This window comes from Vicia villosa, linkage group LG3 (assembly GCF_029867415.1).
Source record: "Vicia villosa cultivar HV-30 ecotype Madison, WI linkage group LG3, Vvil1.0, whole genome shotgun sequence".
Taxonomy (NCBI): Eukaryota; Viridiplantae; Streptophyta; class Magnoliopsida; order Fabales; family Fabaceae; genus Vicia; species Vicia villosa.
In genome coordinates this window covers 4,512,757-4,584,845 of record NC_081182.1, presented here as the reverse complement: position 1 = coordinate 4,584,845, position 72,089 = coordinate 4,512,757, and the positions used below count along the sequence as shown (strand labels likewise).

Sequence of the window (72,089 nt, the reverse complement as noted above, 5' to 3'; positions counted from 1 at the left end):
CACATTGTTGTTTCACAGTTTGCATCAATATATGACTGACACGGTTGCCATAAAAGTATATGTATCTCCATTAGATTGTATGGGTCTGTCGAGTTTACTATTTTAATCTTATACACACTTCTTTGAGCCTATGAATTTGGATTTTGCTTCGATTTGAGGCACTGAATAACTATGACTTGCATGAAGAAGAGAGACCCCTATTAATTAAGAGCTTTGGTGTTTTATCTATACATTTATTTTTACTTCTATAGAAGATATTCTCTGGAATCTGCAGTACTCCATGCCAGTTCAAGAAGGAAGGTCCAGCAAAGCCTCAACATGAATATGTATATACTTTCTGCCTATATATTTGTTTGTTGCAGTTTGTAAGATATTTGTTCAGATACATTTTCTTGACTATGGCCATAGGGAACTTTTATGGTGAATGTTTAAAATATTTGTTCCCTGCACTTTTGTTTATTTGTCTCTATTATTGCTCCTTTAGAGAAGAACCGCATAACTCTCTAACAGCTCTTCTATCACCGCTACAAAATTTGAAGATATGATTTTCTTAATCCTTTTGTGTCGCCTCTTTGAAAAATATAGATAACTTGAGCATTGTTGATCTTGTGTCTTTACTTCAAATTTAAAATTAACTGTTATCTTAAGTGCTGCTTGGGTAACATCGGTTTTCCCATTTCAGCTGAAAACTGCTGGAGGAAGCAGTGCAATGAACAATTGGTTCAGAGTTATTAGTATTATAAATAAGAAGTGAAACGCACTTACTAGCATGTTATTGGTCAAAGGGTTTCTGACAAGAGAGAGAGAACAGATAAAAGTAGTGACCAAAGGAGCAAAAGAAAGAACCCAAAAAGGAAAAACAACAGAGAAATGAAGAAGCAGAAAGAGAGAGAGGTTTGTGCAATAGAAGACAGTGAATGAAAATTATTACTATTATTATAAACAAACATTAATCATGTAAATGACAGATGAGGAGAGGATTAATGTTTACTTCACCTAGGATATCTGTAATATATAAAATGCACTTGTCTATGTATTTTTGTTTTTTTTTTCTTCATATTTTTTATTAGTGATAAATATTTTTAATGCCTAAACATTTGAGGTTCTAAGAAAAAATTATTTAATTAATTTTAAAATATTTAATTAATAAATAAGTTGATAGACACTAGACAAAGTTTGGATTAGATAATTTGAATTTCTTTCTTTTGAATTAAATAGAAGATATGTGATAGAATGAAATCTTGAAAAATACAATGATATTAAAATTATTAAGAGAGAATATCTTTTTTTCCCTAAAATTGAAGATTATGAATTTTCCTAAAATTATTGGATGATACTCAAAAAATCTAAATAATAATGAAATCATATTTTATAAGGAAGGTTAGGATAGCAAATAACTTTATTTTTCTTGTGGAAACAAATATTTTACTTTTAAGTATCAGATTGCATTTTAATAAATACTTTACTTTTATAAAAAAAACAAAAATCTTTGAATAATCAATAAGATATAATTAATTTTTAATTTAGGTTAAAACAATATTAAAAAATAATTTAATCCTAGATATAATATATGATTGACAGAAAGAATATTATAATAAACTCAAGTCTTGTGTAAATACAATATTTTTAAAAATAAAATGGATGAGTTAGTTCGTATACAATAATTAAATTAAATAGATATAAATTATTGATTTATAATTCAATTTTTGATAATATATTTATTTATATTTATATGTTAAATAAATAAATTATTAATATTTATAAATTAATTATAAGGGGGTATTCACTGCCCCCGTTAGTGGATTTTCAAAAATATTCTTTAACATAGATTGGATATTGAAATGAGAAAAGCTATTTGTACACTATAAGTGTACACTACACCGTATACTTATACATTTAATATACTATTTTTATTTTTTTATTAATTTATATTTTCTTGAATTTTGTGCAACCAATATTTTACTCTGTTATTCCATACGGTGTACACGGGGTGTATGAAAAAACAATGTACAAATAGCATAGCTGTATTGAAATTCATATACATCAATTATACCATAAATCTCTTCATCATAAAGACATCTTTCATTCAAAAATGGTCTCTTCATCTTTAAAGACATCTTCATTCAAGTTAAAGTCTCTTGCATTCTTAATCAATATATTTTAGGTAAACATGTATAGTGTGATTTTTGAACAACACAGACAATATTTAAAAATATATTTATCTCAGGGTCACTATCAAGACAATGTTTATTTTAGTTTAATCAATTATAATTTTAATTTAAGACACAAAATCTTTATTTTTAAATATTAATTTTTTCTCCATATTACAGTTGTATTTTTTCTTCTTTGTGTATGATTATTTAATATTAATTAAATCTATATGATTATTGTTCATTTTTAAAAAATATATCATTTCATATTTTGCATTTATATCTAAAATTTTACATTTGTATTTGATACTATCTAAGTCTTATGACATTAAGACTCATTTATGTGTTATCACATTAACAAATATTTTGTTATTATTATTTTTATTTCATGATTATTATTATTTGAAGATTCTAAATTTATTATATTTTTTTAATTATTTACACAATATCATAATTCAATTACCCGTGCGGCAGCACGGGTCTCTTACTAGTATAAATATATCCAGTAATATATATATATATATATATATATATATATATATATATATATATATATATATATATATATATATATGAGGAGATATATATCTATAATATAAGAAAAGTTGTTATTTTGGAAATCACCAAAATACCCTTTTTTATTTTAGTCTAAATTAATAATTTAGGGTAAAAAAATATCTTTTGTTGATTTTTTTCAAGACACTTTTTACTTTTCAACCCATTTTTCAATTTTCACTTTTTCATTTTTCACTTTCCAACTCACTTTTCATTTTTCACTTTTCACTTTTTATTACTTTATTATTATTCTTTTTAATAAATAATTAATAAAAATAATCTAATAAATTATTTTATAATAAAAATATTCTAATAAATTATTTTTTAATAAAAATATAATTATGATCATTTTAAATGATTGTTAATTTACATTTAAAATAATATTTAATTTTTAAAAATTAACTTTAATAATTGAATATTAATAACGACGAAATTTGAAATAATTTTTATTTTAAGATACAATATTTTTTAAGAAAACAATAATGATTTTAATTTAAAAAAAATATTTAAACTAAAATGAATTTAAAAATATTCTTGAAAATGTGTGTTATTGGATAAAATACAAAAATGTGTGTCACTTATCATTAACTTTAATTTACATGATTCAAAATATTATTATATTAATATATGTCATTAATGAAGTGTATACAATAAAAATAATGTTTGCACAATTAAATATTACAAAAATTATTTGCTATTGATTACATTTCACAAATATATGTTATCAATGTAAATATGAGAAATATATATCTACGGGACAAAAGTGTATTACTTATTCAATTGTAGCATACTACTATTATTTATAGTCAAATTCTATTGATTCAGATATTTTTTTAAATGATAAATACACAAAAATAATTTTTGTATATGGAAAAAAATCTATTATTGATCTAAATATTTTTATATACGAAAAATTGTATTCATGATCCAAAAATTTTTATTCAAAAAGCTATACGGAAAAAAACTATTATTGATCTAAATATTTTTATGTAAACCATTCTAAACATAAATAATATTTATATATGGGAAAAATCTACTAATGATTTAATATTTTTATATATGAAAAGTGGTATTTATGATCCAAAAAATATTATTCAAAAAAGGTATACGGAAAAAAAACTATTATTAATCTAAATATTTTTATATATGAAAATGACATTTATGATAAATTTTTATTCAAAAAATGTTTACGGGAAAAAAACTATTATTGATCTAAATATTTCTATATATGAAAATTTACAATTGATTTAGATATTTTTGTAAACGATACCTAAACATAAATAATATTTGTATATAGGAAAAATCTATTAATGATTTAAATATTTTTATATGTGAAAAATGGTATTTATGATCCCAAAAAAACTTATTCAAAAAAGGTATACGGGAAAAAATTATTATTGATCTAAATATTTTTATATACGAAAATTTACAATAGATTCAAATATTTTTGTAAACGATACCTAAACATAAATAATATTTGTATATGTGAAAAATCGATTAATGATCTAAATATTTTTATATATGAAAATTGGTATTTGTGATCCAAAAATTTTTGTTAAAAATTGGTATATGGGAAAAAATATTTTTTTATATACGAAAATCTATTATTGATCCAGATTTTTTCTAAATGATACCTAAACATAAATAATAGTTGTTTACGGGAAAAAATCTATTATTGATCTAAATATTTTTATATACGAAAAATGGTATTTATGATCCAAAAATTTTAATTTTGATTTAAAATAAATATATTATGTAAATAAATGTGCGTACCAAACCAAAACCCGTGCGTATGCACGGGTTTGTTACTAGTTTACTTCAAAAGCAACTGTTGAAAACTTACTCTAAATCTTAACCATTGATTATAATTAATTTAACGGTTTTAATTAAAATTTTTATATAGAAAATATTTCCAAAAATAATAAAATTAAATAAGGTGAATTCTTATCTACCCAACTCAAAAAGTTGGGTAAGGTTACATCTTTTGTAAAATGATTTGAAAACAACAAATATTTGTAGTATTTTAATAATTAATTAAATATGTTAAATTAGATGGAATCATGTGATTGGTTGGAGGTACACTATCCAACTTTTTGTGATGGGTAGAGAAGTTGTCCCCAATAAATAATCAATTAAAACAGACTTACTCTAAATCTTAACAATTGATTATCATTAATTTAACGGCTTTAATTGAATTTTTTATATAAAAAAATATTTCCAAAAATAATAAAATTAAATGATCAATTAAAACCGTTTGATTAATGAAAATCAATGGTTAAAATTTGGAATAAGTCTTTTGCACTTACTTACTCTTGGAGTATATATATATATATATATATATATATATATATATATATATATATATATATATATATATATATATATATATATATATATATATACTCAGAATAAGTTATTATAACTTACTCCACATCTTGGTCATTTATTATTTTCAATTCAATGGTTAAAAATAATAAATAATTAAATGTGGAGAGAGAAAACTATTTCTTATTACTTTTAGGGTCATGCTAACATGTTAAGGATACTATAATTAGAAAAAGTCAAATATAATTAAATGTAAAAAAGTCATATTTAAAGTTTCGAGGCATTAAATGCACATGTTTCAATAAAATATTTCTATAAATAGCTTATTAAATTGTGCCATTGGGGCACATGTTAGCTTTTCTCTTACTTTTAACTATTAGATTGAAAAGAATTAATGGTCAAGATGTGAAGTAAGTTATAATAACTTACTCTTGGAGTAAATATATCCTTTATATATATACAGGGCCGGTCCTGGCTTTTTAGAGGCCCAGGACAAAAAGTAAAATGGACCCCAACAAAAAATTGATAAATTAAAATATTTTATTATAAATAATACTAAAATTACTAAATTTTTAATAATATATTATAAAATAAATATGGTAATATATCTAGACATTAAGAGTTGAAGTTGATAGTAGTAATTATCTAAAGATAATTTTTCCAGTTATTGTTAGGACTACATAAGAATATAATTAATTAAAAAAAACACTTATATCCAAAAAAAATTAAATATATTAATCTAAAATAAAATTTAATAATATATCTTTTATAGAACAAGATCAACCCACTAATAATTTATGATATTTCTTAATCTAAAAACTTAATAATAAATCATTTAATCATATTAATAGTTTTGTATATATATATATATATATATATATATATATATATATATATATATATATATATATATATATATATATATAACAGAAAATTAAGTAGTTTATATATTTCTTAATTTTGTTAGTACTAATTAATGAAACTAGTATTATTATATATATGAAACAGAAAACAACGAACAACAAATATTTTAATTGGTTCAGTTGGACAATGATTGTATGATACTTGATTTAAGTAGTTTATATATTTCTTAATTTTTTATTTGGTTCACAGTTGGCAATTTAAGTAATTTTTCCATTTTACTAAAATAACTTATTAAGAGCATAAAAAAAATATTTCAAGAATCGAACCCACATCATGGGTATGGAGTCAATATAAGTTATCCGTTGAGCTAGAACAATAATATATACATGAATTTCAAATTAGCAACTATATAATCATTTTATCATTATAATTCTTAAAGCCCACACCCAAAATTTTGAGGCCCCACTAATTTTGAGGCCCTGGGCTGTGGGCCTGCTTGCCCTGGCCCAGGGCCGGCCCTATATACATAGTCTTACTGCAATTTATAAAAAATAAAAAGAAGTTGAAAAAAGTTAAAAAAATAACATATCAAATAAATAGGTATGGAAAAAAAGTATAAGAACTTAACTAATTTTGAAAAATTGATATTAATAGGGGTCAGGGTAACATTAAATGCAAAAATGTTTTCATTGAAGAAACATTGATTTTGATATGGTGGTAAATCTTATTGACATGATATTGTTTTATAGTCACTGTTTCCAAAAATATTTCACCATAATATCATACTTGAACAACAATATTATCAGGGAGGTTATAGTATTGAACAATAGAACTCCAATTACTGATTATTAGGGGATGATCGTTGTATTTGTTATATATAGTAAAATTATGAATCCCTTTGTTATTTAAGAAGGTTCATGTTTTGTTCATGTCATTTTGTTACAAATTAACAAAATCTGGATCAATTTCAGATATGACTGTAAAAGACAACATAAAAAAAATGATCAAACTTAAAGATAAGAGTGTTGAATTTATTTTTTGTATAAATATTTAGTAAAGAAATTTTTAAAGACTTACATAGAGAAAATTTTTGACAATTGTGAAGGTGTCTATGAGAGTAGAATGAATAAGAACTCAAGTTGATGCTATAACTGTTTCAAACTTATCTCTAATTGTTGTTTGTTAAGAATTACGTGGTATTGATGAATGTGATTTTTATAAGAAGAAAGGTCATCAGAAATTCCAGTGTCCCGAATTGTTGAGAGCAAATAAAAAGAATTAAAAAAAGTCCAGCATCCAATGTTGTTACTGCTCCTACTACCATTGGTTTTGGTTATGATTATGCATGTCCATCTGAGACCACTTCTTAAATATCTAATAGTGATACAACTCCATGTGCCATGTCTGCCTCCTCTATTAAAGGTTCAAATGCTTATAGTCTATCAGGTATGTCTCTCTTTATATGGATCATTGATTCTAGAGCATCACACTATATGTCATATGATGATAAATCATTTATGTCTTTAAATCCTTCTCCATATATGTTAGTTTTTATTTATGGGATTCATGTCTTGGAAAATATATTTGCTTCTAGATTAAAGTACTTGGCTTCTACCGGAGCTTTAGGAAAGTTACAAACCATTGATATTTCAAATTGTTGTGGTTGTAAACATGCAAAATTTTCAGCTTTACCTTTTAACTATAATGCATGGGGTCCATCAGCAGTTATTAACAAAGGTGGGTCTAAATACTATGTTTCGTTTATTGATGACTATACTCGTTAAATGTTGAATTTACCTTATGAAAAATCATTCTGAATTTTTTGATATTTATCATATGTTTCATGCAATGGTTAAAATACAACATAATATTGTTATAAAGTTCTTTCATTGTGATTTAGACGGTGAATATAACTCTAATAATTTCTCTTAATTACATGCATATGATGATACTATTAACCATACATCTTATAATAATACTCCTTAACAAAATGTAGTTGCTGAAAGAAATCCGCTGTCGCGTACCAGTCAAAAAAGAATAATTAAAAAAGTGTAGTTTCGGGAAGCGACACTCGAAATAGTCCCACATGTCTGCATCTATTTTCAAGTCAGAAATATCTCCTCCTTCGTACTGATTATTGTCACTATCAACGAATTCACCACTATGGTGAATTGTTAGATAAAAAAACTCGTCCATTACACCTGAATCAGAACAAACCCTAAATAAGAATCATACTTTAAAAACCCCTATTTTGTAACAATCCCTAATTAAACATACTAAGAAACCCTAAATCAGAATGAACCCTAATTTCATAAACTTAACGGACAAATTTTTTTTTTAAAAACACACACTTTAAGCAGGAATTTGAACCATTTAGAGTTATAAATGACAAACCTGTGACTTAAATGTGATTTCAATCTTCAATCTTCCGTCGATTACAATCTTCAAATGACAAACCCTGAGCTTCACCCTTTCACCCTTTCGACTATTGTGATTTCTGAACCTAGTATTTTTTAGACTTGTTTTCTTAAATATTAATGATATAGAAATATATTATCCACATCACCCTTCAAACAAGCTATGTGGTTACTAAAAACATAACACGACTAACGAAACCAAACATAAGAATAAACAGGACACCATTTTAATAAATAAGAAAGTTATTTGAACTTTTTTAAAATTAAGAGATCAAATTGGACCTATAATAAAAGTTAAGGGACGAAAAATGATATGTTATTTTTTAAAAAACATTTTTATAAAAATCACTTTTAAAAGATAAAAAAAGGGGCCTAAAATTACTTTAATAACAATCATTAGAGAAAACGACTCTGTATTTGTAATTTTTAAAGATTGTTTTTAAGCTTATTAAACAAATAATGGATAAATAAATCATCTAAGATCATCCTATATCTAGAGGAGGGGGCAAATACTTACATTCATTTTTGTGGTGTCATTGTTGCATGTCTAACACGGCTTCTTAGAAAAAATCGAGTTTATGATGGCAATAAATTCTACGACCAACTAAAGCTATATCTATGGAAACGATCAACTATAATTTTATTGATTTTTTTTTTTTAAAGGACTATAATTTTATTGATAGTAAACATATTTTATCATATAAATAAAACTATACCATATTGCTATAATGAATCAAGTTTCCCGTCATTTTCTATATTCCGAAATTGAAAATGTTTGTATTGTGAATTTTCATGGAGTTTCGTACACGATAGTATAGAATGACCCGGCAAAATTGATGACGAAAATATGAGTCATCGGTGACAACAAACCCAAAGATAGTCGTCTTTTTACCAAAACAAACTAACGATAAAACTAGTAATTTTTGAGAATTTTTTATTGATCCTCCTATAGGATGACCCCCAACGAAAACTCCAATTTGCCCCTCCTTCGGAGAAGCATCTTCGAAGTATTTGCACTTCCGAAAACACCAAATGGGGGGTGTTTTCGGCGATACACTTCTGAAAACATTTTTTTTCCTTCACATTTTGGAGAATTTCGAAAATGCACTTCCGAATTATGCAGAAATTGTGTTTTTTTTAATGTTTTTCTTAAAAGTCTCGTATTTTTAATTAAACGAAAACGCCAAATAAAATAAACGACATATCAACATAAAATATTAATATAATAAATAAATCCGAATAATATATACAAGCCGAGTAATAGTGTGCGAAAAACAAGTCGAATACAAGAAAAATAATCCAGAACCCCTACTGTGTATGCCTAACCCTCTCTCCCTGGGACCTCCTCTGCCTCCTGTATGCTGCCGCAGGGCCCGCATCACCGACTATCCTCTCCACCACGGCGATGATCCAGGAGATGACCCAGTCCTGAAACACAAACACAATAATGTATTAAAAATAAGACTAAATACCCTTTTTGGTCCCTTAAGTATACCCTTGGGTCCATTTTGGTCCCTCAACTCTAAAAAGTTCCAAACTGGTCCTTTAATTGTTCTAAAAGGTGCACGTTTATCCTTTCCGTCCAAACCGTTAGTCAAAGTCAATGATTTTACCCAGGTGTCATCCACGTGTTATTTTTTATTAATTAAATTGTGACATGGAAAATATATTTTCACTTAAGTGTTATTTTCTAAACATATTTGTGATTCTCACTTAGTAACTCAGAAATAGGAAAAAGGGGTATGTATAAACCCTAGCGCAGCGCAACAGCCATTTTCAATTAAGTCGAAGGTTTTCTGAGAACGAAGACAAGTTGAAGGTTTTCTGGGAACGAAGACAAAGACACCGTTGCTTTTCAGGTAACTGATTTGTATGCTTTTCAGCTAACTGATTTGGTAGTTAGGGTTTAATAAAATTCATTTGTTTGCTGATTTTCATCTTCTTCTTTTTCGATTTGTATGCTCATTTCATCTTCTTCGATTCTATTTAGGGTTTAGTTTGAAATGGATGAATTTTTGAACATTACAATCCATCATAGTGGTGCGTTCGCTGATGAGAAACACAATGTTTATGAAGGGGGTGAGGTTGCGAGATTGAGGGTAGATGCTGATAAGTGGAGCTTCTTTGAGTTGTTAGGTGCTATTAAGGAATTAGGTTACCCGGCCATAGACAAGATATACTATAGGGATCCTACTGAGGGTATGAATCTGTTAGTTGATGACAAAGGTGCCCTAGAGATTGCTGATCTCTACAGGGTTCACCTTAGAGTTGACATCTTTATTCAGCACGTATTGACAAACCCTGATTTTGCTGAGGTACCAGTAGATGACATACCCCTTGATGAAATACCACTTAATGAGGTTGTATATGAGATTGTAGATGAGACTGAAGTTGTGCTTGAGGAGATGAGGAATGAAACTGAATTGCCAGCTGATCATGGAAGGGATAAGGATGCAGTAGATACTGATGATAATGGACAAAGGGTTGGGGAGGTTGATGATGGGCATAGTTCTAATACCTCTGAAGATGAAGACTTCAATTATGATAGTGCAATGGAGGTATTATTCGATGATGACTCTGATGAGTATGAAACTGAGTTGGAAGAAGAAGTTGGTAACCTACTTGAAGATGATAATGTAGGAGAAAAAGGCAAAAAAGGTAAGGAAAAGTGGGAAGAAACCAAAGATGAATTGAAAGGCAGTGATAATGAAAGTGAGGATCTAGAAAGTGAGTGTGACAGTGATGATAGCAGTAAAGTTAAGAGAAAGAAGTTTCCAATATTCAAAGAACAAAAGGATATGTCCAACTACAAGTGGGAGGTGGGAACATATTTTACCACAAAAGATGATTTTAAAGAAGCAATTACAACTTATGCAGTCCAATCTGGAAGAGACCTAAGGTACACTAAGAATGACAAGATAAGGGTGAGGGTTAGGTGTAAAGAAGGATGTCAATGGGAAGAATACTGTGCTAAGTTGCCTAATGAGGATACTTGGCAACTAAGAAAGATAGTAGACATTCATAATTGCAGTAGAGAGTATAATGTGAAGATGTTGAAAACTAAATGGTTGAGCAAAAGAATACAAAATTCACTTAATACCAACCCTAGAATGAAGTGGAAAGATATAAAGGAAAAAGTTCAAAAAAAGTGGAATGTGGGGGTCAACAAGACAAAGGCTATAAGAGCTAGGTTTGCAGCTAGAGACATGGTTGATGGATCTTTCCTTGGGGATTATACAAGGATTTATGACTACTACCATGAGTTGTTAAGAGCAAACCCAGGTTCAACTGTGAAATTGAATGTTCAACCAGCTCAAGAAGGTTCTGATGATCATAGGATTTGTAACGCTCGTATAATTTTAATATTAATTTAATCAAGAATATTGAATTAATAATTAGAATTATTAAGGATTTTGTGAAAATAATAAATAAATAATGGTTTATGGCATTTGGGCCATGTGAGAAATAGTAAAAGAGGGGGTGTGATATAGGAAGGCCCTTTACTAATATTATTATTATTTTCATAAAATAATTGGAATTGGGAAGAAAGAAAGAACGTGAAAGAACAGAAGTCTGAGGAACGAGGAACGTGAAGGAGAACGGTAGAGGGAGAGACCAAGAATCAAGAAATTTGTCTAAGGTAAGGGGGGACTTATCTGATTATCATCTATTATCGGGTTAGGGGTTGATAATACTGAATAGATGTGGAATTCGGGTCGATTGAGTCATATGATAGGTTTAGGGATTGGGTCAATTGTATGATGTTTGATCTCTATGTTTGAATCTATGATGTCTGCGTTGTATGGTCTCAATTGATGTGTAATTGGTGTATTATGAGACGTATTTTGTGTTGTTTGTGCATTCTATTTCTCTAGGTTCGTACTGGTATGAATTGGGTGTGTTTGGAATGCATAGAATGCTGTTTTCTGCAGGTTGGGGTTTCTGAAATCGCCGGTTTGCGCCGCGTACATAGGGTTGGCGCCGCGAACAGGTGGGCAGAATGCCAGGAAGTTGTGATACGCTTAGGTCGCGCCGCGTACCTGTGTTCGCGCCGTAAAGGCATAACTTTTTCTCGTTTCGCGCCGCGTGTAGATGTTTGCGCCGCGAACAGCTTGGCAAAGAGCCAATGAATTTTTAGAACGCTCAGTGCGCGCCGCGAACTGGTGATGGCGCCGCGTGCTGTTGGTGTTTTGAGATATTGTTGAAAGTTCGAAGATGCATAAATTTTTAACCGTTGGTCCGTTTGATGCGCCGTTTTGAGCTAAACGAACCTTGTAGGATAATCTATATGATGATGATTGATCGGTTTTTAGAATGATGAAAATACATGTATGCTATTCTTATTGAGTATGATGATTGATGCAAATACTTGTATGTTTTGTATATGAAGATTATGGAATTGTGATTGAATGATGTTAATATATATGAACATACTTGAATGATGATGATGATGTTGATGATTGATGATGATGATAGTAGAAGTATGTTGTATATGTTGCATTCATTCATGTTCATTGAGGATACTGTATCCATAAGGGTGTGTTGGATCAGTGAAGGGCATGATTCCCATCGTGTGGAATCTGTGCTGGCAGGGCCGTATCTTGGACAATGTTGGATCGGTCATGGGTTATCCCCATTTGATGATGTTGGTACCGCATGCATAGTGTCAGTTCATACATATGCATAATTTATAACATGATTGGATGTATTCTAGTGTTGTAAATGTTAATGATGTATTGATTTTGGTTTGACTTGTTGTGAATGTCTGTTTATGAAACAATTGGGTGAATGATGCAACTGTGATGTGTTATTACTGTATAACCTTATAACATTTGTTAATTATGATGAGACTCACCCTTACATGTTGTCATTTTCAGATTGAGGATAGAGGCTGTTCGACTCGGTGATGATTAGCTCATGAGTCAGGGTCTTAGTAGCGTCAGGTGTCATGCTCTGATAGTTGTAAAACTGGGGACGCGATTGTTTAGAGTTTATGATAATGACTCTAGTTATGTTTTGATGTTTTGAAGGATAAGTTCTAAAGATGTTAAACTTAGTCCGTTTTTGATAAATTTCCGCTGTGTGAACATGAAACGTTTTAATTTATGAATGATTACCTCAGTGAATGCATGACATGACTGAATGATGTTTGTTTATTATGAATTGTGGCACCCTTATTTCATGTACTCTGAATAATTGTTTTAAAATCGCCGCGGGGTTAGTAAGGGGTGTTACAATAGTGGTATCAGAGCATAGTCGGTCGTTATGACCAGAGTCTTAGTGTCAGTTTTGCTTTCCTGTGTATGCGACTAGTAAGAGTTAACTGTCGATACTTCTGTTTTGATTAAATTGGTTGTGATTTAACCAGAACAATGGCTGGAAGAGGAGGAAGAAACGATGATGCTATCGCTGAGGCTCTGGGCATGATTGCTGGTGTGATGGGAGGAAATGCCAATGGAGCTGCGATCGGTGCTGACAGGCAGCTGGACAGTTTTCAGAGGAACAATCCTCCATTGTTCAAGGGCACGCATGATCCTGAAGGTGCTCAGAAGTGGCTTAAGGAGATCGAGAGAATCTTCAGAGTCATCGATTGTGCTGAGGATCTGAAGGTGAGGTATGGTACTCACATGTTGTCTGAAGAGGCTGACGACTGGTGGCTGACTACCAGGACTGAACTGGAAGCTGATGGTGTGGCTATTTCTTGGGCTGTGTTCAAGAGAGAGTTTTTGAGAAGGTACTTTCCTGAAGACGTAAGGGGTCGAAAGGAAATTGAATTTCTGGAACTAGTTCAAGGTAGCATGACAGTACCAGAGTACGCTTCGAAGTTCGTTGAGTTGGAAAAGTACTACGTCCATTACAACAATGATGAAGCTAGTGAATTCTCGAAATGCGTCAAGTTCGAGAACGGTCTCCGCGATGAGATTAAGCAGGGTATCAGATATCAGAGAATCCGGAGATTTGTAGACATGGTGGACTGTAGTAGGATCTTCGAGGAAGATAATCTCAAGCTGAAGTCATCTCACTCTCGCGAGTTAGTTGACAGGAAAGGGAAGAAGCCTATGGATAAGGGTAAGCCATATGGTAGAGGTAATCCAAAGACTGGTGGTTGGAAGAAGCCTAGTGGGGGAGACTCCAGTGCTTTTGTCAGGTGCTATAACTGTGGTGAGGTCGAGCACCGTAGGAATGAGTGCAAGCTGAATCAGAAGAAGTGCTTCAAGTGTGAAGAAGTGGGTCATGTTGCCGCTGATTATAAAAAGAAGATTGTGACTTGTTACAATTGTGGTGAGGAGGGTCACATTAGCCCACAGTGTCCTAAACCGAAGAAGAACCAAGCTGGAGGGAAGGTCTTTGCTTTGTCTGGATCGGAAACCATTCCAGAGGATAGACTAATTAAAGGTACGTGTTTTATTCATGGCACACCTTTAGTTGCGATTATTGATACTGGAGCAACTCATTCTTTTATTTCTTTGGATTGTGCTGAGAGGTTGAATTTGGAAATATCTGAAATAAATGGAAGTATGGTTATTGATACTCCAGCGTCGGGGTCAGTAACTACTTCGTCCGCATGCTTGAATTGTCCTGTTGATATTTTTGGTAGGGAATTCGGGATGGACTTAGTGTGCCTTCCGTTGAAACAACTCGATGTAATCCTAGGAATGAACTGGTTAGAATTTAACTGTGTTCACATCAACTGTTTTTCGAAGACAGTAATCTTTCCTGAAGAAGTTCATTCTAATGATCTGGAGATGACGGCTAGACAAGTGGGTGAAGCTATCAAGGATGGTGCAACAGTGTTTATGTTGTTCGCATTGATGAATGTGAAAGAGAAAGTGGCGAGTAGCGAATTACCTGTGGTGTATGAATTCCCATAAGTTTTTCCGGAAGAAGTGAATGAATTACCACCGGAAAGAGAAGTGGAGTTTTCTATTGATTTAATTCCGGGAACTAGTCCAGTGTCAATGGCACCGTACCGTATATCACCGTCTGAGCTGACAGAACTGAAGAAGCAGTTGGAAGAATTGCTGGAGAAGAAATTCATTCGTCCTAGTGTTTCTCCGTGGGGTGCACCTGTGTTGCTAGTGAAGAAGAAGGAGGGTTCAATGAGGCTATGTGTGGATTACAGACAATTGAACAAGGTTACTATCAAGAATCGGTATCCCTTGCCGAGGATTGATGATTTGATGGATCAGTTGGTTGGAGCATGTGTGTTTAGTAAGATTGATCTGAGGTCTGGGTATCACCAGATTCGTGTGAAAGACGATGGTATTCAGAAGACCGCTTTTAGGACAAGGTATGGACATTATGAGTATTCGGTAATGCCGTTTGGAGTTACTAACGCACCTGGTGTATTTATGGAGTATATGAATAGGATATTTCATCCTTATCTCGATAAGTTCGTGGTGGTGTTTATAGATGATATCCTAATATATTCTAAGAGTAAGGAAGAACATGCAGAACATCTCAGAATTGTGTTGGAGTTGTTAAAAGAGAAGCAACTTTTTTGCCAAACTGTCGAAGTGTGAATTTTGGTTAGAAGAGGTCAGTTTTCTTGGACATGTAATTTCAAAGAATGGTATTGCTGTCGATCCTACTAAGATAGAGGCTGTATCCCAGTGGGAAGCTTCGAAGTCAGTGTCAGAGATTCGTAGTTTTCTTGGTCTTGCAGGATATTACAGGAAGTTCATTGAAGGATTTTCAAAGTTAGCATTGCCGTTAACTAAATTAACCAGAAAGGGTCAGGCTTTCATTTGGGATGTAAAATGCGAGGAAGGATTTCAAGAGCTGAAGAAGAGGTTGACTAGTGCTCCTATTTTGATTTTGCCGAATCCGACAGAATCATTTGTGGTTTATTGTGATGCTTCGCTGATGGGTTTAGGTTGTGTATTGATGCAGAACCAACAAGTGGTCGCGTACGCGTCGAGACAACTCAAAGTGCATGAAAGGAATTATACGACTCATGATTTGGAGTTGGCAGCGGTGGTTTTTGTCCTGAAGTTGTGGCGACATTATTTGTATGGGTCGAGGTTTGAAGTGTTCAGTGATCATAAAAGTCTGAAATATCTCTTTGACCAGAAGGAACTGAATATGAGGCAGAGAAGATGAAAGCTTCTCAGAGTCGTCAAAAGAGTTATTATGATAAAAGGAGGAAGACACTTGAGTTTCAAGAGGGAGATCATGTGTTTATGAAGGTTACTCCTATAACGGGTATTGGTCGAGCTTTGAAGTCAAAGAAGTTGACTCCGCGTTTTATTGGACCATTCCAAATTTCAGAAAGAGTGGGAGAAGTGGCATACCGTATTGTGTTACCGCCAATGCTTGCCAACTTGCATGATGTATTTCATGTGTCTCAATTGAGGAAATACATTTCGGATCCGTCCCACGTGATCCAAGTGGATGATGTGCAGGTTAAAGACAACTTAACGGTTGAAACGTTACCTGTTAGGATTGAAGATAGAAGACTGAAGCAATTACGGGGCAAGGAAATAGCTTTAGTCAGAGTAGCTTGGGGAGGACCAGCTGAAGGAAATGTTACCTGGGAGCTAGAGAGCCAGATGAAGGATTCGTATCCAGAGCTCTTTACCTGAGGTATGTTTTCGAGGACGAAAACTCTTTTAGTGGGGGAGAGTTGTAACGCCCGTATAATTTTAATATTAATTTAATCAAGAATATTGAATTAATAATTAGAATTATTAAGGATTTTGTGAAAATAATAAATAAATAATGGTTTATGGCATTTGGGCCATGTGAGAAATAGTAAAAGAGGGGGTGTGATATAGGAAGGCCCTTTACTAATATTATTATTATTTTCATAAAATAATTGGAATTGGGAAGAAAGAAAGAACGTGAAAGAACAGAAGTCTGAGGAACGAGGAACGTGAAGGAGAACGGTAGAGGGAGAGACCAAGAATCAAGAAATTTGTCTAAGGTAAGGGGGGACTTATCTGATTATCATCTGTTATCGGGTTAGGGTTGATAATACTGAATAGATGTGGAATTCGGGTCGATTGAGTCATATGATAGGTTTAGGGATTGGGTCAATTGTATGATGTTTGATCTCTATGTTTGAATCTATGATGTTTGCGTTGTATGGTCTCAATTGATGTGTAATTGGTGTATTATGAGACGTATTTTGTGTTGTTTGTGCATTCTATTTCTCTAGGTTCGTACTGGTATGAATTGGGTGTGTTTGGAATGCATAGAATGCTATTTTCTGCAGGTTGGGGTTTCTGAAATCGCCGGTTCGCGCCGCGTACATAGGGTTGGCGCCGCGAACAGGTGGGCAGAATGCCAGGAAGTTGTGATACGCTCAGGTCGCGCCGCGTACCTGTGTTCGCGCCGCGAAGGCGTAACTTTTTCTCGTTTCGCGCCGCGTGTAGATGTTTGCACCGCGAATAACTTGGCAGAGAGCCAATGAATTTTTGGGAAGCTCAGTGCGCGCCGCGAACTGGTGATGGCGCCGCGTGCTGTTAGTGTTTTGAGATATTGTTGAAAGTTCAAAGATGCATAACTTTTTAACTGTTGGTCTGTTTGATGCGCCGTTTTGAGCTAAACGAACCTTGTAGGATAATCTATATGATGATGATTGATCGGTTTTTAGAATGATGAAAATACATGTATGCTATTCTTATTGAGTATGATGATTGATGCAAATACTTGTATGTTTTGTATATGATGATTATGGAATTGTGATTGAATGATGTTAATATATATATATATATATATATATGAACATACTTGAATGATGATGATGATGTTGATGATTGATGATGATGATGATAGTAGAAGTATGTTGTATATGTTGCATTCATTCATGTTCATTGAGGATACTGTATCCATAAGGGTGTGTTGGATCAGTGAAGGGCATGATTCCCATCGTGTGGAATCTGTGCTGGCAGGGTCGTATCTTGGACGATGTTGGATCGGTCATGGGTTATCCCCATTTGATGATGTTGGTACCACATGCATAGTGTCAGTTCATACATATGCATAATTTATAACATGATTGGATGTATTCCAGTGTTGTAAATGTTAATGATGTATTGATTTTGGTTTGACTTGTTGTGAATGTCTGTTTATGAAACAATTGGGTGAATCATGCAACTGGGATGTGTTATTACTGTATAACCTTATAACGTTTGTTAATTATGATGAGACTCACCCTTACATGTTGTCATTTTCAGATTAAGGATAGCGGCTGTTCGACTCGGTGAGGATTAGCTCATGAGTCAGGGTCTTAGTAGCGTCAGGTGTCATGCTCTGATAGTTGTAACACTGGGGACGTGATTGTTTAGAGTTTATGATTATGACTCTAGTTATGTTTTGAAGGATAAGTTCTAAAGATGTTAAACTTAGTCCGTTTTTGATAAATTTCCGCTGTGTGAACATGAAACGTTTTAATTTATGAATGATTACCTCAGTGAATGCATGACATGACTGAATGATGTTTGTTTATTATGAATTGTGGCACCCTTATTTCATGTACTCTGAATAATTGTTTTAAAATCGCCGCGGGGTTAGTAAGGGGTGTTACAGGATTCACTTCAGAAGGCTGTACATTTGTTTTGCTGCTTGTAAGGAAAGTTTCAAATTAAGCAGACATTTCATTGGGCTTGATGGATGTTTCTTGAAAGGACTTTGTGGAGGTCAAATCCTTGCAGCCATTGGTAGATATCCAAATGATCAAATGTTACCCATAGCATTTGCAGTGGTGGAGAGTGAAAACAAGGATAGCTGGACATGGTTCTTGGAGTTGCTTATTGCTGACCTTGGTGGAAGGGAAGAGGGCCTGACATACACATTTATTAGTGATCAGCAAAAGGTATGATTCATATTGCATTTACATTTTGCATTTACATTTTGCATTTACATTTTGCTTATACACCTTTCTTATACACTTTGCATAGGGATTATTGCCTGCAATGGAAGAGCTTCTGCCTAGGGTAGAACAAAGATTTTGTGTCAGACATTTATACAACAACTTTAGGAAGAGGTATCCTGGAAAAAAACTTAAAGAAATTATCTGGAAAGCTGCCAAGTCTACTTATTACCAGGCTTGAGAAAGGGAGATGAAGGTAATGAAGGATGTGAATGTGGAAGCTTACAAGCACATGATGAGCACCCCTCCAAGATTTTGGAGTAGATCATACTTCAAGACACATAACAAGTGTGATGCTGTTCTGAATAATATGTCAGAGGCTTTCAATAGTGTCATATTGTATTCTAGGTCCAAACCATTGATAACCATGGTAGAGGAAATCAGAACATATATGATGGAGAGGTGGGCTACAAATAGGTTGAGGTTTGAAAGGCTAGCAGATGAAGAAGTGCTACCAAACATTAGAAGGAAGATTGAGAAAACAAACTCATACACAAACATGTGGCTAGTCAGGTATAGAACATTTCTGATTTAAACTCATTAGATTTAAACTCATTATTCTGTGTATTGTATTTAAACTCATTAGAACATTTCTGTGTATTGTATTTCAACTCAGTGGAACATTTTTGTTTATTGTTTTTAAACTCAGTGGAACAGTTCTGATTATTGTATGTATTGTTAGGATGTCTGATGAGCATATCTTTGAAGTGAGGCATCTTGAAAATTCTGCAGAAAAGTTCACAGTCAACTTGAAGGATAGAGTTTGTTCATTCAGAAGATGGGAGCTGACAGGCTTACCTTGTGTGCATTCACTTTCAGCCATGAAGAGTAGGAATCATAAGGTTGATGACTACATACCTGATTATTATAGAAAGTCAAGATATGTAGAGGTCTATAAACCTGTTATTTTTTCAGTTAATGGCTCTAATCTTTGGGTAAGAACAGAGTACCCTGATGTTCTGCCCCCAAAATATAGGAAAATGCCTGGAAGACCTAAAAAGAGAAGGAATTTAGAGCAAGGTGAAATTGACGGGTCTGATAGAAAAATGAGAAGGACTGGATTTATTGTTTCATGCAGCAGGTGTAAAAAACCAGGTCACAACAAGCTTACATGTAAGGTTCCTTCAACTACTCAAGCTTCCCAATCAGTTTCTGCCGAAGCTTCCCAATCAGTTTCTGCCCAAGCTTCCCAACCGGTCACTGCCCAAGCATCTCAAGCAACACCTCAAGCATTTCCTAATCAAGCTTCCCAACCGGTCACTGCCCAAGCATCTCAAGCAACACCTCAAGCATTTCCTAATCAAGCTTCCCAACCAGTCACTGTCCAAGCATCTCAAGCATCTCAAGCAAAGTCCAAGAAAGTCCCTTCAAAATCAAAGAAGTTGCCGGTCAGGAGGCCAGCTACCCCTTTCATACCACCTGGTCCTACAACAAGATTGAATGCAGCCAGAACAGCTGTAGGCCCAACAACAAGAAGGACAACTCCTACCAAGAGAGCCACCCCAAGCTGGAAAATTTAGTTTATGTTTTGAACAACTACTGTTATGTTATGAATTAGCACTCTTAAGCATCTTTTATGTGGCATCTTTTTGGACAACTACTGTTAGTTTTTTGGACAAGCATATGTTAATTATGTAGCATATTTTATGTTATGAAACTGATGTAACTACTGTTAGTGTTTTGACAACTTATGTTGGTGTTAAGCAACAATGTCAATCCTTATGTTAAACCTTATGGTTGTTGCAGTTATTAAGCTTGAGATGTAAACATAACAAAAATGGGAAACTCATAATTTAAACACTTAAATTAACCTTTAATTGAAATTGAGCCAAATTGTAAATGATACATCTGTTACAAACTTTTTTTACACAAATCCAATGTGTAGCATCTGACCTAACAACAACCTATGTTAAACTGGTTGACCTTATTACAACATCCTAACAACAACAACAACTAAAAGTAAACAAAACAGACTCCTCCAAATTTTTTCTATCTTCATGCTCTTCTTCGATTGATTCTGCAATTCTGTAATCTTCTTCTTTAAACACTCGACCTCCATTTTTACAGCATCAATATCATGTTCAAGCTTCTCCAACCTACTCTTTTGATTCCTCATAAAGTGATCTTTTTCATCCTCAGCATCATCATAGAACCATTGAAAGTAGCCACATCCAGGTTGTGTTGAACCCTATGTCGTTCAACAATAATTTCAAATCAGACCAAACACAACAATGGAATGCGACTAAAAAAGTTAATTTACCTTATAATTACGACAACCCCAAAATTGTCGCCCATAGTTCGTGACAGTTGAAGCTCTTCGTAGAGTAGCCATGTCTCCACAGCCACATTTAGGTTTCCATCGCAACATCCCTTCTGCACTCCCAAATTTCTTCACATAAGAATCGTATGTACATTCTCCAGAATTCGTTGAGGAAGAAGACTTCATTTTCCACGTGAACCCTAGAAACTGGGGAAGAAGAATTCATTGAGGAAGAAGAGGAGATTTGGTTCTGCAAATGTGAACCCTAGCACCTGTGAATTTGGGGATGAAGCCAATTTGGGAAGAGACACATATAATAAAAAAAAACATATAAACATTTCCACATCACATGCCACATAGGATTATTTAACGCCTGTTACACCTTATTTGACAGAAAGGATAAACGTGCACCTTTTAGAACAATTAAAGGACCAGTTTGGAACTTTTTAGAGTTGAGGGACCAAAATGGACCCAAGGGTATACTTAAGGGACCAAAAAGGGTATTTAGCCTAAAAATAAATACGAACCATAAATAAATGTGAAACAATTAAAATGAAACGTACCGTCAGGAGTGTGGCGGATTCGGTCAACTGCCTGGCTCTCCAGTTGGAGGCCTCATTCAGCTTATGGTATAGGTATACCAGAATAGCTGACCCCCAGTTCCACTGGTGAACGGTAGTCAAGTCCATGAAGTAGCAGAGGTAGGTCACGTCGACGTATCTTGCACTCTTGTCCACAAAGAGTGCAGTGCCTACCAAAAACATGAGCCAGCACCGGAGAGCGCAGGCATGGTGATACTCCATAAATAGGTCGTTCTCCGCATCCTCGGATTCGGCCGCCGCCACCAAGTGGTGCTCATAATAATCGCTCAATGTGGAGAACCGGATATGAGGCCCGTTTGTCGTTCGACACTTCAAATCAGCCATATCTGAGTCCATACCCAGATAGATCGGCATCCACTCGATCGCATCGACCCTCTGGATCCGGGAATGGTCCAGCAGCATCCCCCTAATCGGCAAGTGGAGAAGACAGTGCACATCATTCAAGGTGATCGTCATCTCCCCAACCGGTAAGTGGAAAGAAGACGTCTCCCTATGCCACTGCTCCACAAAGGCCCCCTGCATGCCGTGGCTGATGGTGGTATACCCGGTCATGCACAACCCACCAAGCCCGAAAGCAGTCACCGCATCATTAAACCACCGCGCCTCTGGTTTAAAGAGACAAAAAATCTAGGCCCAATTTTTTGACTACATCCAATTTAATTGAAGGATAAATAAATATCTCCAAAAAACTCAAAGGTAAATTTTTTGGTTTATTCGAACATATTCGAATTCGGAAATGCATCTTCGAAAAACCTCTGAAAAAATGAAATGTGGTGCGTTCGAAGATGCATCTCTGAATTCTGGGGGTAAAAAAGGAATTGCACCAGAGGTTCTGAGAAGGTATAGGGGTGAAATTCCCAAGCTGAATTGCTAAAGGTTGAATGATCCCGCAATCAAAAGGCCAACACCTTATCATTACTCTTAGGTGATTGCGTATCGTTAGATTTAATTGAAGGATATCTGCATTCCACGTCAGGTAACTTCAGATGATTTTTACCGTCTTCCATATATAAAGCTCTTCACGCGCAAATGTATTCTACTAATTTTTACGATCATACTACTTCTCATTCATTCATTTATTTGGGTGTTAGAGTGATAATCTTGCGAATTCATCCTACTCTGATGTACTGGAAGTTCGCTCCTTCACATCTAAATCCTATTTCATTCCATCATCAAATATATTTGGTTGCTGAACGGAACAACTATATTTATTAATATATGTAAAATGGTAAAAAAAAACTTGCAATAAAAAATAGAATGAGTAATTGAAAGAGTTTGTAATTTTTATAAAATAAAAAATTGTCAAAAGAGTTTGCAAATTTTTTTTCTTATAAAATTTTGTAATTGTACGAGCGAATTTATAATTTTACCATTGTAATTATAAATTTTATAATATTATGTTGTAAGTTAAATTTTAAGTCATTGCATTTTTGTTAAAATTAAGTAAAATTTATGTGCCTACCTAATTATTTTTGTGATGCTTTCCCATCCTGAGTTCGATTAAATGGGATTAGAATTTTTCATTTCTCGTTCTATTTGAATGTATATAACTCAGACTTAATTGATGCATTTGAAATAATAACTAGTTATTATTTAATAGTAAGAGTATCATTTTTCTTACTATCATTGAGTGTTACGCCGTTAACTATCATTGATTCAAAGGTTTAGTTCATTGATTGCAAACTAGAGTGTTTAGTGTTAATGCAGTGGCAAGGTATGAATCTAGATGATACCTTGTGGGAACAATAGAACGAGTTGGTCAAAATCTACAACCTTAAGGATAAAGTTGGTTTTGATGGGGAGGTGTGGATAGCGATCCACAAGATAAACCAAGAGTTAAAGTTGGGCCTAACAACACTATGAGGCCCAAAAAAGCTAGTTGCCAGCCCAAGAAGTTAGCTGACTATGTGGTTTACAAATGAGAAGCTTCTAGAAATTATGACTCAGTTGCTTATGTATTATTCTGTTAGAAATTTTCTATGTGATCCCATGGGATCCTGAGAATAATCTGGTATGATTGTATCTTGCTATATATGTGTGTAAGGAACTGAGATGAATTATCAATGAAATTATAATCTCTTCCTATCCCTTATTTTTTGGAGGCCTTCTTTGTCCTCGAAATCAGAGAACATTTTCCCTATCATAGAAGAACTAAAGTTCATTTAAGTCAAGAAAGAAAAAAAATTAAATCACTTAAACCTCTATTTTATTTCATCTCTTCAAACCTTGTGGACAACTTTTCAGGTCTGACTTTAGACTCAAAGATGAAGAGGCCCAATTTTGAAAGGGCCTTAATCAAAGGCACGGAAGCTGGATTACTAAAGGTTAATAGTGTGTTTGGTTTGGCGTTTAAACCTCCAAACGCACGGTAAGCTGTCTTGTGGGCGTGATTTTTCAGAAGCTACAACATGGAGCTTCTATGTAAACGTGGAAACTTGACGTGATTTTTTAGTAAACGTGGAAAAGCTGACGCCAAACCAAATACACTATAAATGATCCTGTAGTCAAGAGGTCAGCACCTGATCATTACTCTTAAGTGATTGTGTACAGTTAAATTTAATTGAAGGATATCCGCATTCCATGTCAAGTAACTTGGGACGATTTTTACCGTCTCCTGTATATAAAGTTCTTCATGCGCAAATGTATTCTACTCATTCTCACAATCATACTAGATCTCATTTATTTATTTATTTGGGTGTTTGAGTAATAATCTTGCAGAACTACCCTATTCTAATATACTGAAAGTTTGCTCCACCATATCTGAATTCTATTTCACTCCATCATCAAATATTTTTAGTTGTTGAACAAAACAATTACATTTTTTAATATCTGTAAAATGGTCAAAATAAAAACTTACAATAAAAAAATAGAATGAATAATTAATAGAGTTCATACAAAAATTATTATCAAAAGATTCTGTAGATTTTGTAATTTTTTTTTGTTTCTTATAAATTTTTTTAATTGTATAAGAGAATTTATAATTTTATCTTTGGAAAAAATATAAATTGAGTAACACAATATATATATATATATATATATATATATATATATATATATATATATATATATATATATATATATATATATATATATATATATATATATATATATATATATATATATATATATATATATATATATATATATATATATATATATATATATATATAAGTGTGTGCTTTTGCATACCTCATTTTTTTGTGATGCTTTCCCAATCCTGAGCTAGATTAATGGGATGCGAAATTTTCAATTCTTGTTCTAATTAAGTGTAAATATCTCACTTAATTAATGCATTTGAAATAATTAGTTAACATTTAACAGTAAGAGTATCATTTTTCTTTATACGTCACATGTGAAGTGTTTAACCTAACACAACCACTCAACACATTCCACTAAGTTGGCTTGACTAAATATTACAGGAGGAGTCACTCACAAGACACATATTTCAACCATTTGTTGTTGCATAATTAGTGGCTTTGATGTTAGTACTAAAATGGAATGAATGCAGGTGGCACGCGGTCACTATTCAGTATTGTTGAAATTGCAGATTTTCAGCACTTCAATTTGCGTAATCGGTTACAACCTCGATACTCATAAATAAAAGTGGCGCAGTGGTGGCATAATCGGTTACGTTATTTGTCGTAACAAATTATAGTGAAGCTTAGCTGTTTTATTTTTCTATTTTGGCTGTTATTTTAGTTTCCAATTACTTGTAACTTTGTACTATATAATACAAGGGACTTACTACTCCCATTTGTTGTTAATGTCAATTTGATCACTCACCCTCAATTACTCTCTCTTTCATAATTTCTCTCAATTTCTTTAATCTTCATCTTCTCCAATTGAATCAAATCCTCCATTGATACACCTTGATTGTTTTTGTATGTTCTAACATTTGGCATCAAGAGCACTGGTTCTGATCCAATTTCGTTGTGACAATGAGTAACATTACCAATGATCGAATCTCTACCAACATACCAATTCTTAATTCGAAGAATTATGACAAGTGGTCTAAACAAATGAAGGTTTTGTTTGGGTATAAAAAAGTTCTCGATATCGTCAACAACGGTGTTACACCACTTGAGACTGAACACACAGCTGCACATCAAGCTATATTCAAAGAAGAGAAGAAGAAAGACTACAAAGCTCTCTTCTTGATTCACTCTTGCGTTGATGGTGATAATTTCGAAAAGGTCGGTGATTGTGAGTCCGCGAAGCAAGCTTGGGTAATTCTGGAGAAAGCTTATGCCCGGGCTGCAAAGGCGAAGGTGGTGAGGTTACATCCTCACAAGAGGCAATTCGAGTTGACACAAATGGAAGAAAAGGAAACGATCAACGATTATGTGCCGCACATTACGCGTTTGGTAAATCAAATTAAGTCATGTGGAGAAACTATTCTAGAGCAGAATGTTGTGTCAAAAATCTTACGTTCTTTGACGTCAAGATTCGACAACATTGTAGTGGCTATCGAAGAGTCAAAGAATCTTGCGATGTTGATTAAGGATGAGCTTCAAAGTTCTCTAGAGGCACATGAACAAAGAATGGACGAGAGAGGAAACGATAAGGCAAAGGCGGAGATAGCTTTGCAAGCTCGTTTCAATGAGAAGATTAAATGATCAAAAGGAAAATGGGCTTCGAAAGGGAAGCAAGGTTTTCAGAATTTTGGTGTAGGAAATTCACAAAATTCGAAAGTTTCGACGGGACAAAAGGGTGAGAGCAACAACTCTAATGGTTATGGTGATCGTAGCAATGCGAAAGGTGGAAAACCGAGAGATATGAGCAAAGTACAATGCCGGAAATATAGGAAACTTGGGCATTTTGTAGCAAAATGTAGTGCTAAAGAGTGGGAATCTAAAGAGGATGAAGCCAAGGTTACAAGGAAAGAGGTAGATGATGAAGCTACATTCTTAATGATGATTTCCAAGGAGTTTAGTGGCAATTTAGAGGTGCTTGACAGTAGTTGCAAGTCACGGGACAACAACTGCAGTAGTGCAGAAAATGGGGCAGATTTGCGCTCAAAATAAAATGTGATGATTTCGGTTCGAGATGGAACCCAAGGCAGCGATGAATGGTACTTGGACTCCAGTTGTTCGATGCATATGACAGGGAGAAAAGATTTGTTTGTGCAAATCAATCAAGTGGTGAAAAATAAAGTGAAGTTTGCAGTTGATTCAACTCTTACGGTCGAAGGTGTCAGTGATGTTTTAATCGAGAAGAAGAATGGTGGATATTATATGATCAAAGATGTGTTATATATTCCATGTATTAAATGTAATCTTTTGAGTATTAGACAATTGCTTGAGAAAGGTTACAACATACGTTTGAAAAATAAGATCTTACGTGTTGTTGATGCTAGTGGTGTGTTGATCCTTAAAGCTCCTATGGCTTCCAATAGGACATTCAAAGTTGAGTTGAAAGTATTGGAGCATAGGTGCTTAGATAAAGCTGCAAGTAGAGAGGAATAGTTATGGCACTATCGTCTTGGTCACTTGAATTTTTGTGATCTCAAAGCATTGCAACAAAATGGTATGGATACCGGGCTGACACACATTAACATTCCAGCTGAGTTATGCAAGGAATGTATGAAGTGAAAGCATCACAAAGGGAGTTTTAGCAAGGATGCAGGACATAGGACCAAAGCACATCTTGAGGTGGTGTACTCTGACGTTTGTGGGCCTATACAAGTCGACACATTTGGTGACAACAAGTATTTTGTCACGTTTATTGATGATTTTAGTAGAAAGTTGTGGACTTATCTTATCAAAAGAAAGGATGAGGTGTTTGATGTATTCAAGAGGTTTAAGTCCATGACGGGGAGGCAATGTGGTCACAAGTTAGAGATTCTCAAAACGGATGGTGGAGGTGAGTATACCTCGATTGCATTTGGGAAGTATTATGATGACGAGGGTATAGTGCGTGAGATTGTGCCACCCTATACACCACAGCAAAATGGTATTGTCGAGAGGAAAAATCGTCCGATTATGAATATGGTTCGACGCATGTTAAGCGGTAAAAGCCTACCGAAGGAACTATGGGGAGAAATAGTCTCTACAACCACCTACTTGTTAAATAGATGCCCTACTAAGCAACTTGAGAAGCTTACACCATAAGAGGTATGGTCCGGATTCAAATCAAATCTAAGCCATTTGAGAGTGTTCGGTTCGATAGCGTATCAACATGTGTCGGGTCAACTTAGAAAGAAGTTAGACGACAAGGAAGAGGAAATGATTTTTGTTGGATGTCATTCAACAGGTGGTTACAAACTGTTTGATGCGAGAAATCAGAAGATTGCGATTAGTCGGGTTGTTATTTTTTATGAAAATGGTAGCAGGAGTCCCAGTGTGATCTATTACAGCCAGCCACTGCAAACTAGTGTAATCGGTTACCAAGAGAAAAAAAGAGTTACAATGCTGCAGAACAAGTTGTAACCGGTTATAGTAACCGATTACAGTAGAGTAAGTTTCCAGCAGCATTATTTTTTGATGATCCGGTCACTCCTGAAACTGTTTCGCATCCCCCGAATGAAGTTCAAACTGAGGAAAATTGTAGAAGATCAACAAGGCAAAGAATGTTGCCTTTGAGACTCCAAGAATGTGAGAGATTCTAAGATAATGAAGTCAATAATGAAGGTGATTTTGCGCTTATGGCCGAATCCAAACCGGTGAATACGGAGGAGGCTCTAAACGATCCAAAGTGGATTTGTGCAATGAAAGAGAAGCAGGAATCAATTGAGAAGAATAACACTTAGGAGTTGGTTGATCTACCTTATGGTAAAAAGCCGATTGGTGTGTGTTGGGTCTATAAAGTGAAGGCAAACCCCAAAGGCGAGATAATCAAGTATAAGGTTCGATTGGTAGTGAAAGGGTTTTTGCAACGTGAAGGTATAGACTTTGAGAAAGTTTTTGCACCTGTGGTTAGGCTTGTGACCATCTGTTTGATTGTTGGTATTGCAAACAACAACAATTGGGGCATTTATCAAATGGACGTCAAATCTGCATTTTTGAACAGTCCACTTGATGAAGAGGTTTATGTTGAGCAACCCCCCGGATTTGTGGTGAAGAATCAAGAGATGAGGTATTACAAGTTGCATAAATCTTTGTATGGTTTGAAAAAAGCTCCAAGAGCTTGGAACAAACGCATAGATGACTTTCTTGTTGATATTGGTTTCAAGCGGTGTGTGTCCAAAAATGGTGTTTATGTGAGGTCAGATACGAATGATGGTGTGATCATCCCTTGCCTATATGTGGATGATCTTTTGATTACCGACAGTTGTGAGAAGAGTATCTCAAGATTCAAGAAGGAAATCATGAATAAGTTTGAGATGACGGACCTTGGGATTATGAGATACTTTCTTGGTATAGAGTTCCAACGGTAAAAAATGGGACTGCTCATGCACCAAAGGAGGTATGCACCTGAGATCTTGAAGAGGTGTGAAATGGAGCATTCCAATGTAGCCATTACACCATGTGAATCAAGGATACAACTGTCCAAGAGTGAGGATGAGCAAAATGTGGATCCAACTCAATATCGGAGATTGATTGGATCATTGTGTTACTTGTGCAATATGCGACCAGACTTGACATTTAGTGTCGGTATTGCTAGTAGTTTCATGGAGAAACCTAAGGTGTCTCATATGGCAGCGGTTAAGAGGATCCTTAGATATGTTAAAGGAACTCTTGGTTGTGGAATTCTCTTTTCGGCATCGGATACGGGCCGAAAATGTGATTTACTTGGTTTCACCGATTCCAATTGGTATGGTGATAAGGATGATAGAAAGTCAACAGATGGATACATCTTTATGTTTGGTAGGACACCAATCTCTTGGTGTTCGAAAAAGGAATTGGTGGTAGCACTCTCGTCTTGTGAGGCCGAGTATATTGCAGCGTCATTGTGTGCTTGCCAAGCCATGTGGTTTATGAATCTATTGAAGGAGTTTGGTGGCAATGAGGGGGAGACTACTACACTTATTGTGGATAATGATTCTGCTATTAACCTTGCGAAGAATCTGATTGTACACGGAAGGAGTAAGCATATAGAGATGCAGTTTCATTATTTGAAGGATCTAGTGAGTGAGGGAAAGTTACGATTGGGATATTGTCGGAGCGAGAACCAAGTGGCTGATTTGCTGACAAAAGGAGTAACAAATGAAGTGTTCAAGAGTCTGAAGATGAGCTTGAGCATGCTGGACTTGGACCAACTGAAGTGAGGTGGGGTGTTGAAACTGCAGTTTTTTAGCACTTCAGTTGGCGTAACTGGTTACGGTAACCGGTTACAGCCCTGATACTCAGAAATAGAAGTGGCGCAGTGGTGGCGTAACCGGTTATGCTATTTGCTGTAACCGATTACACTGAAGCTTAGCTGCTTTATTTTTCTGTTTTGACTGTTATTTTAGTTTCTAATTACTTGTAACTTTGTACTATATAAGGGACTTACTACTCTCATTTGTTGTTAACGCCAATTTAATCACTCCCCCTCAATTACTTTTTCTTTCTTAATTTCTCTCAATTTTGTTTACATATATGATTTATTAAAAATACGATATTGAAGACGAAAGTCAAAACACAAGTTTAGAATAATCGTGTAGATACTTTCCAAATTGAATTTTGGTGACTCGCTGTATTTTTCAGTCATGTCATCAACTTGAAAAACAATTACGATTTTTTGTTTCTTCCACTTGCATATCAATATTGAATGTAAGAGAATATTCAACGATAATTTCAAATACATATATGATTGAGGATAACTGCAAAGAAATTTCAACCATATAATAACTAAATAAATGTAACATAAATAACTTTAAGAGTCGGTTTGGTAAATTTATTAATATTAAGTTGATTCAATTTTATCACTTTTCACACCTATAATCTATTATTATTATTATTATTATTATTATTATTATTATTATTATTATTATTATTATTATTATTATTAATTTTTATACCGATAATTTATTATTATTATTATTATTATTATTATTATTATTGTTATTATTAATATTATTATTATTATTGGATATAAAAGAGGGTTTAAAGATTCAGAGAATAAAAACTAAGAAAATTTAATAAGTTTAGAGAATAGATTTTAGGATTAGTATCAATTAAAATGATCTTTAAATCATCTTTTAAAATAGTTGAAAAAGTTGAAAAAGTGAGTTCGTTGTTATTCAAAGTAAGAGTATAATTTGCTAGTTGATTGTACTTGATTAGACTGGATTGTCGATGGTCTTCAACAACTGGTTTTCGAGTGAATGAGAGAGTGTGCCTGCAAGGTACTCCGATGCTAAAGTGAGAAGAGAGCAATCAGAGTGCAAGTACAAGGTAAGAGTGAGAATAGATGAAGTTACATGACCCTCTAGTGAAAGAGGGTATTTATATCTCCCGTCGCTGGGTCAAGATCTTCACTTTAGATTGGATGCCCAAGCCCAAAGTGGAGATTGTCAGGATTTATGTGAGTAATTGAGACCAGCACGTGGCCTCAGTCCTGGATCAACTACTCCGAAGTATCAGGAGGGACGCAGTCTTTACGAAAGTGCGAAGCTCCATTTTATTAGGAGTGTTAGGAGGTGAAGAACCCTACGACAAGGAGGGTCCTCGTTTATGGCGGGCAGATGGGGTAGCTTCCCTTTTGCGTTTGCCAGACATATTGCTCGGCGCGTGAGTGTGCTCGCGACAGTCACAGCCTCATCGTTCCGAGTCGGAAATGACCCTGCCCTTTGTTGGGCAGGTGGGTATACGCTCGACAGGTTCTAAACGCGCCTTTCCTTTGTCTTATGCTGGATTGGGCCTTGTAATGTATTTGGGCTGAGTGTCGGCCCAGTCCAAAACACTAGTCAATTTGGACACTAATTTTCTTTACGTCAAATATGAATGAATTTAATGTGTCAGCTCTTTTGAATTATTCTTTTAATTCTAGGAACTAAGGTAGAAAAATTATTATCATCCATACTTTTTTAGTTGATCATGTCTATTGAGGCTTTAGAGTCACTCTCGACCTCTAAGATTATAATTCTCTCTTGTCAATCTACCTCCATCACATGCAACATAGTCAACATTTTAACGGTGAGAGCATGACACGAACCAATTATTTTTTTACATATCCCTTCATCCAATTTCATGAAAGTCTTTGAATAAGCCTCTACATTCAACCATGCACGTAGAACTATTGTATGTACCATCACAATTGAGAGTAATCTAATTGTCATATGAATGACACCAACAAACATTTTTCATTTCTGGTTTCAACAACTCAATGGTTTTTTGTATATCATTTCTATTATCTATCTCTTGCACCATTTGTATGATCGATTATGTTGAATTGTTCAAATGTTGAAATCTCTCTTCAAAAATATTTTTGTTTCCCATGTCCACAAGTACCAACAAGAGATCATAAAAATGAACCTGTAGTTTATTTTGTGAAAACTTACAATATCTTTTTTTGGGATTGTACAAGATCCAATATATTTTCATTTCTGGTTTCAACAACTCAATGGTTTTTTATTTTGTTAAATGGAACACGTCTAGTTCATACAAGTGTTATATAGGAGTAATTCTTTAGCACATGAACCAAGGTCTCCTCGGCATGAACAACTCTTGCACCCAGCATAAATGGTTGTGTTTCACTTGTGACACATAGTCTTTGTAAAAAATTTCTCATACACCATAACTTAAGTGAATGTTTAGATTTTATGAGATCTTTATATAAAAAATAATTCAAGTAAACATATATATATATATATATATATATATATATATATATATATATATATATATATATATATATATATATATATATATATATATATATATATATATATATATATATATATATATATATATATATATATATATATATAGGGGCGGAGCCAAGGCCCAGCCAGCCCGGGCAGGCGCCCGGGCTCAACCCCTATTTTCTTTGTATTCCTCCAATGTAATAGTCAATTTTTAGATAACATTAGGGGTAAAATTAAGGGCAAAATTAGTAAAAATAAAGTATGAAAATTAAAACAGATGAATAATAAATGGTGTAAAATTTTTGCCCAGGCTGCCTATAATTTCTGGCTCCGCCACTGTATATATATATATATATTGAGGAAGAAAATAGAAAAATGTTGTATATGAGTGTAAGAAAAAAAATATTATTTCTGAAAGATCCAAACTTAACTGGGCAAAACCTTGGTTTTAAGGTGAATTCTTATCTACCTAACTCAAAAAGTTGAGTAAAATTACCTCCTTTATAAAAAGCTTTGGAAACAACAAATATTTGTAGTATTTTAATAAATAATTAAATGTGTTAAATTAGATGGAATCATGTGATTGGTTGGAGGTACACTACCCAACTTTTTGTGGTGGGTAGTGAAGTTGTCCCCTGATTTTAATTGTCCTTGAACTGGTTGAAAATGGATGGCTTATATACTTCATTTCAAACTTTGTTTCTTCAATTCCTAGATTTTTCAAAATTAATTAACGCTATCATCCAAAGTTTTATACTGGCATGAGTGAATAAATTAGTCAATAATAAACAATTTGAATAAAATGGATTGGAAAATTTGATATATTAAAAATAAACCACCTTCCCTTTTTTAAAAGAGAAAATAGGTGATGCACTGACAGTGTAAATTTTTTTTACACTGTCAACCAATCACGACCATGAATCAGGACAAATTAGACTGTAATTTTAAAAAAAATTATATGACATGGCAAAACAATTTGTTTCTATTGGATGACAGTGTAAAACTTTTTTACACCGTCAGTGCACTACCTTTAATCTCTTTTTAAAAAGCTTAATTATAATTTTACTGAAACTTATTAACACTTAATAAATTGATTTGAAAATGAATAATGCATATATTAAAATTTATTTAATTAATACATCAAAAAGAATATATTTAAAATTTAATCATTTAAACTCATTTATGTAGACATCGACTAAAGTTTTTGTTAATAATTATAATAATTTGATCGAATTCTAGTCTCAATAAAGACTGTTTCGACAAAATTAAAGTTTTACATACTTTAGTCGAAGTCCATATTAGTGTATAATTATTAAAATTGAATCAATCTATTAACTGAATTGCTTAAATTAATTTGTTGTTTAAGTTAACTAAATATTTTAAATCATATATAGACACTAATTCATTTCTCACTTTAATAATCAGTAGTGTGACTAAGATCATAACAGAAGTCACACACAAAATTCCTAATTCAACTTTATTGTGGCATTGATTTTGATATTATTAGAATAAGATAGGAATAGTAAAATGGATGGATGGAATGAATTTATATTTGAAAATATTTAATTGATTAAAAGTATTCGTTAGTAATTTTTTAAAAATTATGTAAAAAAGTTTAAAAGTTGTTTTATTCATCGAAACATTTTTTTTGTAAGCAAGAAATTTATTAATAGGGAAAATTAAGAGTTCTCCAACCTTGATACTTAAGAAAGCTTCGAAGCCGACAAAACGATATTACAAACCAAATATACTTACGACATAAAAGATAACCGGTCTTTTGTAAAATCGTAAAAACTAACATTTGGATGGACAATATCGCCAAAAAAGGATCACCTCCAAACCAAGATCTTAATGTCCACGCTATGTTGTTTATGTTCCACACTTCATTTCTCAAACAAAAGTCATTCCTAGTCAACCAAATGATCCAAGAAGTTATCAACCATAACACCCCTAATTTGCCATTTTTAATTCTATTAACACGGCTCCAAGTGTACCATTCCATAAAAAACGGGATACACCACTCCGCATTCCCTCCCGGACAATCCGAAAAATCCACCCACAAAGCAATTTCTTTCCAAACAATCCTTGTCACTTTACACCTAAAAAACATATGATCTCTCTCTTCCTTATACAAACCACAAAATACACAATTAATATTATGAGGGGATAGAGATAAATTAATACATCTACCTAACAAAAGATCTTTAGTAGGCAACCTATTTACAAAGAGTCTCCATCCAAAAGCTTTGATCTTAAAAGGAACCGCCATTTTCCAAATCCATTCCAAGACCTCATCATACCTATTAGGAGGACCGTAAGGAGTTCGCAATAAAGTATACAAATGATAACAAGAAGAGACCGTACAACCTTTCTCCAAATCAAAAACCCATTCCACGGAATCTTTTTCACCATTAATATATTTATTTTAAATAGAAAGTTAAAAAAGAAAAAAATATTTAAATCAATAATAAATTTTTTTCGTATATAAAAATATTTATATCAATAATAGTTTTTTTATGCCATTTTTAGATCATAAATATCATTTTGGTATATAAAAAAATTTAGATCAATAATAGATTCTTTCCCGTATGCAAATATTATTTATGTTTAGATATCATTTACAAAAATATATGGATCTATGATAAATTTTCGTATGTAACAATATTTAGATCAATAATATATTTTTTCCCGCATACTATTTTTGAATCAAAATTTTGTGGATCATAAATATCATTTTTTGTATATAAAAATATTTAGATCAATAATATATTTTTTCCCGTATACAAATATTATTTATGTTTAGGTATATTTACAAAAATAACTGAATCAATAGTAAATTTTCATATATAAAAATATTTAAATCAATAATAGATTTTTTTTCATATACCATTTTTGGATCATAAATACCATTTTTGGTATATAAAAATATTTAGATCAATAATAATTTTTTTCCCATATACAAATATTATTTATGTTTAAATATCATTTACAAAAATAATAGATTCGTCTAAATGTAAAGACTCATCCAAATAAGTAAGAGAGACACCACACATTAATCCAAAATTTTAAAGTATTTAGCATATGAGTCATTTCACTTGGAAAGTGTCCTACACTCATTTTTCCAAACAATATGAGACATCCTAATATGAGTCAAATTTAACTTCATTTTCAAACTTGGAAAAATAAAAATGTTTATATTTTTCTATGCGGATGCCAATGGAGTTAGGTTCATGCTACTTTTTTTTTTTTTTTATAAAAAAGCAATATATTCTAAAAAAAAAAATTGATACACAAAAAGGAGACTAGACCAAAACCCACTCAAAAGTATCTGAACCTGTAAAAAGATAAACCAAGCCTATTTTTTACATAGACATTCCTAATATCAACGGGTAAAGAGTAAAAAAAAAGTGAAGGAATTAGATGTGCGGCCTAAATTAGCAAAAGAAATCGCAAAGCTATTACCTTCACTACATATGTGATTTTGGAAAATGCCACCACAACCCGAAGACTGAGTATTATGAACAAAAGAACCATCCACGTTGCATTTAATCCAATTAAAAGGAGGAGGATTCCAAAAAAAAAATCTCTGATTAAAGGAGCTTCAGGAGGATTAATCCTGATTCAAAAAGCTTCCAAGATATCAAAGTCAAACAAATTATGCCTAAAGCAATAACCTGACTTCTCACAACAAAATTTAACCTGAGCAATAATCGAGGCTTTAATGTTACTCATGCAAGGAGAAATTTTAGAAAACCGAGTAGCATTATGGGCGCTCCAAATGGCGTTAAAGACCATGATACAGGTGACTTTTATCGCGAAGGCTCCTTGAGGAGAATCCACTTTGAGGAAAATGTTCCAAAAATTGGAATAAGAAAAGCGCACCTGCATATTTAAACAATTGGCCAGCCAATCCCAAAGACCAGCAGCCCAAGCACCGGGGAAAAAAAGAGAATCGGTATTCTCCCCATGAACCATACATATTGAACACATAGAAGTAGTGAAGAAACCTCGCCGACATAGCTGATCATATGTGGAAATTTTATCATGAAGCACATGCCAAAGAAGAAGAGATTTCGACGGAGGAATGTGAGAATTCCAAATGGCCGCCGCCCACGGAGGAGGAGGAGGAAGAGCTTTCAATTTGTAGCAGTGGGCTTCCTTAAGAGTCAAAGAACCATTAATAGAATATTTCCAACATAAATCATCATCAAACTGCTCATCCGAATGAATCGCGCCTAAAATTCACGCTTCTAAGAAGGGGAAATGGTCCAACCAAGCCGCAGGAACAGTGCTACCAGAATTAGAAAACATTTCTGCCACAGTAGCTTCTGTATTAACGCCCAAAACATAAAGAGAGGTTGCATCGCAATCGTTAATAAAAGGAGCACCCGACCATGAATCTAACCAAAAACTTAATCTTTCTACCATTATCCAACGACCAAGAAGCATTTTCCAACACAGTGGAATATACCTCCTTAATCCCTTTCCATATAGAAGATTGAATGTCATCCTCACAATACCATAAGCTCTACTAACCCGATTTCGGAGAATACGAGCCCACGCTTCTACGAAGGACATAAAATCTCAGCAGGATTTCAAATTATAGGCTTGATTGAGACAGACAAGCGATCTTAGATTTAATCCGCCATTGGTTTGGGCTGACAAACAAATTTGCACGCCACTGTTATTACTTTTTTCTTCGAAATGCTGTCATTCCAAATGAAATTACGAGACGTCTTTTCAATGTTACTTTAAATTATGTTTGTTAATGATTTATGAATTAACTGCACTGATTTATATTAGTTATTTAGTTAAGTTTTTAAAAATTATTTCGAAAAAAAATCAATTACTTGTTAAACTAGTTTTAATTTAAATTAAAATTGATTAATTTTTTTTATTAATCAGTTTTATTATATCAACTGATTTATAAATTGGTTTAATATTATGAACTGGTTAATAGTTTTAAAAAGTAATATCTCATTTAAAATGATTTTAATTACAATTAGTTATTATTTGCAAAAATCATAAAATAATTAATGATTACTTATTTACAGTGGTTTTTTTAAATAACTTATTTATAATGGTTACATATATGATTTATTAAAAATACAATACTGAAGACGAAAGTCAAAACACACGTTTAGAATAATTGTATAGATACTTTCCAAATTGAATTTTGGTGACTCGCTGTATTTTCACTCATGTCATCATCAACTTGAAAAACAATTAAGAATTTTTGTTTCTTCCACTTGCATATCAATATTGAATATAAGAGAAATATTCAACGATAATTTCAAAAACATATATGATTGAGGATAACTGCAAAGAAAGTTCAACAATATAATAACTAAATGTAACATAGTCGGTTTGATACATTTATTAATATTGAGCTGATTCAATTTTATCACTTTTCACACCGACAATCTATTATTATTATTATTATTATTATTATTATTATTATTATTATTATTATTATTAATAATAATATTTATTAATTTTCACACACCGACAATTTGTTATTATAATTATTATTATTATTATTATTATTATTATTATTATTATTATTATTTATTAATTTTCACACCGATAATTTGTTATTATAATTATTATTATTATTATTATTATTATTATTATTATTATTATTATTATTAATATCAATTTTCACAATTTATTGTTATTATTTTGAAAAAAGGGTGATGCAATGTAAAATAATTTTAATGTCAACCAATCGCACCCATGTATCCAATTAAACCACACTTTTATTTTGAAATTTTTTTAATGACATCACAGATTGTTTGTTTTCTATTGGATGACAGTGTAAAACTATTTTACACTGTCAGTGCATGTCCATTAAACCCTATTATTATTATTATTATTATTATTATTATTATTATTATTATTATTATTATTATTATTATTATTATTATTATTTTGAGTATAAAAAATGGTTTAAAGGCTCAGAAAATAAAAATTAAACTTTAATAAGTTTAGGAACAGATCTCAGTATTATTATCAATTAAAATGATTTTTAAATCATCTTTTAAAATAGTTGAAAAAGTGAAGTGTCGTTCTTATTCAAAATAAAAGTTTAATTTGCTGAATCAATTTGGATAGTGGTTTTTTTTTCGTCAAATATGAATGAATTTTATGTGTCAATTCTCTTTTAATCATTTTTTTTTAATTCTACAAATGAAGGTACAGAAATTATTATCATCCATATTTTTTTAGTTGACCATGTCTATTGAGGCTTTAGAGTCACTCTCGATCTCTAAGGTTGTAATTCTCTCTTGTCAATCTACCTCCATCATTTGCAACATATTCAACATTTCAATAGTGAGAGTAGACTAACTATTTTTTTACATATCCGTTCACCCAGTTTCATGAAAAATCTCTGAATAAGCCTCTACATCTAACCATGCACGTAGAACTATTGTATGTACCATCACCATAGGTGAGCCAACACCCGATTAAATACGTAGTTCTTTAAATTTTAAATTGAATTGATTTTTTTAATAATGTATTGATAATTATATGGTGAGCAATATCGTGCATTGGAGTTATCTAATTACGTAATATTATGTCATTTTTAATATCAATTTATTTTAAAACAATAATAAAATTTGTCTAAGAGATGGATACAAAGCCAAAATTTAAGATACATGAGAATTATCTAATTATTTTCTAAGAACAACATTAAATAGTTTTTTCTCTTAATTACCCCGATAAGTTATAGGTAATTTATTCAAGATGATAAAATGCAAATAAAACTAAGGTGAACGAACTCTCAATCTCAATGCCTATCTAAACTATTATTAGCTTTTTTTTTTTTTTTTAACCGACCGGTATCCGCGGGGGAAAGGGCCCCACGTGACTAATCCGGACCTGGGCTCAGAGGCGACGGCACCGTGGCCCCAGGGCGTTTTTTACTCAAACAAATTTTACGGTTTTTAATTTTGATTAGTTATATCAAACTTAATACACTCATACCTCCAGTTAACCACAATGCTAGTTAACTCTTACAGATGAAAATTTACTTATATTATGCTTATAGATCACCAGAGTTCTCCAACTTTTTAACCTTTAACTTTCAATCAGTTAAAATACCCCTCACAGTCAAAGCACATTTCACAGCACTTTTTTTTTCTTTCTGTAGTGTCCTTATGGATAAGTTACCGACAATTTTTCAAGAAATAATCTCACTACATTAAATACATCAATCAAGACAACTTATTGAACAAAATGTGCTGTTGTATACTTCCATAGGATATCAACTAAGGTTGTAGGAGAAAACTTATTGAACAAGCGAGAGAAGAGTCAACAAAATGTGCTGTTATAGTGCTATAAATATATCACTTATCCTAGACAATTTATATCCACAACAACAAAAATGGCTTACTTCAAAATGCATTCATTGCTTCTAATTTCCACCATCCTCTTACTGCATAAAATTTCTGACTCCGCCTCTCTGCGGACGCACGTGTATATTTCCAATTTGTAGAGTCTTAGGATATGATAAATTGACTAATTCCTAAGTGTGGTTTGTCCCAATCTATTTAAATGGATGGTGAGGCTAAATGACTAAAAAAATCCACTAACATTTAAGTTTATGGCGGTGATTGGATTTGTCGTGGTGAGTGAAAAGACGTGTGTAATGTAATGTAATGTATTGTGTATGGCTTGGTACGAAACAATAGTATGGTGCAAAATTGGATTCATTTGTGCATGCTAAAAAAATCTTTAATCAAAATGTATAAATGAAAATAATATATAAAATTGAAAATTGAATTTTTTAAATAGTAAATTGTTACTAATTATTAATATTTTTTTGGAATTTGAATCTCACATTTTTAATTCTTTTTAATTATTAACTCAATTGTTAATTAGTTGAATTAACTCTCCTGGAATGGATAATATCATCTTAATATTCTCTTACTCTACTTTCTTTCAACCATCAAGGTGGTGTTTGAAATGTCAAACTCATGAATGTAACTTGCAAGTAATTGAATACATTGGATTGTGTTTGACTTTAAGTATTGACATTGGACCCAATTTTTTTTGTTTCTATCTTCATCTTATTTTGTATTTCGAATGAGCTGTGACCTGTGACCGTCCTTAACATAAACTCATTTACTACTCGAGCCTAATTATTTAGTAATTTGTAACAACTCTTTGAAAATTAATTTATTTATTTATTTTCAATAATAATATTAGTTTAATTTATTTAAATACCTTATTAACAGTTATTAGAAGAGTAGTTAAATTAACTGAGATAATAAATAGGATATTTATTGGAAAATATTAAACTATCTTGATAGTCTAAAATAACAAATAATTCAAAATAATAAAATATAAAAGAGGTATTTAAAGATGTGATAAATATACCTTCTTCAATCCATAAAAATCAACTTTTTTTAATAAAAAATTAATAAATTTAAGAATTTTACTGACGAATGTCTAAGAAATACAATTTAAGTATTCTATATTTTATTTAATAACAAAATTTTCAAGACATTATATATATATATATATATATATATATATATATATATATATATATATATATATATATATATATATATATATATATATATATATATATATATATATATAAACTTGCTATTTTAAAGCCTTAAAGAATAGTCTGAAGCACTCATCAACCTTTTCCTTAATTTAATTATTTTAAATACATTTAAAATATATATTAACAAAAGAGAATGATATATTTACTATATTATAGTTATCAAGTTATACTTGATTCTAAATTTATGAAACATAGCTTCTGAAATTAGATCATGAATTTCACTTTTTCATATAAAAAATAGAGAAAATTTGTTTCTATGATGACAAAATCTCTCTTTTTTTATTATTACTATTTTTAAATATATATTTACCTTAACAATGAAAGTTAAACAAAAAATATATGTCCTAAAAATATTAAATAGTTAAATTTTAAATTGAATTCATATTTTTTTTACTAATATATTGATAACTATTTGGTTGTACCTTGGAGTTATCTAACTATGAAATGTCATGTAATTTTTAATATCAATTTATTTATATTTAACAAATAATAATAAATTTTGTTTAAGGTTAAGTTTGGGAGTTTGAAGGGGAAGGGAGAAGAGCGTTTTGAAAACTAGGAAAAATTGGATGAAAAGGATAAAAAGATTTTGGGTAGGAGGGTTTTGGAGGGTTTGAGTTTATTCATAACACCAAAAACCCCATAAAATGGGAGAACTCAAAAATTATATTGAATGAGGATTTTGAAGAACTTACTTAAATTTTCCAAATATCTTTTAGATCGTTATAGTATTCTGAAAATTAAAAATTTAGTAATGATAATGACTCTTTTATCATCCTAAACAAAACCATTTTTTAAAAAAATGTCAAATAATTTCTTATATTTTTTTAAATTTTCGTTTTTGAAAGTCTTCTCTTCCCCTTCTGCCAAACTCCCAACCATAGCATAAGAGAATAGCATAAGAGAATGATATCCAACCAAAATTCAATGGTGTATAAAACTTATCTAATTATTTTCTACAAACAACATTAAACAGTTTTTTCTTAGTTACCCCACTAAATTATAGATAATTTATTCAAGATGACATAATGCAAATAAAATAAATTAAGGGGTGTTTGTTTCAAGTTTAAAAATCACATTCTCATGAATATATAGATAAGAAATGAGAATAGTCATGTTTGTTACAAGATTGAAAATAATTATTCTTGGATATAAAGATTTCAATGAGTAAAATAACTTCTAATAACTTTTCATATGAAAATTATTTCCAAATAACTTTTCATATTCCCAAATAAAATAAAGGGGAAATGGATTCCCATGAAATATTATAAACTTTTTTAAAAAAACTAATTAAAACTATCAATTTTCTTAGAATATTAAAATAGTTGCTAAACAATTTTTTTCAGAAATACCAAATAAATAGTTCCTGAAAATAAGTTTTTACGCTCCCTAAGATAAATAAACTCTCAATGCCTATCTAAATTATTATTAGTTCTTTTATACTCACAAACAAATTTTACAGTTATTAGTTTTAATTAGTTGTTTTATTATTAGACGGAATTTGTTAATATAAGATATCAAACTTAATACACTTATTACTTATATCTCTCAATAATTATTTGTAAATGATGAATAAAATCAACACACTTACACATATTAATAACTCTTTGAAAGTAATTATTTAAATCAATGCGACAGTTAAATTGGGAGATATTATCAAATTACTCAAGTCTAAAAATCTTATAAAATTTAAAATTATTTCGCATAAATCTCTTTCAACATATAATAAATCATTTAAAATATATTTAAGCGTTAACTACTATAATATATATAAAAAAATTATTTGAAATTTATATACAAGAACATCATAAAAATATTAAATATTCTGCAGCTGAATTGATTTAATTTAATTTTTATAAGAATTATTAGAGATGTAAGTATAATAATTTTAATAAATAATGTCAACCGATCTCAACTCATTTTAATAGTAATATCCTCAATAAAAAAGAATCTAAAATTAAAATCCGTCAAATTACATAAGTGTTTAATTTTAAGATTTTCATTTTTGAAAGACAAACTGTTAACTATTAATATTATATCTTTATTTTTGAAAGATAAATTGTTAGCCAGTTACTATCATAGTTCTCCAACCTCTTTAACCCTTATCGCTCAATTACTTCAAATATGTTGAACTAACTCTTTCACCCGTTTAACCTTTATTTAGTGTCGTTCTGAATAAATTACCTACAATTTATCAAGAAACAATCAAGACATCATCACTACATTAAATACGTCAATCAAGAGAAGAGTGAACAAAATGTGCTGGTATAAGCTAAGGTTGTAGGACAAAACTTATTGAACAAGCAAGAGAAGAGTCAACAAAATGTGCTGTTATAGAGCTATAAATATCACTTGTCCGAGACAATTTATATCCACAACAACAAAAATGGCTTACTTCAAAATGCATTCATTCCTCCTGATTTCCACTCTCCTCATCATTCTCCAACTACAATTCTCCTCCACAAACGCTGCCGTTAAAGGTGGCTATTGGTATTCTGATAGTGGCCTTGCAGTTTCTGACATTAATCCCTCTTATTTCACTCACCTGTTCTGTGCATTTGCTAACCTTGACTCCACTACCAACAAAGTCACAATTTCTTCTGCAAACGCAGCCAGATTCTCAACCTTCACTCAAACCGTCCAAGCAAAGAGTAGTTCGGTGAAAACCCTTTTATCAATTGGTGGTGGTGAAGGTCCAACTTTGGCACAAAAATTTGCCAATATGGCTAGCCAAGCTAGTAGCCGAAAATCGTTCATAGACTCTTCAATCCAGCTAGCCAGAAGTAATAACTTCCATGGTCTTGATCTTGACTGGGAATATCCATCCTCAGACACAGCCAAGACCAACTTTGGCTTACTCATCAAGGAGTGGAGAGCTGCGGTGGTGAAAGAGTCTAGCAGTTCCGGGAAGGCAGTACTGCTGTTAACTGCTGCAGTGGGTGGCTCTAATCAGATTACCCCATTGCAGTACTACCCAGGTCCGGATATTGCAAACAACTTGGATTGGATCAATGTAATGACTTATGACCTTTTCATCTCAGATAGTTATCCAACATCAACACAGCCACCAGCTCCTTTGAAAAACCCAACTGGCCAGTTCAGCGTAGATGAAGGTATCAAAAAATGGATTAGTTTAGGCGTGCCGAAAAATAAACTAGCACTGGGTTTACCCGCCTATGGTTACAAGTGGCGTTTGTCAGATCCTAATAAACATGGACTTTTCGATAAAGCTACCCAGGGACTTGGGGCAGTGAAGTACAAGGATATAAAAAATGCTGGGGCACAGGTTGTGTATAATTCCACATATGTTACAAATTACGCCTTCAAAGGGACAGATTGGTATGGATACGATGATACTCAGAGTATATCTGCCAAGGTTTCTTATGCCAAACAAAATGCATTGTTGGGATATTTTTTTTGGCATATTGAACAAGACAGCAACTGGGCTCTTTCTTCAACAGGTGAGTAGCTTGGTTCTTCTAATTGAGCACTATTTATCTTTTAGTATACTCTGTTTGTGTATAATATAACTTTAACTGTTAATTAACTTGATAAAAAATACCAAGCTGTCTAATAGCGAGTCAATCTAATGGAAAATATTTACTGTATTTTTTTGCAGCTTCTCAAACATTGGGGGCCTAGTAAAGGATTGTAGACAGAGTATGCTGCAAAGAGAATAAAGATGGAGGGTTACCTATATTATAGTAAAGTTATGGCCTTTCTAGTTTCTATCCTCTCGTGTAATAATAAAAAAATAAGAATGAGATATTAAAGGATCTATCTATAGTAATAAAAAATGAACTCTTGCTTAGCTTCTCTCTATCTAATCAATAAAAAATGAACCCATATGGGCTAGCCTATTTTGACAGCTCTAGAATCAAGGTTTTAAAAAACAGTTGCGGTCGCATAAAGGCTTTCGCGATTTTGGTCAGCACATTGTTGCGACACTGATTGCAATCGTCGTGGTGTGAATTAACCATAATTTGTTCTTTAACACAAAAAAGGTTAATAAAGGTACCGGTATCAGCACATGCCAATACCGTTATGTCGTCATTTTTGCAAGCGGACTTTTTTATAAAATATAAAAGATAACCAAATCATAATGAAATACTAGTACCAATATAGTAATGCTATTTGACACAACAATATTCAAAAACCAGTTTGAGAATATCGTATCTGTTTCTTTTCTTGATTTCACTAACAATTGCAAAAATGTGAAACAGAAGTTTGAACTAGCCTACTGGCACTCCTAGAATACCTCTCGTCGCGGCTCGTAGGCACTGCATAGAACAGAATTCATCAAGTGAAAACAGAGAAAAGGGAGAAAAAAAACTAGAATATTCACAAGAACAATGGAATTTGAGAAATGAATGAAGACGCATTACCGAGCATTGTTGGCTATTCTGTCTATAGCGACTGAAGAGAAGGATCACGATCGGAAGCTCTATAATCTAAACGACGCAGAGTTAAAAAAATACTGAAATTAAGAAACCTAAAAGCAGAGAATAGATTGAGAAAAATGCGATAGTACCGAAATGAGGAATAGAGTGAGAGAAGGATCGGCAACGAGGTCAATGGAGTAGAGACAGTTGGATATCCAAAAGGAAAGAGCCAACTTCAGTTAGCTAATCAAGTTTACTGTCAAGGTTTCTGAAGCTGAGATTGGCGGCGGTGCTTCTACCGCCGAGGGTTTGGACGCCGGCGTTACCTCACTGACTTTTTTCCGGATTTGGAACCTCTACAGCTGTTTTGATTCTTCGCTTTCTTCTTTTTCCAATCCAATTGTTGATTATCAACTAACCAAAAACTAATAGGAGAGAGAATAATAGATCCAATTTGATAATAGAACATGATGGAAACACAGAGAAATGGTATGAGAGGATCCAAATCTCTTTTTTCCGGGATCCATACATTGTAATTAAATAACGAATGAGTTGAAGTAAGAAAAATAAACCCTAGCTATATAACTGTTAAACTGTTAGGCTATGTTTGGGAGTTTGGAGGGGAGGGGAGGGGAAGGCTTCAAAAACAAAATTTTTAAAAAATGTAGGAAAATATTTGACATTTTGTGAAAAAATGAATTTGTTTAGAATGATAAAAGAGTTATTATCATTACAAAATTTTTAATTTTCAAAATGTATAACAACCTAAAAGATATTTGGAAAATTTATGTAAGCCTTTCAAAACCCTCCTTCAATACAATTTTTGAGTTCCCCCATTTTATGGGGTTTTTGGTGTTATGAATAAACTCAAACCCTCCAAAACCCTCCTACCCAAAATCTTTTTATCCTTTTCACCCAATTCCTCCTATTTTTCAAAGTCCTCCCCTCCCTTCCCCTCCAAACTCCCAAACATAGCCTTAAAGAATCATTTCAAGATTTATATCCGTCAACACTTTTGATCTTTAACGTTATATCTAAGTAACAGAAAGTTGAATTGGTATGTCATGTCACTTTAAATCGATATGTTATTTAATTATAAAAAATGGTTGAGATTGCGGGGTTACAAACATTCCTAAATTTAATAATTTTTCTGTTCATTTATTTTTCTTCTTCTCCTTCACCATGTAAACTCAATGACTTTTAAAGTCTTGTCAATATTCTCATGAGCTTGCTTAATAGAATATGTCCTAATCTTAGTAATCTACTATACCAAATGAAACAAAAAAAAAAATTTATAAACTACATCCACAAATCCACAAAACTCCCTTCAGATCCCTAATTGCAAAACCCAAAAGTCCATTGCTACAAATACAAGTCAGTTCAACCAAAATCCAAATCTCAAAATCCAAATTTAAAAAGAAAAAAAAAGTGAAATCCAAATGATGAAATTTGTTATGAAATTGACCTGAGTTGTACGCATGGTGGCTTCAAGGGTGGAGAGACGCTGGTCAAATGAACCAAGAATGGTGACAACGTTGTTTATAATGGTTTGGTTCTTTTGAAGAGACTCTCACATAATTGCTTATTTTTCACTCAGAAAATCATAGCAGTCATTGATATTCTATGTGGATTTTCTTCCTGGTTTGATAGCCTCCAGAGTAGGTGATGTTGCCCGAACTGAATTAACAATTCTATGTGTTATTTATTATTCTGCAATTTTTAATTCAATATTAATTTCAGTCTAATATGTCTGGTATGTTTTTAGATGTTATAAACTTATAACATCTGTCTTGACATTATGTATTGTTACGATAGTTGTATTAGCATGTTTTGTAAGTGCCAGAATTTCAATATTTGATAAACTCACTAAAAATACCAGCAGAATATTTTGTTAGAAAACTAAAGGGTGTCTTACAATAAAGGTGATTTTGACTATGAACCTAAGAACAACATTAAAAGCTTTAGCAATACTTGAAATGCCCAACCAACATCTAAATGTAAAATCCTAAAATGTAATTACTGTAATAAAGATGGATATATTGATATGTTCTATTTATCAAAAATAGTCATGAAAGAAAATAATGATATCCTCCTTCACATTTTTATAAAGAGCATTGTAAACATAAAAAGAGAAAGATGTTTGCTTATAATATGTATTCCACTAACATCAAAGGACCCAAAGCGATTCGGGTACAAAAGATCGAAAAGTCAATTTGTGATGCAGAATTTGTTTTACAAAGTGAATTCAAATGGTGATATTGATAATTGTTATTCAAGGCATACAAATGAATAAATAAATAAGATCTCTTCTTTCACTCCTACAAGAAGATAAATCTCTTCTTATAGAAATAACAAAGTGATATTATTAGATTTGTGACTTTTAGTAAGCGTCTTAATCTTACCTTTAAGTTATTCTTTTGACTAACATTTTATAGCACAATTTACTTTTATGTAACTTGTGTAAAAGATAATAATGTATATTTTAAATTCTTCTATATACGTGGTCTTTATAAAACCTTGAAATATTTTTTTTTAAAACTTCTTTTCAGAAAGACCATGACTATATAAGAACTCATACATATTACCTTTGTTGAACTAACACGGTAGAGGTTGTTGATTGTGTAGAGATTATAGAAAAGACAAACCTAGAGAATGAAGATAAAAAATCAAGAAGTAGAACATGGCCAAGATCAAGATAGAGTTCAAGATTAGAATGAAGAAGATCATGCAAATCATCAAAAGCTTCTGAAGGAATGCATGACGACCGAAGACCATCATATACAAAATACAATTGGAAATATTTCTAAGGGAGTTACTACTTAACACTCTCTTAACAAGGCATGTAACCTCGTGGTTTCTGTTTCGCAAATTGAGTCAAAGGGAATTGACAAAGCTATCATTGTGCACATTGGTCTCTTTCTATGTAAGAAGAGTTAAATCAATTTGAAAAAAAAATGTTTTGGAGCTTTTCTCCAAAGTTTTAGCTAATCTAGTGATTGAAACTTAAGTGGGACTTTTGCAACAAGCTTGATGCTTTTGAAAATGTTTTGAGAAATAAAACAAGACTCCTTGCGAAAGGTTACAATTAATAAGAAAACATAAATTTCAATGAAACTTGCGACCTTGTAGCTAAATTAGAATCCATAAGGATACATCTAGCTATCTCATGCATTATATTTTCTTAAACTCTTTCAAATGTATGTAAAGAGTGTGTTTTTGAACGGTTACATCCAGGAGGAAATGAATGCTGGTCATCCTCCCAATTTTATGAAACCTTTCTTATTCATATTTTCAAAAATAAAAAAAGGTTCTCTACAATTTGAAACAAGCTCTGAGAGATTGGTTTTATATTCTGAGAAATTTTATTTTTTAAAACAAGTTTCAAAGAAGGAAGCATGATACAACTCTTTTTCAAACTAAGCATATTTTTCATTGTGCAAGTTTTGTCAACTCGGTGCCACTAACAAATAAATCCTTGTGCAATGATAATTATGATACGATGCAGATTAAAATTGAAAGATAGGAAAGCTTTAATACTAAGCATATTTATATCTATATGTATTTAGGATCATTATTGACAATCTTGCATTATCATCATTATATGTGAATGATTGTTAATGTTTATCTACTTTGCAAACGCCTCTGAATGTCTTTTGTGTGTTTGAAATCCATACTTGATACTTCTAACATTTCTTTTGTGCTTGTACTCTTTTTGATGTTGTCAAAGGGTGAGAAATAAGTGCAAAAGATACAAAGAGTGGGTAACCCGGTAAATTAGTGCACATATTAAGGGGGAGCTTTCTAAAGACAACAAACACTTCGACACGTTTTGACATCATCAAAAAGGGGGATTAGTGTGAGTGCATGTCTCAAGTAGCTTATTTTGCGTGATGTCAAAACTATGTCTTTAGAATTAGAATGTATTGGACGGTATCCTATTGACCTAAGGCGTGCTCATGCATGAAAACACTTCCATCATCACTCTAAACTTGATCATATGCATATGGATTAGTTTCATAAGTCAAAAATAGTGTTACGAGTGAAAAAGGACCCTAGAGGTCGATGCACAACCTTTATAGGTCAACCTCCACTGAGCATGAAAATGAAAATTTCAAGAAAAACACTTTTGCCAGCTAGAGGTCGATGCACAAATATCACAGGTCGACGCATAACATAATATAGGTCGACGCGTGGCATACCACAGGTCGACGCTGTCATACCCCAAAATTTGCCCATAATATTTTCATATATTTTGACTCACCTGACTTTCAATTGCTCAAGACTATGCAAAGATTAGGCACACCTACCTATCTCCTAAGCAATCAACCCACAACTAGGGTTTTGCTTCTCTCAAAGTAAAATCAGGTTCTGACACCTCAAATGGACTTCATGGCCTCTCATATGTTTCAAAGAATCCTCACACCAAGTTGCAAGCCTTGGATCATAAATATGCTCAGTCAAAAGGTCAAAAGGTCAACAGTCGACTACTTGACCTAAAAGTCAACTATGGTCAAATTACAGTCAAAACTCCTAATTTTTGGTCAACATCAATATTTTGAAGTTACATTCATCAAGGGTTGATCATGATTAATCAAGGAAAGCTCAGAAATCAACAAATGTCCAAGTTTCTAAATTAGGGTTTTGAACCAAAAGTCAACCCAACTTTGACTGATCATCAACTTTCACATGGAACATCAAAAATTTCCCAACCAAAGCCTACTTGGAAGGAAATTGAATTCTATACAACTTTTCTTCTCTAAAGCCAAGGCCAAAAATGCCTCATTTGAGAGATATGAGCCAATACATTACAGGTCCTTTTTGAAAGTCAACCAAAAGCTGTTTTTGGTCAAAGCCCATATCATCAAGATAAAATCTCCAAATGCAAAAAAGGTTCCAAAGTGGCTTGTAGAGGACATCTTGGGTGTTTCAAAAAGTCCTAGAACACTTCCATACCTTAAAAATTGAGGGATATATGCTCTGTCAAAGTTGGTCAATTTTGGGTGAGGTGCATGAAGCAAATGAGGTTCAAAATGAATTTTCTTGCAAAGAGGTCCAACTTTTTATGACCCAATCTTGTTCCTCAAGTAACCCAAGAGATCCAATCTGAATGCCACGAATTATTTGTGATTATTTGATTTTATGTGAATTTTTTATTCATTAAAAATCAATGTCACCAAGTAATTAAAGGAAAATAGAAAAGATTTGATTTGGTTTGATTTTTAATCATAATCAATCATCAAAATATATATTATTTCATATCAAATTCGTGCATTTGAAATTTGGCCAATTTAGAAAGTTTGAAAATCATATTTCAATCAAATATCAATCTTTGATTTCATGGGGATTCAAGGCAGTTTTGTTACCCTAATTCATTGTATTATAAGTACATAACATACTCAGACGCAAAGCACAAGGATGGCAGCCCTAGAGAATTCGTAACAAACAAAAAAATTCTCAAAGAAAGTCAAATCGATTTTTGGAGTTAGAGCTTGATCCAAGGCGTTTTGTGGATCCTAACACGTTCCTGGAGTCTTCCTGAAGCGATCCCAATCATCATCCATAACCAAAGCACTCAAAATCATCTTTATATACTCACGGTTTGCACCTTCTAAACTCAAGCTCGAATTCAATCATTCACGCATAATTAATTTATTTTGGTTGCATATTTGTGTTTAGTATGACATTGTGATCAATTCTAGAAGTTTAATTGATGTTATTCGCGTGTATGAGTGATTGCCATTACTAGGGTTTGAGAGCTTGAATGGGGGATTTCTGTTTTAGGTTGAATCACATGAAATTGCAGGTACCTTTGAGTTTGTGAGGATGAGACGAACTCATCCATGGCCTCACATTTACTTTATGTTGTGCATAGTCGATTTTTGAAGTTGCAGGACCTTTGGCTATGGACGTTGTCCGTAGGTATAGCCCAGACGTCTAAAACGACGGTTCTGGGAAGAAGATGAAGATGTGTCTCCATGTTATTAGCCAGTTCGCGCGCGCTTCAAAATTTGAAAGCTCCTGGATCCAGTATTCCTCGCCCTGGTGTATAAGCGTGTATCCTCACCTTTTGGCCATCAGATCATGCGCTCCTCAGATCCAACGCACGCTGGAGCACAGGCGTACCATGGTCCTTTAGAAACACGCCACACAGGATCGGCGCCAGGTTTTTCCAAATTTTTTTATTTTTATTTTTATAAACCTTTTTTCTTTTTCTTTTTCTTTTTTTTACTACACTAATTTTTATTTTAGGTTTTAACTTAGATTTAATTTAGGTTTTTATTTTATAATTTTAATTAAGGTTTTTATTTAATAATTTAAATTAGGTTAACTAATTTAATATTAATTAATTAATTTTAATTAGTTTAAATTAGGTTTATAATTTTAATTAGATAATTAGGATAATTAGATTAATTAGGGTTAACTTTTAACTTAACCAGGATTCGTCGTCTAAATTAATTTGGTTCTTAACCAATAATTAATTTAGGGTTTGTTTAGCCTTAACTTCAAAACCCTATGTAAACCCTAGAAACCTTTAGGTATATGTTGCCCATTAACTGTAGGCTAGGGTTTTTACCCTTAGGTTTTCTAGCCATTAAGCTAACCTTTAAGATTTAGGGTTTATCACCATGAACACCTCATTTGCCTTCAAACCTTGAATTTCTAAAATGCGCAATTTCTCTTCTCATCTCTTATTCTGTGATTATCGAATGCCTTCTGTTTAGTATTTTTTGCCTTTTAATTTCTGCCTTTTATTTAAATTTTTACCTTTATTTCAATTACTTAATTTTCTGTCATTTAAAATTCTAGAATATGTATAGGTCACAAAAAGTTTTCTTGTAATAGTAATTAGGGTTTATTTTCTGCCTTTATTTTCTTCCTTTCCCCTCGTTTTTGGTTTGTAATTCCCCCTCCCCGAAGCCTTATAATAGCATAGGACTTTTAATTTCTGCCTTTAATTTTGCTTATATTAACTGCGTGGTTAGTAAAATAGGGAGTGACACAACAAGTAATTGAACCGTTAGTCCACTAATTTCAAGATAAAATATCTGAATCTAACACACTCATTTTACTGCTGCACACACCCACCTTTAAGGTAATTCCTCTTATGATGCCTTCTCGATTATAATAGTCAAGTCCCTCGGATGTAGGAATTCCTTAGCACATGCTGCCTTCAATTCAAAATTATCATAGTCCCTCGAAATGAAAGATCATAGTCCCTTCGAGTTGCCTAAATAATAAAATGATCTTATCCCTCGATGTTGCCTCGATTAAATGGTGATAGTCCCTTCGATAGCTAAGGTATCCTTACATGTTGCCTAAATGACTATTCTCATCCTTTCCTAAAGACTTACTGCCCTTCTTATGGTATGGATAGCCTTATGGTAATACGATGACCCTCGATGACCCAATCACATCCAATGAAAAGACTACCTACCCTCCTTATGGTATGGATAGCCCTTTCAAACGAAAGACTTAAAGAACAAGAAAGACAAACTTAGGATAGGTAGCTCTTAACTGCTTGCTCACAACAAATTCAAATAAATTTCTTTTCACACCTCCTTTTCAAAACAATTTCCAAAAGGCTACACTTATTTACAAGTTAAAGTCCTTATTCAAAAATCTTTTCTAAACACACACTACACATCTTTTCAAACATTTCAAACAAAGTGAGCTAAGCAATTAAGAGCCCATGGATAACCATGGATACAAAGGGTGCTTACACCTTTCCTTTGTATAACCTACCCCCCGAACTCAAGTCTTTTAAAAAGGTCTTTCCTGTTATTTTATCCTTTCCAATTGGATAAAATAAAAGTCGATGGCGACTCTTGCTATCCGCACATTTTAAAAGTCAGTTCTCCCACCGTGTTACAAACGCATACTGTGCAACCAAACATCCAGACCTCAATTCCTTGTGTAGGTCGACACACATAGTACTGGAGGTCGACGCATACTGTGTTGCTCACCTCTAGAACTCTACTGTCTTGTAGAGGTGGACGCACAGAGTGTTAGAGGTCGACTCATTGCTCAATTTTGGGCATTTTTTGTGCGTGAATTTTCCAGTTTTTGACTCACTTCTCACGCATGTATAAATACATTCATGCATCTTTTTCAAAACAACTTTGAAACCTGAAAGAGACAAAATTGCTTCTCATCTTCATTCTTTCTCTTGTTCATTCATCAAATACACATAATCATTTTTGCTTTAGTGACCATAGATTGAGAGTGATAACGTCCAAGGTTAGGAATTTGTAGATTCCGATTGGGTGAAGAATTTTGGTGGATTCATAGAATAAAACCTTTGGGGTTTTGTCCTCCAAGATCGGATTGATTTGGGGATTTTTGACAAGAAAATTTGGATTCGATTCAGCCGAGTGAAAGCCTTGAAGAACGGTAGATTTGGTCTAGGGAGTAATGGTAGACGAATGATCAATCAAAGTTCTTGGGTGACAACAATTTTCCATTGCAATTCAGTCGAGTGAAAGCCTTGAAGAACGTGGGTTCAGTCAAGGGAGTAGCGGTAACTAGAGGATTGATTCGAGATTGTTGGGTGACTTGATCTTGCTTAAGATCAAGGGGAGGGAAGATAAAGAATCAACATCAAAATTGAGTTTGTGTGTTTATTGCTTTAACTTCTCTTGTAATAACAATTTGCAAAGTAATAAAAACTATCTCAATTTCTGTTTCAAATTGGGGGCAGACTTAGTCGTAGCGAGGACGAACGACAAACTGCTACACAAATCTTTGTGTCACTACAAGAAAATTGGAATATTGTGACGGTTATTTTGATACATTGCGATGGTTAAAACTTTCGTAATTTATAATCTACGACAGTTGTAGTACCGTCGCAGAATCGTGTGTCCCTAACTTGTTTCGTGACGATTGCCAAAACCGTCACACCAACCGTCGCGCTAGTTCACGACAAGTTGGAACTGACTTAAATTAGAAATGGCAACGGTTACAAACCGTCACGAATTTCAGTTTAAATTTTGTTTTCAATGCTAGTCACGAGTGGATTTTATTCGGTGGTTTATTTTTATTATTTATTGCGACGGTTTAAAACATCTACAGAGGTTTGAAATCCCCGCTAAATTAATCAATTGAATATATATATATATATATATATATATATATATATATATATATATATATATATATATATATATATATATATATATATATATATATATATATATATGACACTGACTTTATATCATGGTTTCTTTTTCTTTTGTGCATACTTTTTTGTTTTATACTAAAATAAAATTCTATAACAGCAAAATAGAAAAATACTATTATTGTATCACAATTTTAACAAGTTTGCCACCGAAGAAATTACCGAGTCGAGTCGCGGATCGGTACGCTTTCTTTAAGACGTTTCGCGGTACTGCCAAAATTATGCAAAGCAGCTCTTAATAACCACGACGCCTCCAGGATAAAACAGCCAAGTTCTATACTATACAATTACTACTTGCACGGTAGATAATCGGTCTAGAAATACACCCTCAGATGGTACTAGGACCATTTAAATATGGTATCAATACCATCTTAGTATCTGGTATAACGACCAGTCGTAGTAATTTCTCAAACCAAGAGAAATTTCAATAATTCTCTAAAGAGAATCCAATAAAAATTATACTTGATAATTTCTCAACTCATATGAGGAGAAATTAACATTATTCTCTAAGGAGAATTCAAGAAGTTACTCGGAAAATTCAACGAGTAGAAAGAAAGGGGGAGAAGTTGGCGCTTCAACAATTCGAAAGACGCGGAGTTATGAGAGTGAGGAAGGAAAAACTCAAAATAAGTTTTTGGTGTGTTTTGAAATGAAACAAGTGACTTCCTTATATAATGAAGTAAACTAGCCAAGATTTCTAATCTAAGCAATGTGGGACTAAGGAGTTTTTTCAACTACCACACAATGTGGGACTTGACTTAGGAACTTTTTCAATTCACCTCCCTATATTGGAATATATACATAATGTTCCAACAACTATCAAATTCAATTATATATGCAGACGTGAAAAAAATCTATACATATAAATCTTTTACAATTAAAAGGGTTCATCTGGTTCACATTTTTATACATACTAAGAAATGACACAGTATAAACTAAAACACATATGCTATGTGATGGCAGCTTTTAAGAGTGAGCCATATATAGACAAAAATATGTAAATGCCACTAGATCTCTTAATCCTCTTATCATCTTCATTAAGCGTTGGAGACTGTCCATAGGATGGTTGAGAATAAAATGAACGCTAGCTGAAGCACTAAATCCCATTGTTAATTCAAAAAAAATTCTAAAAAAAAAATTCTATATGAGAAGTGACATTTCTTTACCTGAAAAAGAAAAGCAGACACACAGCAGAATCTGAAATTCAAACTATTTATTTAGGTACTTTTTTAATCCAGTCATACCACTTATAAAACTCTATTATCTAATCATCAGCTATGAGTTTTCAACTTCTAAATATAACTCTTAACTAACCAACACTTCTAGTATTATGTTTATGCATTGACACAAACTAACCATGCAAATTTGAGGTCCATATACTGTGTCAGCACTAATAGAACCTTGACATGATTTTTTATCTAGATTATTTATATTTAAAGTTTATTGGACGAAAAACATCAAATAACTTATATTTAAAATTCTATAAATTAGATTTAAAATGTTAAAAAGAAAACTCAATTAAATTGTCCTATCTTCATCCAACAGTTATGCCAAACTCACTGCAATAGCTAAGTAAAAGTTTGTCAACTAGAAATTTGTTCCCTTATTTTATCAATTTGTTTCTTATTTGATTCAGTATGGAATGCAAGTATGAGATAAAAAGCCAAGTCAGCTAGATTAATGATACAACTATAAAGTAAAGATGAATTCCATCCAAAACAACTATAACTAACTTCTTTGCTGAATAATACAAAGTGAATTAGTAGTCATATTTTGTCATGCAAAGAGGTCCAAAATGAACAAACAAAGTGAATTAATAATCATATTATGACATGCTCATGTATAAACTTGATAATGTATTAACACTAACCACACATGTTACGATTAAAATGTTACTGCTGACCCTTAATATGCTGGCACATAACAAGACCGAGCACCATAACATGGTTAATAGGCACATTCATTTTCAGGTGTTTTTGAGACATCTCCTTTTTTGTGCAACTTCAATATGCTTATCTTCACTAATCTTTGGGTCACATTTAATTCAACTAATACTGAGTAATCTTTACCAGGAAATGCACAAGCATAGGAAGGCCAAACAATTTTGTTAGTAGGACAGAAACGTGAACCACTTGAAGACACGCATCGACCATTTTAAGAGCCTTGCAAGCCTAACCAGAGAAGAGAGTGACTAAAGAAGAATCTATTGCTAGAGCTAGAACAGATAGGCAAGTTATCAAAATATATAAAGTAAGTTTTTCAAAAATATACTAGTTCAGTGAGAAGTGGAAGAACCTACATATGTGAGACATAACTAGTATTAAAAATAAATTGGAGAGAAAATTGAAGGCACACTACTAGAAATACTCGATTTTCCTACGGATTTTCCTGCGTTTTTTCGTCCCCAGCTAAAACCTTCGTGGGTAATATTTTCAGCAGGAAATTCCGCAGCTAAATCCGCAGGAAATACACGCAGGTAAATCCGTAGGAAAATCAGCAGCAAAATCCGCAAGTAATTACTTTCTAAAATTTTTAAATTTTTAATTTTAATAAGATTAATAAATGCAAGAGTAACACTATGGATTCAATCTAGTTTTGATTTTGTTGTCAAGCCCCAACACTACTAGATGTCACAAAAGAGGCCTATCAAACACTACTACATGTCACAACTTTGGGCATATTTTGTGAAGCATATTCTTAAAAATTCTAGTGGCAAAAGACCATATCCTTAAAAATTGTTTGATCTTATAAAGCAAAAAGCTAAACCAAGAGGCAAAAGACAAAAACTTTATTTCATTTAAGAAAGTCCCAGGAAAATCTGCAGGTATACCTGCGGAATATTTCCCGCAGGAAATTCCACAGGTAATACGTGTATTTCTTGTAATGGCACAACTTTCTTGTGAAACACTTGTCATAATATTCAACTACGGATTAAGAAGGAAAGAATATCCTACCTTAATACATCTCTCACAAAACTAAATGAATATACTAAAAAAATATAAGTTATTAACTTACGGATAGCATGCCTAAGCATATGTAAGATAAGGTAAACTCAAATGACCCTGTGTCAATAAATATATGTTTTCTCCTAGTGTGTTATACTTACATACACCATTTTATCTAAATATGTTGAGTTACAAATCCTATTTCAACTTCCAGTATTAAATTAATTAGGTTAATTGATTAAAAATAGGAAAAACAAACAAACTTGTAATATGAAAAAAAACTGCAATGAGTGATCAAATGAAATCATATAAAGGGAAACATCAAAATCAAAATTTAATGGAACTCACTTTATATCTTTGATAAAGAAACTATCCATGTAAGCAAACCAGCCACCCACACTCAAGCTAGCTTTGTCTCAATTTCAATAGAACTGAAACAAATTTTAAAAAAAAAAAAAACAAGCAAAATCCATTATAGACTAAACTTAAAACTGAATTTTAGGGGAAAACAAAATTAATAACAAAGAAAGAGAACACACAATAGTTGGTGTAGTGTAAACAAGAACAATATCAACAAAGTGGACATGTAGAAGAGTGTGCCTCTTTATTATCAACATATCCATGAATCAAACAATTAGCTTTCCATCAATAACTTCCAAATGGAAGTAACCAAACAAGAACAGTTCTATGAATATGTATTATAAAACCAAATTACATTCATATTAATAACTTTCATTTTTATCATAAAGACCACCAACAGTACAGTAATTCACTCGGTTATATAAAAGAGAGACCATCATAAACAAAGAGAATTTTATGCTAGAGTCCTTGGCATGGAAGGATCTATAGAAGGGTTAGAGTCATTACAAATAAAAATATTAGTCATTGCATCAAGATCCTCTACTTAAAAGCACTGTCTCATGAAGCCATTGAAAAATGCAAGGTTCTTTTTCAAAAACTACTTTCTCCATTTGATGTATGTTAACAAAGTCCTAAATTATTACATAAAGTTATAATGTTTATGTTCATCAATGAAGACAAACCGGTTTCCAAACAGCAGCTGATGGTAAGGGATAGGTGATGTCGACAAAAGGAGTCACACGCCATTTGCTTCCACCATTTATAGAAGAGTTTAACAGCACCAATGCAATTTGTATCAATAGGAGAATTCAAGCTACTCTTGTACAACACAGACTCAAATTGGATAATCATTCTCGTAATTAACAAGTAACATCAACTATATCAAATCAAGTAACCAAGCATTCCACACTGAAACTGAGATAATAATATCACCGTGTAAGAATACACAAAACTTATAATTACTGTGAAGTTCCTAAAAGGTGCAAATCATACAATTATTGCAATTAGAAACGCTAAAAACAGATCAACATTCTCAATCAATGAACAATCGAGATCTCCGCATACCAAGACCTAATTTTCATAGACGCGATGGCAATCACTTAGAAGGAGTACTGAGGAATCTGGCCTGCAGGAGTTCAAGACCAGATTCCTAATTTTCATAAACTACTTACAAGCAATTAATTGGGAGTCTCATGTACATTACTGTAACGAGACCTCATTTAACGTATGCATGTGTGTTGAGCCGGTATATGGTCAATCCTACTGAGTTGCATATGCCGGCAGCAAAGAGGGTTCTTCGTTGTTTAAAGGGGACAGTGGAGTTAGGTGTGTTTTATAACAGAGTAGATGTTGAAGAGTTGGTGGCTTACACTGATAACTATTATGCGGGAGATATTGATGATAGAAAGAGCACACCCGGTTATGTATTTTTATTGTCTGGTTGAGCAGTCTCATGGGCATCAAAGAAGCAGCCTGTTGTCACATTGTCCACAACTAAGGCAGAGTTTGTGGCAGCCTGCTCTTGTGCTTGCCAATGTGTGTGAATGAGAAGGGTGTTGGAGAAGATTGGGCTCTCACAAAGCAAAAGTACTGTTATTATGTGTGACAATAGTTCAACAATCAAATTGTCCAAAAACCCAGTCATGCATGGTAGAGGTAAACATATAGATGTAGGGTTCCATTTCTTGAGATCTCACTAAGGAAGAGGTGGTGAAACTGGTCCATTGTAGCACAAGCAATGGGGTAGCTGGTATCATGACCAAACCATTAAAACTTGATGTATTCTAAAAATTAAGAGATCAATTGGGAGTTCGTGAAGTGCCAAATTTAAACTGAATGCTTGCGACAATTAGTTTAGAGGAGGAATTGTTAGGACTTATTTTTATGTTGCTATTTATTTGGGTTCCACTAAGTAGAATATAATTTGTTTCAATTGTAACTGTTACCACGTTTTTAGACGTGAGTTGAACATTTCATTTATTCCTCTAAGGCTATATATGCCACCTCAATGTCATTCAGTAAAATCAGTTTTTCTATCCCATAAACTCTAACAAAACTTTGTTGAAGCTAATAGATTTGTGAAAAAGTTTTTGTTTAAATTAATCTATCTATATTGCTCCCTTAGTTTCACAATAGGTGTTTTTTATATAATTTTTATACAATAATTAATCGTATTGATTTTAATGAAGAAATAAATATTATTTATTAAAATAATTTTATTAATAAAAAATAGTGAAATAGTTATATAAATTAAAATTCAATAAATAAGAACAAGTTACTAAAAAGAAATATCACATTGATATTTTAAAGGACAAATAAAATTTAAAAATAAGTGAGAGGGAGGAATAAAGTTTGTTGGGAGTTAAGACTCCTCATTTGATTTTGTGGGAGTTAAAACTCTAATGGAAAAAAAGATATGCTGTGTAAAATAATTTTACATTGTCAAACAAATGACGATTATGAATTAGGACAAGTCAGATAGAAAATTTAAAAAAACTTGTATGACATGACAGAATATTATATTCTAATTAAATGACAGTGTAAAACTTTTTTACACTGTCAATGCATAACTATTAAACTCTTTTTAGTGACCTCTTATATTTAAAACAGAACCCTTTTATTCAAAATATACACAATCAATTCTATCTATCCAAAATCTACTTTTAATATAATAAAGTACAATACATATGAAATTCTTTCAATATCCCTCTAATCTTTCAATTTGAGGGTGATAATCGGGGACACAACAGTAATTGCATAAACCTTAATTAATTTAATTAGAAATATGTATCCCATAATCATTGCATTACTTTTCAATTGTCCAAATCCTCTTCCATAATTAATATTTCTGTCATGCTTTCGTAGAGAATTGTGCAACGCTGCATGGAATAGAGCAAAACCATTTGCACGCTTTTTCTCTTTGGTTGCTCAAGAAAATTTCACTTCTTCTATCATCCTTCTATATATATTATGGCTATTGATCTCAAGCCCCAAACCCTACATTTGGCTTATCTTCCTCTTCTGTTTCCGCCCATCAATATTAGGTTTTTCTTTTTCACGTATATTCTGCGATACAGCTTCTTCCATGCCACAGTGTTAGTTGTTTTTCTAAACGACTGTTGTTCTAATCTGTCTATTTTTCCATTTCTGTAGAAGATGAGTCGTAAATTTGACTGCATAAAAGACATCAGCGACAAGAAGGAAACATGGAGATTGGCTGTTCGAATTATTGATATATGGAGCGTTGTTAACAGTAAGGGTGCTGAGCATCTGGAGATGGTTATCATGGATGCTGCGGTATAAGTATTGCATTTTCGTTTAATGTTCCATTTTTCATTATTAGCAATGCAATGTCTGTGATTAACCATATTTTACAATACATATGTTTTTAGGGTGATCGAATTCAAGTTTTGATTCGGGCTGATCATACAGATAAGTGGAAACCAAGAATTCAAGAGAATATGACTTGCATAATCAACAACGGGACTGTATTTGATAACGATTTTCAGTGGAAGCTGTGTGACCATTCAAAGAAATTCGTGTTCCTTGGTGGTACGACCATGAAACACATGGATGTACAAAATATTCCTCCTCTGAAGTATTATTTCAAAGAGTTTTGCGAAATCAATGCAGGCAAATGTCATCTTAACAGACTTGAAGGTAGAAAAAAACATTAAGCACCCTTTTCTTCTTATATTCATCCATTTACTTATAACATTTGCCATATTTGATCTCTTTTGCAGATATTATAGGCGTTGTACATGAGATAAACAATATGCAATCAAACACTCCAGGAAAGAAGACATTTGTGGCCCTCAGTCTCAAAGATTTGAGGTACATTTGTTACCCTTAATCCTCTTGCAGTATTTATTTTTCGATTATTATGATTCAAAGTAGATTTTTCTTAACGCAATTTTTGGTTTAACATCTCAGCGGTGACATCATTATCTGCACCTTATGGGAGAGCTATGGTATTAAGTTTTTGGAATATTATAATGACCCAACTAACACGGGTGCTATTGTCATCATACTAACCCATGCAATGATCAAGGATTCTCAGGGTTTGCTTTTATTTTAATTTTTTTCTGCTGTTGCCTTATCATATTTTTACAACAATGTTGTAAACTTTTTTTTTTTTCTTCAATCAGTATCCAATGCATGGAGTGGTTCAAAGCTGCTAATCAACGAAGACATCCAGGAGATTTCTGAGTTTTTGTCAAAGTATTAACATTAGGCAGTCTTTTATTTCAATTAGTTTTTTCATTTTGATTCCAAATTATATCATGGATTTATTATAACATTCCCAGGTTACCTTATGGGAGAGCTATGGTATTTCTGAGTTTTTGTCAAAGTATTAACATTAGGCAGTCTTTTTTTTCAATTAGTTTTTTCATTTTGATTCCAAATTATATCATGGATTTATTATAACATTCCCAGGTTGCCTGCAAATGAGCAATCCCAAAAGCCTTCGCAATCTGCCAAATCCATGTCTCTTTGGTCTGGTGGATCTCAGTTTACAACACTTGAAAAATTTATTCATAAGGCAAAGTGCATTCCTTTGAGCCAATTCTGCAAAATCAAACAAGTATGACTCATTAATTCGTAAATGGTTTTTCAAGTTGTTAACAAGTATCTATATGTATTTGTAATGCTTTTATTTTTATTTTCAGGACATGTTATGTGTTACTGTTGGAACTACCACGAAATTTTATGTATCCAAGCATGGTTGGTTTTACTATGGATGCACAAAGTGCTCTGTGAAGGCTACTGATTTGAACAATCCATACCAGTGTGTGTGTGGCGAAAATGTTCACAAACCCATACCAAGGTTGTTTGGTGTAATTATTTCTATTTATGACCTTTTAATCCTTTTTGTCTAAGATCACTCAATTATACCTGTTTGTAATTATGTAATAGGTACAAAGTTGATATATATGTTTATGACGGTGAATCAAAGTTCCGGTTTGTATTTTGGGATGCCGACTGTGAGCAGATTATAGGACAATCTGCTGATAGCATGCATAAATCAATGTTAGAGGTTTGTTAATAATTTAGTTTCTTTGTAAAATAGTATAATATATGGTTTCTAACATTCTTTTTCAACTTTAGAATGGTGAAGATGATCCCATGGTTTATCCTGACGAGCTTGACATGTTGTTGGAGAAGAAAATGGCTTTGAGAGCTAAAGTACAGCCAACATTTGGGCAAGCATCTGTTTGGAAGTTTTCTTATGATGAAGAATTTGTCAGTCAAATTGAAAAGGATTATATTGCTGATGAGGTTTTTCAGTTTATAGTAATCCGCTTGAATATCTTAAATTAACTGAAATCCAACTATATTAATAATATCCTATTGTCTAATACAGGCTCATAGTCTTCCTCCCATTCAAAATGCTGTTGCTGATCATGTTGATACTTCCATGGTATGTTATTTGTTAATTGCAATGCTTTCATGCAAAACATGTATTTTCTTACATATTTTAATAAATCTGTTTACTACATTCGAAGGAGTCCTTATCTGCATTTGGAGAAAATGATCCTGACAAGAGTTTGGCCAATACCCCATCAAAGAGTGTTTCTCATGGTGTTAATGCTGAAGAATCGGATTGTCAGCTTTTAGGACTTACACAATATTCAGGAACCAAGCCACCCAAAAAAGTGAAGATTGAACCAAATGCTTGAAGACTTCATCAACTTTTGTATTTTATGGATGCTATCACAAATCTGTTGGAACATATAATCCTATGGTTAATGTTTTTTGGTTGTTAAATTTATGGGATGTATTGTTTTATTTACTTTGTGGTACTGCATTTTCTACCAACAAAGCTTTCACTCTTGGACAACATGTAGTATTTGTATTCAAGCATTTTATTTAATTTCAATTTGAGATTCCCATGGAATTATTTTGTTCAATTTTAATCAATGTCTTATTCTGAATTTAGTGTTATGACATAATTGTGGGTTGTATTGATTCAAAATTATATCTTATTTTCTTTATCACTATTATACAAGATAGATGTTAGATATCTTTACATTTATGCCCAATCCAATTCTACTTTTACTTAATCATATTAGTTTACATAATATGATTCTAATATATGCTGCAGGTGAGAATCTGTATATTTTATTTACAAAATCATAATAACTAAATTTTACAAGTTTAATTTGAATTTGAACCATGTTTTGATCTTGCATATTCTGAATTTAGTGTTATGACATAATTGTGGGTTGTATTGATTCAAAATTATATCTTATTTTCTTTATCACTATTATACAAGATAGATGTTAGATATTTTTACATTTATGCCCAATCCAATTCTACTTTTACTTAATCATATTAGTTTACATAATATGATTCTAATATATGCTGCAGGTGAGAATCTATATATTTTATTTACAAAATCATAATAACTAAATTTTACAAGTTTAATTTGAACCATGTTTTGATCTTGCATATTTATTAAAATTTTAAATATTGTATGAATTACTAAATTATGATCCTATTAATATTTTCAAAAACAGCTCTGCACATCAACCAATATAACTTTTGCTATTCCATTATTTTTGAAACTGAACTTATAATAGTTTTTATTTTTTCATGAAATATTTTCTAGAACTCCATTTTTTTACTCAAGCCACTTACTCACTCATTTCAGTTATGACATGCTTTGGAAACTACACAATTTAAGTTTGTTTCACACATAAACAATTATCATTGCTTTCTATCATGCCTTGGATGTTTAATGACACTTAACGTGTAATGCCAAGAATGATAATCATTACAATTTCAAAACTAAATTGTGTATGAGAGAGATTAATTTATGACTATGCTAAGCGTGCAGACTAAAGTAAATGACCAAACAAAGTCATCATTGCTAATATCAACTCCTACTGTAATTATTACATATCCACATAACTTAAACATACATATATTATGGCCTTATGTTCCCACCATATATTTGTCCGAAAATCTGTATAATCAAACCAAAAAACCAGAAATATGGATGATCTGAATCAAAAGGCTCTTGAAGATAAATGGTTTAGCAGTGTGTTAAGCAAAAAAAGATCAGCAGAAGCAAGACTTCATCGTAAACGTCAACTTCAATCCAAGAGAGCAAAGAAATTGAATGGACTGCAGAAGGAGAATGTAGGCAAGACTACCCCAATTAGTAGTCATGATAATGCTCATGCAAGAATTCCATTTTCTACCATCTCTCAGAATATTCCAAGTTCCAGCAATTCGGTTATAACAAATTTGCAGAAAACTCATGCTTCCTCAGTGATCAGTAATCTTGCAAATTCGTTGAATAAAAAACGTCCAAGAGTTGTTACAATGAGAAACATCAATATGAGAGGGACGAATTTAAATAATAGATTTGATAACGTTGTTGGTGAATGTGGTTCTACATCTTCAAAAAACTCTCCATTACATACTACTGAAATCAATGAACTTTTTGAAGATGACAACGAAGAGGATAATATGCATGATGATTCGTCAGAGAGTATGGTTTATTTATGGTAATGTACATTCTCAATTAATTTAAACACTTAACAAATTTCTAATTAATTTGCATGTATCAATTTCCATAGGTTGGAGTTCAGATGACAGCATGGTTATGGACGAAGATGAAGAAGATATGGACAATCAAGCTGTAATGGTCAATGCACTACCATCAGGTTTTGTAACAATAATGTAATAATTGTCAGTAAATTTATATTGTTAAACATCCTCTCATCTGTTAACTTAGCTGTGCATTCATTTAGGAGATTTTTACGACATAGGTGATCCAGTGTTTGAATGTCCAAAATGTGGTGCAAACATGTGGTATTTAGAAAGGAAGACCAAGTGTCGGCAAACATTAAGTCCTAAGTTCACAATGTGTTGCGGTGATGGTAAAGTTCAAATTCCTTTATTGAGAGAACCTCCACCGGTGTTACAGAAACTGCTGTTTGACCAAACAAACCCTGAATCAAAACTATTTCAACAACAAATACGTCTTTTCAACATGATGTTTGCATTTACGTCTCCGGGTGCTAAAATGGACAACCGTTTTAATAATGGTAGAGGTCCTCCGAATTACCGAATTCAAGGACAATCATGTCATCGTATAGGTAGCATGTTACCATTGCCAGGACAAAATCCCCGATTTGCACAACTCTATATATATGATACTGAACATGAAATACAACATAGAGTAAACGGATTCAAGTATGTTTATTTATTACTTCGTGTATAATAATATGCTCTTTTTTATGCGATATGGACCATATACCATTTTTGAGTTTTCATTCTTTGCAGGACAAAAGACGGAATAGATCTTGACATAGTGAAAAAACTCTCTTCTATGTTATATCAACACAATGTTCATGCCCAGAGTTTTAAGATGGCAAGGGATATACTTTCCGAAGGCAATGTTTCTGACCTAAAGCTCCGTCTTATTTCCGAGCGACGCACCGATGGGAGAATTTATAATCAACCAACTGTTTCTGAAGTTGCTGCTCTAATTGTTGGTGATGTTGACACTGCTGAGAAAAGGGACATAATAATGCACAAACAGAGTGGACAACTTCAAAGAATAGATGAATATCATACATCATATTTGGGATTTCAATATCCATTGCTTTTCCCTTATGGCGAAGATGGTTACAGGCCGAACATTAGACACCGTAATCAAGATTCCAACAATAGACGTAACTCAGAATCAATAACTGGAGTAGCCGACAATGAGGATGTTCCGTGGGAGCAAGCAACTAAAAGAAATAGGCTCACAATTAGAAAGTGGTTTGCATTTCGTATTCAAGCCAGAAAGAATGAGGCCCAAACAGTTCTCAGATCAAGAAGGTTATTTCAACAGTTCTTGGTTGATGGTTATACAATGATGGAATCTGAGAGACTTCGATGGTTAAGAAAAAATCAATCTAAACTTAGAGTTGGAAAGTATAACTATCTAGCAGATATCAGAACCAATGGACATACCGATGGTGCAAACACAGGGAAAAGAGTTGTCCTTCCATCGTCCTATGTTGGTAGTCGCAGATACATGGATCAACTTTACTTTGATGGAATGGCAATATGTAGTTATGTTGGATTTCCCGATCTATTCATAACGTTTACGTGTAATCCAAACTGGCCGGAATTGAAACGTGTACTTGCTTCTAATAATTTGACACCAGCAGATCGGCCGGACCTCATAACGAGAATATTTAAGATGAAATTCGATGAGTTACTGTCAGATTTGACTAAAAAAGGTTGTATGGGGAAAGTTCTTGCGTGTAAGTATTGATTCATTTCAAAACTGATCATACATTAATTTGATTCTTAACCATCATTATTCATACTTTTTTTTTCTGTTGTAGATATGTACACAATTGAGTTTCAGAAGAGAGGCCTTCCCCACGCTCATATTTTGATATTTCTACATCCATCCAGCAAATATCCAACACCTGCTGATATTGACCGTATTATATCTGCCGAAATTCCGAACAAGGACACCGACGGAGACTTATATAATTTGGTAAAAAGTCACAGGATACACGGACCTTGCGGAAACGTAAACCGGTCTTTGCAATGTATGAAGGATGGTAAATGTTCCAAATACTTTCCTAAAGACTTTCGGGCTGAGACAGTTGTCGATCAAGATGGTTATCCGGTTTACAGAAGAAGGGACAACGGTCACACTGTCATTAGGAATGGTATAGAGGTTGACAATAGATTTGTTGTTCCTTACAATGCAAAATTGTTGTTGAAGTTCAGAACTCATATTAATATGGAATGGTGCAATCAAAGCACATCCATAAAATATTTGTTTAAATACATCAACAAAGGCTATGATCGAATAACAGCTGCAATTGTTATGAATGAAAATGGATGTCCTATTGAGCGTCAAGATATTGATGAAATCAAGCAGTATATTGACTGCAGGTATGTTTCTCCAAGCGAAGCATCCTGGAGGATTTATGGTTTCCCCATTCATGGAAGGAAACCAGCTGTCGAAAGATTACACTTCCATTGCGAAGGTCAACATTCAGTCTACTATACTGACATCAGCAATGTTTCCAATGTCCTTGAGAAACCAAGTGTAACTGAATCGATGTTTACGGCATGGTTTGAAGCTAATCAGAAATACACCGAAGCTCAACAGTTAACTTATAGCAATTTTGTTTCAAAGTTTGTATATGTCAAAAAGAAAAGAGAGTGGAAGCCCAGGCAGAAGGGTTACACAATTGGCAGGTTAATTTGGGTTCCTCCAACTACAGGAGAATTGTACTTTCTCAGAATGATGCTTACACATGTGAAGGGCCCTCGAAATTATTCAGAACTGAAAATAGTTAACAACGTCAAATACGATACTTTCCGTGATGCATGTTTTGCAATGGGCTTTATTGGGGATGATCGTGAATTTATAGCTGCTATTTCAGAGGCATTTCAGTGGGGTTCTGGCCACTATTTAAGATTGCTTTTTGTCCACATGTTGCTGTCAAGTAGCATTAACAGACCAAGGCATGTATGGAGCAAAACAAGGCATCTTCTATCTGATGGAATTCTTTACTCTCAACAGACTATTGCCAACAACAGAGGTAACATGTTAATGAATAAAAGAATTAGATGTCAACTTCATTAACTTCATTTTTTAAATAATTCTATTGCAAACTTCTGTTAAATAGGTTTGAGGTTATCAGAACAAGAAATATACAATCTGACATTGATTGAGATAGAAAAGCTACTACAACGTAACCGTAAGAGCCTGAGCGACTTTCCTGGGATGCCAAAACCACAAGGATATGTCCCCGAAGAATTTGGCAACAAGCTTATTTACGAAGAGCGGAACTACAATCCAGATGAACAACTTCAAGAATTTAACATGCTGTATCAGAATCTCACAGGTTTCTTCACTGTCCATTTGAAATTTGTTATAAATGTAAAACCAAATTAACAATAGCATAGCATAGTATATTATGATTGTTTAAGAATAATCTTCTAATTACCAACAGATGAACAAAGGGATGTATTTAAGCAAATCATGATGGCCGTGAATAACCAGAATGGAGGCGTGTTCTTTCTTTATGGTTACGGCGGTACAGGCAAAACCTATATGTGGAGAACACTAGCTTCTTATATAAGATCAAAGAAACAAATATGTCTGACAGTTGCTTCTTCTGGAATTGCCTCCCTATTACTTCCAGGTGGCCGGACGGCGCATTCTAAATTCAAAATTCCAATTCCCACGCTTGAATCTTCCACATGCGACATAAACAAAGGGAGCGATAGAGGTGATCTACTAAAACTATCAAAGTTGATAATCTGGGACGAGGCTCCAATGTGTCACAAGTTTTGTTTTGAGGCATTGGATAAAACTATGAAGGATATCATGGGTGGATCCAAAGCATCAAATAAAATATTTGGAGGTAAGGTAATAGTCTTTGGCGGTGATTTCAGGCAAATTCTTCCAGTTATTCCAAGAGGCAGCCGCTCGGATATAGTTCATGCTACAATAAATTCATCATACATATGGGATCACTGCAAGGTTTTGAAACTCACAAAGAATATGCGACTACAGCAGTCGGCAAAATCCACCAGTTCTGCAGAGTTAAGACATTTCTCAGATTGGATTTTAACTGTTGGAGATGGGAAGATATCAGAACCAAATGATGGTTACGCAGAGATCGACGTTCCTAAAGATCTGTTGATCTCTGATTTTGATGATCCCCTCAAGGCAATATTTGAAAACACCTATCCAAATTTTGCCGTTAACTACAATAATGTGGATTTTCTACAGTCAAGGGCAATATTAGCTGGAACCATAGAGACTGTTGATCAAATCAATCAGTATATTTTAGAATTTGTTCCCGGTAATCAACATTTTTTTATAATATTTTGTTGTGTATTTTATTTTTTCATGCCCAATGTTATTTACGACAACAAATAACATTGTCAACCTGCAGGTCAAGAGAAAGAGTATTTAAGCTCGGATTCAGTTGATACAACAGACGGTGACGGCAATGAATCTTTTGATGTTTTAACTCCAGAATTTTTGAATGCCTTGCAAACTTCCGGTGTCCCCAATCATAAAATCAAATTGAAGATCGGTACACCAATAATGCTGCTCAGGAATATTGACCAAGCAGAAGGGCTTTGCAATGGAACACGTCTCATTGTTACCAAACTGGCCGATCATGTTATAGAAGCAAAAATTATTTCTGGAAAGAACATTGGTGGTATTGTATACATTGCACGAATGGATATAACTCCGACTCAATCACCATGGCCCTTCCGAATGACCAGAAGACAGTTTCCTATAATGGTATGCTACGCTATGACAATTAACAAATCTCAAGGTCAATCTTTAGATTTCGTCGGTATATATTTGCCAAGAAGCGTGTTCAGTCATGGTCAATTTTATGTGGCAGTCTCAAGAGTAAAGAGCAAAAAGGGTCTAAAGATCTTAATTCACGACAAAGACAAACAACCATTGTCGGTGACGACGAATGTCGTTTTCAAAGAAGTCTTTGAAAATTTATAATTGGACAATTAAATGTTCCATTCAATTAGTATTTTGAAGTTTTAAACGCCATGCACGTTAATCATTTCAAGTTCGGGATATCTATTTTTTTTTTTTTGTAATTGCAATATATAGTATATGCAACTCATGGATATCTATTTTTTTGCAATTCACACATTCTTCAAATATATATCATTAATCTAAATGCCATAAAGAAACAGAAACATGCTCTATGCCATTTACATCATAAAAAGATCCACTTTTTAATAAAACACATATACCAAACAATATAAAGCTGTAATTTTTTTTTAGAATAAATCACTTTGTTACCAAACAGTATAGCATTTGCAACATCATTCATATAAATTAACAGAGGTAAAACTAAATCGCAGTCAACATAAATTCCATATTCTTAAACAAATACCATTAACAACACAAAGTCTAAAAATAAAAAACATCCAACCCAACACAAACTATAAAGATAAAAAACAACCAACCCAACACAGTACCTTCATATTAAAACATACCAGCAACATCAATTCCTGTTCACTAACTGAACAAATATCAGATCTGAAAATGGAATCATTGAGAATTCCAGCACGTCTCCTGATTTTAGTTTTTTCTCTCTTGCAAAAGAGTACCATCCAACCCCAATATGTATTTCATACTCATTCCTACTGGCCCTAAGAATTACGCACTGATATCCTTTTCCATCAACAAGATCTACCATCCTTATTGCATTCTGCGTCTTTCCAAAGCACGTCTTCGATATTTCCATAGGAATATTCTACAGATTTTACAACATGCATGATATGTAAATGAGTTTTACAAATATATACATAAACACATTAAATTTTTCAAGATATTTACCAGTGCATTTTGTCCATGCATGTTTGCTTCTGTGACATGCTTCCTCCACTTTACTTCACCACTATAATCAGCAATGCATTCCTCTTCAGTAAGAAATCCATCGTTTATGAGAGTTTTTAACATTTTATCTTGCTCTTCGTCGAACTCTTTAATGATTTGACGTGCCCACTCAAGGGAGTCTCTTTCCGGATCACTTAAACATTAAATACAACAGTACAATTATTCTACAAGTTATAACAAATATTTTTCGAATATAACTATTCATTATTTTTTTTTTGTTAAGAACAACAGTCATCTTAGTACAGATCTAACAAAAAACTTTAATAAATACTTAGTTATCAACTATACATCCCTAATTGAGATCAATTTTCCAGTGCATGCAAAAGTAGAGAAGTCTGAATTTTTTTTATGTCAGAAGAAATTTTTGCTTTAAGCATGCATTTTCTACTTACCTGCTGGAAGGAGAAGGAACAAATGGTACCCCCCAATTCACCATCTC

General features: G+C 32.8%; 5 protein-coding genes and 2 long non-coding RNA genes across 17 annotated transcripts in view; 5 read left to right on the top strand and 2 right to left on the bottom strand.

Annotated features, from left to right (window-relative positions):
* LOC131660113 (uncharacterized) overlaps positions 1-1,154 on the top strand; it is a 3,938-nt gene extending 2,784 nt beyond the window's left edge. For 3 of the 11 annotated variants that reach the window (XR_009300708.1, XR_009300714.1, XR_009300710.1), the window contains one exon: positions 1-1,153. This exon is cut by the window's left edge. This is a non-coding gene — a long non-coding RNA (uncharacterized LOC131660113). The other 8 variants (XR_009300715.1, XR_009300709.1, XR_009300706.1 and 5 more) reach the window with 7 other exon arrangements.
* Positions 1,155-21,114: 19,960 nt separating this feature from the next.
* Positions 21,115-21,633, bottom strand: LOC131657445 (uncharacterized). The gene is made up of 2 exons (XM_058926843.1): positions 21,448-21,633; positions 21,115-21,375 (listed from the first exon to the last, which is right to left on the bottom strand). The coding sequence occupies exons 1-2, from the start codon at positions 21,631-21,633 to the stop codon at positions 21,115-21,117; spliced, it is 447 nt and encodes a 148-aa protein (XP_058782826.1).
* Positions 21,634-26,824: 5,191 nt separating this feature from the next.
* On the top strand, positions 26,825-27,514 carry LOC131657444 (uncharacterized). The gene is made up of 2 exons (XM_058926842.1): positions 26,825-27,035; positions 27,156-27,514. The coding sequence occupies exons 1-2, from the start codon at positions 26,825-26,827 to the stop codon at positions 27,512-27,514; spliced, it is 570 nt and encodes a 189-aa protein (XP_058782825.1).
* Positions 27,515-43,712: 16,198 nt separating this feature from the next.
* Positions 43,713-45,170, top strand: LOC131660111 (class V chitinase-like). The gene is made up of 2 exons (XM_058929256.1): positions 43,713-44,820; positions 44,979-45,170. Exons 1-2 carry the CDS (start codon positions 43,746-43,748, stop codon positions 44,999-45,001), a joined length of 1,098 nt encoding a protein of 365 aa, XP_058785239.1. The 5' UTR covers positions 43,713-43,745; the 3' UTR covers positions 45,002-45,170.
* Positions 45,171-45,448: 278 nt separating this feature from the next.
* On the bottom strand, positions 45,449-46,284 carry LOC131660112 (uncharacterized). Its single transcript, XR_009300704.1, has 3 exons — positions 45,891-46,284; positions 45,745-45,810; positions 45,449-45,639 (listed from the first exon to the last, which is right to left on the bottom strand). It is a non-coding gene; the product is annotated as an uncharacterized LOC131660112 (long non-coding RNA).
* A 14,809-nt stretch (positions 46,285-61,093) lies between these two features.
* LOC131654788 (uncharacterized) lies at positions 61,094-63,990 on the top strand. The gene is made up of 12 exons (XM_058924719.1): positions 61,094-61,265; positions 61,375-61,518; positions 61,614-61,881; positions 61,965-62,055; positions 62,155-62,282; positions 62,370-62,442; positions 62,659-62,806; positions 62,892-63,049; positions 63,139-63,259; positions 63,331-63,501; positions 63,587-63,643; positions 63,729-63,990. The coding sequence occupies exons 2-12, from the start codon at positions 61,378-61,380 to the stop codon at positions 63,900-63,902; spliced, it is 1,530 nt and encodes a 509-aa protein (XP_058780702.1). The 5' UTR covers positions 61,094-61,265; positions 61,375-61,377; the 3' UTR covers positions 63,903-63,990.
* A 1,230-nt stretch (positions 63,991-65,220) lies between these two features.
* Positions 65,221-70,741, top strand: LOC131657443 (uncharacterized). Its single transcript, XM_058926841.1, has 8 exons — positions 65,221-65,722; positions 65,811-65,897; positions 65,985-66,429; positions 66,520-67,493; positions 67,578-68,798; positions 68,886-69,104; positions 69,213-70,070; positions 70,164-70,741. The coding sequence occupies exons 1-8, from the start codon at positions 65,221-65,223 to the stop codon at positions 70,739-70,741; spliced, it is 4,884 nt and encodes a 1,627-aa protein (XP_058782824.1).
* The last annotated feature ends 1,348 nt before the right edge of the window (positions 70,742-72,089 follow it).

Excerpts from the sequence above, each read along its gene's own strand:
- LOC131657443 (XM_058926841.1), top strand. The coding sequence starts at position 65,221 with ATGGATGATCTGAATCAAAAGGCTCTTGAAGATAAATGGTTTAGCAGT. Across the intron at positions 66,430-66,519 it reads CATAGAGTAAACGGATTCAA|GACAAAAGACGGAATAGATC; the intron begins GTATGTTTATTT and ends CATTCTTTGCAG. Across the intron at positions 68,799-68,885 it reads GACTATTGCCAACAACAGAG|GTTTGAGGTTATCAGAACAA; the intron begins GTAACATGTTAA and ends TCTGTTAAATAG.
- LOC131660111 (XM_058929256.1), top strand. The coding sequence starts at position 43,746 with ATGGCTTACTTCAAAATGCATTCATTCCTCCTGATTTCCACTCTCCTC. Across the intron at positions 44,821-44,978 it reads CTGGGCTCTTTCTTCAACAG|CTTCTCAAACATTGGGGGCC; the intron begins GTGAGTAGCTTG and ends ATTTTTTTGCAG.
- LOC131657444 (XM_058926842.1), top strand. The coding sequence starts at position 26,825 with ATGAGCAAAGTACAATGCCGGAAATATAGGAAACTTGGGCATTTTGTA. Across the intron at positions 27,036-27,155 it reads GTCACGGGACAACAACTGCA|GGAGAAAAGATTTGTTTGTG; the intron begins GTAGTGCAGAAA and ends TGCATATGACAG.
- LOC131654788 (XM_058924719.1), top strand. The coding sequence starts at position 61,378 with ATGAGTCGTAAATTTGACTGCATAAAAGACATCAGCGACAAGAAGGAA. Across the intron at positions 61,882-61,964 it reads TCATCTTAACAGACTTGAAG|ATATTATAGGCGTTGTACAT; the intron begins GTAGAAAAAAAC and ends TCTCTTTTGCAG. Across the intron at positions 63,644-63,728 it reads ATCATGTTGATACTTCCATG|GAGTCCTTATCTGCATTTGG; the intron begins GTATGTTATTTG and ends CTACATTCGAAG.
- LOC131657445 (XM_058926843.1), bottom strand. The coding sequence starts at position 21,633 with ATGAAGTCTTCTTCCTCAACGAATTCTGGAGAATGTACATACGATTCT. Across the intron at positions 21,376-21,447 it reads GGGGTTGTCGTAATTATAAG|GGTTCAACACAACCTGGATG; the intron begins GTAAATTAACTT and ends TGAACGACATAG.